A 72,089-nucleotide genomic window follows, 5' to 3' on the forward strand; every position below is an offset into this window, starting at 1 on the left:
ATACCACTGACAGAACTCCGACGTGTTAGAAATAAATATCCATAAATCCAACTTATAAATAGAACCCAGATCACTGACCGAACCAAAGTCACCATCAAAGAGTCACCAGCAGAACCTGTACCTGTATGAATCAAACCCCTCCCCTCACAGGTGAATTCTAATAAGGTCATCCTAAGGCGGATAATCGGTCTCGACAATCAGACGAAATACTCAACGGGTTTGCCCTTTCGGGTGTGCCGTGCAGCTCTCATAAGATCATTTAAACCAAAGATTCGGGAAAGAACGGTCACCGAAGTCAACAACTCAAAAGAGATAACCCAACCATAGTGGAAACTCCACAAGGAAGAGCTCTCTCAAAAGAACCTCGTCCGGCTGTGGTATATCACGTCGCAACAACATGTTGATCTAACATGTGAGGAAACATAAGACCACGCTAATCCTAGGTGTATACTCGGGCTTGGGTTTTAGCCCCACTCAGAACACCCACCCCCCAAATCAGAGGAGCCACACCTGTCCAGAATCCAGCACAGTGATAACATGATGCATGTAAACATATATGCAAATACACATATAATCATAATATAATAATCACAAATGCAATAAATAAAGCAGTAAAAAGCAACCCAAACTACCCTAAAAACTATGCTAGCGAGCGCTAGGATTGACTCGCTTAGGGAAGATGGACCAGCAAGAGGTCAACTTCAGTCCCCAGCAGAGTCGCCAGCTGTCGCAACGCGAAAAACAACCGGCAGGGAAAATACAGAGTCGCCACCGACGCTATTCATCCTATGACGGAAAGGGAGCGTAGGACTAACCTAAGAAAGGGAAAGGAATGGTCTTACGACCAGAGATTACAAGGTACGGGAGTCGGTTACGCAAGGGGAAGGTGTTAGCACCCCTCACGTCCGCCGTACTCGACGGGATCCACGCTCAAAAGATAGCTCAAAGGAAAAGAAAGGGTTGCTGCTAATAAACTGCTCAAAGAAACTGCACAAATTGGAACAATAAACAGGTGGGGAAGAGAAAGAAAACGGATGAAGTGGACTCGGCAGGATGTCGCATCCTGGGCCTACGTAGTTTGTCAGAAACAAACATCAGAGTCAATGTAGTTCGGGAAAGGGAGACATGCTCGCTAAGACATCGCGTCCTATGCCTACGTATCTTCTCTATCTAGAGGAGAATCAGAGCACTCGTATCTCGGCTAACGCACGCTGAAACAAGACACCAAAGAGGGATGCTGAGACGTCAAAAGAAACACCCAAAAGGAAACATATTGTCAATACATGGACTTACACCCGACTCCCAACAATAACAAACGCTAACCAACGAACACCAAAGAGAAAGGTTATCAGAACGAACCCCAACAAAGTAACCAAATATCCAGAATAAATTCCCAATATGTATAACCAGTCACCACAAATGAACCCCAAAGATGAACCCCAATATGAACCCTAAGTAATAACAATCCTCACAAATGAACCCCGAAGATGAACCCCAATATAAACCCCAAAGATGAATAACAATCACCACAAATGAACCCCGAAGATGAACCCCAATATGATAACAATCGTCGCAAATGAACCCCAAGTAATAACAGGTAACCAAAGTGAACCCCAACTAGTGAACCCCGACTAATAACAGAAGAAATCCCCCCAAGGTATGAACATACCACTCACACACACGCTGAACAAACGGGTACTCACACCAACGCCAGCAAATGCCGGAAACAAAAGACTCGAAACGGTAAACACAAGTCAAGAATAAAAGTGAACACACGCGAAAATAAAGAAAAGGGTGAACAAACAGAGACTCAAAGAAAAAAGGTGCCCGGAGAGATTGCTCACAACCTCCTGCCTACGTATCTCATCTGGTATGAGAATCAGGGCGACATAGTTCCCCTGATCAGGGGTAAAACACTCTCCTCACCAGAGACCGGGGAAACAACAAACTAATATGGAGACTGAAACTCGAGCCTAATAGTTGTCATGCAATCAACATCCCTAAGTTGAGGTCTCTAACAAGAACTTAACTCACACTAGAAGCGAGTCAACTCAAGTCTAAACTCTACATACGGTCAACCTCCTCAAAAGTTAATCGTACGACTCCTACAGAAACGGAGATGAGAAGAGGAAAGAAAATAACCACACCAACACAAGTGAACAAGCATCACACACTATATCCATACAAGAGTCTCAAACAATGGGTGAGCTTTAGTCAAGAGGGGTCATATCAACCTCGACAAACAAGCCAAACTGTAAGGGTAATCGAATGGGCTCTTAACCACTGACATTGAACGTCAAGATGAACAGATCAAACTGGTAATGAGGATGAGACCTCATAGCTCTTAACCCTAGCCAGGGTGAGCTCATGACACAGAAAGCGTGGGGATCCAGAAAGTGGGATCCTTTTCCACTTGACAGACTCTGGACAAAAGATTTGGGGCACATGTTCAGAAGCATCAGCATGTAGTGCGAGCATAAAGAACGACACACTGAATAACGGGGGATTGGCTACTAATCCCTTTTATCCGTCACTTGCCTCTTCTCTTGGAGGTCTTATCAAATAACACATGCCTCTCCTTGGAGGTCTTTAGGCACAATTTTAAACAAACACAAATAGAGCCTCTGAAGGAGGACTTGCCAGCAAAATGCCTGCCAAAAAGGTGACAGGACTCCAGACTACATGAAGTAAGAAGCTAACTACCTGAGTGGTGTGTCAACCACAATCCAATGCTCAAGCAAGAGCTAAAGCAAGCAAGCAACTAAGGTACCTGTACAAAGACTAAACAGTTAGTACTCCAGTCATAAAACCAGAAGACAAGCAGTGAAACCCTCTAACAGTTACACAATTCAATGCATTAGTGCCCTAGCACTCAAACGAGCTCATGAGCTCACCACATCAATTAAAACCCTACAAAACAAAAATAGGTCAGAACTCAATGCATTTTGTATCTCACAAGGGGAGAACAAACCCAATCATCAATGATGAGTACCCCAAACCTGAAACACAAAACAAAGTTAGTTTATGTACAAGACTCAAAACCTAACCAAATGACCAATCCAGGACCCATCCTTTTGCACATCACACATTCAAACACTCCCTCTAATGTCCTATGTCCTCAAAAGGACCAGCATCAAATCAATGATCAAGTACCTCAAATGGTCTATGTAATGGAATGACCAAAAATATGCACAAAATGAACTTCCAACTTAGAAAATTCATATCAAATCAGAAATGCATGCAATGACTTTGGGATTTTTTGTACAAGTTCCTTATGCCATGAATGTTCAATATGCAAAAGATCAAGTCCAGAATGATACAAATGCTATGTGAACAAAAATGCACCAATTCAATGCCAAAAATGTGACACAAATTGTCACATTTTTCTCTATGTGTCAAAAATGATGATAACATGTGAGAAAAAATCCAAACCAGTTACCAATAATTCATGTCATGTATGAATGTAATGTATGCAAAAAATTGGATCAAAAAGCTCAAAATTGAGGATTTCACAATGCATTGAATGCACTAGGTCAATTTGGCACAACATTGATTCAAAAATTCCCACATAAAAATCCAGACATCAAAATTTCATGAATTTAACACCATAAAAAAGTAGACATCAATAAAAAACTATGAAAAAAAATTGGGACTCAATTGGACAATTTTTGTATTTTTTATGAATTAAACAAAATGAACAAAATAATTGAAATATCAAAAAGAAAATGGAGGGAAATGAAATATTCAAATTAAATCAGAAAAATCACAAGCCATCAGATCTGGCGCGCTGTGAGATCAACGGTCCACATTCAAAAAACGAAACGCACCGTTTCATTAATCCCAGTCATCCACCCAGTTATCAGTCCACGCATGCATGGCTTTGGTCAAAGGAATCGCATCCAATCAATCTCCCACGCATGAGGCCATATGGCATCCTCATCAGTAAAACCCTAAGCACACACAGACGCCGGAGCTCCGCTCCGGTCGTCTTCCCTGACGAGCCTCCGGTGGCTCCCACGGCGGCGCCACCATGAAATTTCCCAGAAATTCACCAAACCGGTACCATTCCACTCAGTTTTCAACGCTGATTCCAAATATCACCTTAGTTTATCCTAATTCCTCCTATGTTTTGCAAATCGAAGAGAAAAAGTTTCTAGATCCAAACTTCCAGTCACAACTACATCCTCAATTCTAACTTAATCTTAATTCTAAATATATATTCGTGACCTATGCATCAAGATCTACAATTCTATAACCTAAAATCAACAAAAGGAGAGAGTGAAATTGAAGTCACCTGGAAATGAAGGTCTGTGAAATCGTGTTCTCACAAGCTCAGCTGCTCCAGATCAACTCCTATGGACTTCCTTTGAAGCTTTGTTCAAAAAGAACTGGATGAAACCTCTTGAATGCGCCTCAATTTCCAAATTCGATTGCCATGAGAATGCACTTGAACTGCTTGATTTCTTGATGAATTGCACCAAATGATGGATGATTCTTGATCAGTGAAGCATGAGGATCAAGAATATGCAATGATCTTTGAGAATTGTGTGAAGAAAATGCAAATTTGAAGAGAGAGAAATTTGAGAGAGTTCTTGAATTCTAGATCTGAAATGGTTGTTATGGCGGTTATGATTAGGGTTTCTCTATTTATACTCCTTGCTAATGACACTGCTAATCATTTTATCAATTTACTAATCATGATTAGTGAGTTATGAAGCAACTTGAAAAAAATGCAAATGGAGCTCTCATGGCCATAATGCACGTGTTCAGCCCCATGCTAAGATTGGAATTCACTCAAGAGCAACCAAGGGTCATGATTTGAAAGTTATTTTGCTTGCATCTTAAGCCAAAAATGAATGGTGAAGATTTGCTTCAAAATGCACATGTGTGAAACAAGAAGTGTACACGCCTATTTCATGCATGGCAAGGGCTCATTTTCATCCAAATATGGTCCATGAAGAAAGCTGAAGTGAAGCCTTGCCTTGGTTCTTTGTGATTTTTGATTTGTAGCATGATATCATCCTTAGAACAAATGTGAAATATTATGATTTTTGACCATGATTCCTCTTGCACAATTGAGTCACATGATGTCATTTTGGGATGCCTTGAACATGAGAAGCATTTTGCAAAAAGAATGAACCAATTTGAAGCATTATATCAAAAGTTATGCCATTTTGAATTTCCATGCACACTTTATGATCAAATGACCACAACTCCTCAACCATTCATCATATGGACATAACTTAGGACTCTTTGGAAAGGGGAGACAAAGATCTATAACTTTCATGTTCACCAAAAATCCATTTGAAATCCCTTTGATATTGAAAAGTAAAGTTGAAAGTGGACCAAAAACTTGCCAAATTTGGAAACTTTGAATTATAGGTCATTTTCCATTTTTAGTAACTTTTGCCATGACCTCTGAATCTTCAAGATGGATGTTTAGAATGATTAATAAACCCCATTTGAACATGATTTAGGTGTCTCAACTCATTTTCCCACCTCACAGCCCTCAGTTGACTGCACAGTTGACTTTTGGTCCTCGGATGACCTTGAGATATCTTGATCCACCTGAGCCTCTACCACTTGGTGAAATTGCTTAAAAATGAAACCCTAGCTCATGTAAGCTCCTTATAATAGCCATGTGATCCTCATCCCAAGAAAATACCTCATCTCTTTGAGAAACCCTAGCTGGAAGAACTGCATTGATTAGGGTTGACCAGAGGTCACAACCCTAATCCAGAGGAACTTGAGGATGAACTATGAAACCCTTGATGAGAATAGAACCATGATGATGGTGATATATCCTTGCAGATAAGATGATGCTCAAGACCTTTGAAGAATCAAGAAACCCTAAATGGAACCCATACCCTCAGATGACTGATGATCAATTCATAGAGACCCTCAGGCTTGAATCACCTAACTTCCCCATCTTTGAAAAGACTTTGGAGGATGACCTTCTCATTTCATATGAGATGCAAAATGAAATGCCTAAAGCCCTAAAACATGAAATGAAATGTCCCAAACTAGTCTCAAGAAGAGGAGGGCAAATTTTGAGGTGTTACAGTGTCTCCAAGACATACAACTTTTTATCATGTTTGAGGACAATCCTCAGGTTTCGGTGCCAATTCAGAAAATTTGTCCCAGACAATTTTTCCTTATCTAGGATTGATCGCAGGATGTTGTTAGAGGTGTTTGCTGTCATGGTAATCTACATAAGGATTAATGAAAATATAAGTATCATTGACATATTTAATTAGGCCTTTAATCAAATATGCTCCCACTATTTTACTCAAAACAAATGACCCTCATCATTTGATTCGGAAAATCCCGTTGGAATATTTTCTAGTGGGTCGAGATCCATATTTCACTTCGTTCTAAGTCCGCGTAGGCGGATTACACAAAACTAGGTTATTTAGGTAGGAACTCCTTCCAAACAATGAACCTCGTTCTCCATTTTAGTTGTATCTCATACAACTCTCGAAAATTTCAGTTGGGTGAATAACTCCTTATTCCAATCCATCATATGGATCATTCCCAACTCTTGCTTCTAGACTTATATAATATTATTATAATTAAGTTTGACCCATCGTTTTAGCAGTTGGATATTACAATTATCCCATCGCACATTACCAATATAGAAAATGCACCTCGCGTAGGCGAAACCTACATTGTCCGATACTAGTCTTGATGAGTGCTAAAACTTGGAAAGCAAACACATATAATATTATTATAATTTGTTTAGTTAAGTTTGACCCATTGCTTTAAAAGTTGGATATTACAATTATCCCATCGCACCTTACTAATATAGAACATGCACCTCACGTAGATGAAACCTACATTATCCGATACTAGTTTTGATGAGTGTTAAAACTTGGAAAGCATAAACTTAATATTTAATTTGAGGGAATTGCATTTTTTTTTATCTCACCGGCTTATTTATCATATAAATCGCCTCTCAGATGCATCAACATACATTCACATGCATCAACATACATACATAATGAAACAGTTATGGCCCCTAGCGCAGTTGTTCTCCCAAGCCAATGAGAGAACCTAAGCTAACCTAATAACGATCTAAGCTTCTCCAAGCACGATTTTCAAGGTTGTCCTCTTTTGGCACTGACTCCTTTGCTTTCTTCAGAACATTACATTACATAAAGAAACTCGTTTTACATACGAGGGAGTGAGATGAGAAAAGAAGTTACATTTGAGAGATTAAGAGAGAGGCACGACACGCAGGTCGTATTTTAAAACCCAAAGCAAAATAAAGGAAAACTAAGGCCATAACCGATCACCACAAGACAATAATAAACACTTTATTATTATTATTAATTCCTTTAATTAATTAAAATCAAATTAAATCTCGACGACCGATCACACTACGCAAAGCCGAAATTTTAATGAACAATTCATTTAAAATTGACGTCGTTTTTCGCATCAACACTTGATACTTTTAAAACACTGAGTTAGCCGAACGAGTGAATTCCGCCTTGCGTTAACCGGTTAACCATATGCGTTAACCGATTAACACTGTTTGAAATCTGTTCAAAAATTGTTTTCTGCCTTGCGTTAACCGGTTAACCAAATGCGTTAACCGGTTAACACTGTTTGAAAATCTCTTGGAAAACTGTTTTCCGTCTTGCGTTAACCGGTTAACACGGTTTGAAAACCTTAAAAATTTTATTTCGTATTGCGTTAACCGGTTAACCATATGCGTTAACCGGTTAACACTGTTCCAAAAAGTGTTTAGAAAGCACAACTCTTGTGCAGTCATAACCCCAATCGCATAACTCTCTGACAACACAACCCTTGTGCCGTCACTAACCCTGATGCACCAATTTTAGACCGTCAAACACATCTCGATTGTTAATTCAGTATGATTGATCAACACGTCATTGCTTCACCATACTAATGTCGGATCAAGAAGCAAACGACCATTGATCGCTCAAAGGAAAACAATCATTGAGTGTTTGAATGAACGAAACGAGAACACTATATCATATATAATGTATTTGCATCAGGATTATATATATTATATATATATAACTTGATCGATCTCAATTTAATCTTTGATTCATTCTGTATTTAATCATATTATTATAGAAAAAAAACAGTTATCAGATTCATGGTTTCGTAAGTGGCTTTGATACCACTGAAGGAGAATTGCCATCCAAGACGCAGCAGAATTCAAAAATTTCTCCATTTAGTGATCCTTACGAATGGGCATGATCAGTGATAGAATCGTTACCTCTTGTGGCGATTCAAACCTTTGGTGCAGATCCCTTGTAACGATCAAAACCTTGGATACAGATCCACGGGGCGATCACGAACGTTGAACGATGACAACGTCTCTACTCAGTCCACACGAACGGATTCCTTCAATCTCAGTGCTAGCTGGTATGAATGAAGGCTTTGAGTGAGAGAGAGAGGGAAACGGAATTCCAACTCTTCACTTGAGTTGAGTCTGAGTGGAGTGACAATGCTTCTACCCAAGGGGTTCTATTTATAGAACCACTTGTGTGGGCTTCAAGCTAAAAAGCCCACTTAAGTGTATTTTGGCCCATATCTCATAATATGTCAAAATCACTTAAGTATTTGGTACCTTACCATATTTCGTCTCCGACTTAAGTGCATCGTACCTTACGGTGTTCCTTAGTTACTCTATTTCTCATCAATCCGTCCTTTGTGTGTGACCCTATAGGTTTTCGTGACGTTAGCAATTATATTAAATCACGCATTTAACATAATAAACAGTGAGCAGTATCTAGCAACATATCACTGCTACCCAAGACACGAAAATGTCATGTGATCTGACAAAACCTCTTGTGATAATAATTATGTGTATAATTACCCCTTTGACCTTATTTCTATATTGAACACAAGGTATAGACCGTGTCATCCTTGTCCAGTTCAATATTGGGCCCATAGACATTTATCTTGTTACGCAGGATGGGCAAATTCCATCTAGGACACTCATGTCCCTCAGCATGCTTTGTGGAGTACCTATCAACTGTCTTTATGGTTATCCAGTTACGGACAATGTTGGATCAGCAATAAAGCACTCGACTCTACATCTAGGATCCATAGTGGTTTCAGGTCGAAGAGTGGTATACACCATTATCACCATGAGAATAACTTATGACACTTTGCATAACTTTCTATATAGTTTTCTCATAGCGGGTCAATCCAGTATAAATATTACTCTTAATATTCATACCTATGTTTAAGATTTGATAACTCTTTATCCATGATCCATGAGATGTGATCACCAGTCTACAAACATAATAGTCTCAATGCTTTAATGTTATCCCTCTTCACAATAAAGCTTGACTACGGATACTTTAAGAATAGTGTCCTTATGTTTAATGTGCTCTAATGATTAAGTCACACTTAATACATTAAACGGACTATCTATTCCAGGGACTTTATTAATCAAATATAATAAAGAAAAAGCCTTTTATTAATTCGATACAAGTACCAAAAGTATTGGCCTCTAGGGCTTACACCAGAGAATGAAGAAGGCATTTGATAAGAAGGTCAGACCTCGTGTGTTCAAACAAGGTGACCTTGTGCTCAAGAAGATTCTATCTTTCAAGCCAGATTCTAGAGGCAAATGGACTCCTAATTATGAAGGCCCATATGTTGTTAAGAGAGCCTTTTCAGGTGGTGCTTTGATTCTTACAACTATGGATGGTGAAGAGTTCACTCGTCATGTGAATGCAGATGCAGTCAAGAAATACTTCGCCTAAAAAGAAAAGAATAACTCGCTAAGTTGAAAACCCGAAAGGGCGGCTTAAGCAAAAATGAGCGTCTCGGTGGATTGAAAACCTGAAAAGGCGATCCAGGGAAAAATTGGAGACATAAAAACAGAAAGAATTATCCCGATAAATTGATTACCCCATCTTGGGGAAATTTATGCAAAAATTAGGGATTATGGCAAGTAACTGCATCCCGTCGATCTTCAGTTTTGAAGACCTTCTCGAGCACATTGACGGATTCTGATCCCCAGTAGCAGTCAAAAGCACAGTGGATATCAAGAGGCGGTAGAAGGATTAGTGATCATTGTATTCAATGTATCCCTTTTTCTATGTAAATTACCCTTTTCACCTTTTGTAAAGATCTATGGAGTCTTGTCATTTACAGACTACCATTATATTAAATAAAGTTGAGCTTTTATCCAATTGTTTCTACTCTTGTTTAATTCATCCAAATAGATTTAAATTTTATTATGATCATTTTTGAAATTAAAATTTTAATCAAAATCATATTTTTCTTAAGCATATAAAAGCATTAATTTTAAGCCATCGATTTCATTAAAAATAAATATCCACAGTGGTTTGAAAGCGGTGAGCCCTAAACGCAGAGCATTATTAGTTCTCCCCAAGCAGTTGGTGTGGCTCCTCTTTCATCCCCGACAGCATGTTAGCACCCGGTGTTTGTTGATTTCCCCAACCGAGTTATTCTCCAGTTGAGTTTATGATTGTCCTCCCTCGGGTTGTAGGCATTTCGTTGCAGCAGTTTGCACAGTTTCGATAGAATTTTGTTTCCCCACAGGTCGCCATCAGATTCATTTCCAGTCAGAGTTTCCTCCTGGTTTTTGAGCAGCTATTTGTGTTTATTCCCCTGCAGGGTTGTCTCCCATTCGATATGGTGCTAACCTAAAATTCCCCGCAGAGTTGATATTAGTTTCCTCAACAGATCTCGTCCTTTCTTCCCCAGATAGGGTTGAACCTTCGAGGTGTTTGATCTTTTCTCCAGCAGTTGTTTCCCTCTTTTGTGGATTGGCTAGGAATTGTATCGATGATTCAAACCTGCAACATTTTTGTATCCTTTGTGATCATTTTGTCAGCATAATCATCATATATACATATACATATACATTCATATAACTTTCATTATTGCATTATTACACTTTGTGGTCCATTTACTTTGATCCTCTGCTATGGTGATACTTTATACCCCATGCAGATTCGGTATGGCTGTCCTCCTTCAATTGTAAAGTGTCGGCCCCTAAGCAGAAATATTTTAACCTTTCTCTTTTCCCCACTGAGTTATTTCCTCATGGATGATTATCATTTCAGCTTCCTCCCCGGTTGATTATTTGGATGAAACCACTCTCATTGAGTTATATCCTCGTTAGGTTGAGTATTGATTGACCGTTTCTTTCTAGATCTTACCTAGATAGATACTTTTGGTCCCCCGAGAGTTTATTACCCAGTAACTGGTAGTATTCTCCTCAGTTTGCAGTTTGTTACTTCTTGCCCAATACCCGGCAAAGGTAAACCCTTTTTTCCCAGCGGATTCGTTTTCATGTTTCCTCGGAAGAATATCCTTGATATGTTCATCCCAACCGATGACGGAGATTTTTCTTCCCCTGCTTTGAGTCTATCCTTGATATGTTCATCCTAATCGGTGATGGATATTCTCTTCTTGGTGTTCTACCCAGTAAAAAGGTAGTTGTAATCCCTAGTTTGTTTCCCATAGAATTAATCCTTGGTATGTTAATCCTAACCGATGACGGGTTTCCTTCTCTTGGCGGTCTTCTACCCAGTAATTGGTAGTTGTAAATCCTGCTTTTCTCCTCTTTTATAGAGTTTATCCTTGATATGTTCATCCTAACCGGTGACAGATATCCTCTTTTTGGTTTTCTATCCAGTAACTGATAGATATATTTCCTATTCTTCCCCTCGGAGTCTATCCTTGATATGTTCATCCTAACCAGTGACGAATATTCTCTTTTTGGTATTCTATCCAACATTCGATGGATGTAATTCCTACTTTTTGTTCAGGTGGTTTATCCTTGATATATTCATCTTAACTGATGACGGGTATTCTCCTTAACATCATTAGGAGAGTTAATCCTTGATATGTTCATCTTAATTGATGACGGATTTTTCTTTCCTCTGAGTCTATCCTTGATATGTTCACTTTAATCAGTGATGGATATTCTCTCTCTTTGGTCTTCTGCCCAGTAACTGGTAGTTGTAAAGCCTATTTTTGCTTTCCCCGACAATTATTCTTACCCAGTAACTGGTAATGAATACACTTCCTAGCGGTTCTCAGTGAGTCATCCTTGATATGTTTACCCTAACCGGTAACAGAAGTCCTCCCTGACAAATTTTGTTATCCTCGTACCCAGTAACCGGTAGTGGATAATATATTTCTGCTCCTCCTGTGTTGAAGATCTTTACTTCCCCAGTCGAGTTTGAGTGTGTATTTCCTTAGTAAAATTGTTGTTCCTGCTCAGTTAGAGTATTTCAGTTTTGTTCTGATCTACCCGTTTCCCCTGCAGATGTTCCTTTTGTCCCCTGGCTGAGTTTTTCCATTGATTTATTCTCATGGAATCCCTCGTGTTCCCCATTTTTTAAGTCGTAGCCTGGCCTACGCATAACCTTTTTTTATCCCCTTAGAGCCTTTGTTTCCCTAGTGAGTTTTCCTTACGGAATACATTATACTTCTGCGGACTTTCGGTCTCTCCGGATTTGTTTCCTTTGTGGCAACATTTTCCCCACAAAGACTTATTTTTAACGTTCATATCATATTCATCATGAGGTCTCTTAGGGACCAAAATTTGTTTCTATATGTTGTTATTTAAGCCCATTCTACTTAGTCGATGCGAAGATTTCAACCTTCATCTCATCAGTTAGAATATCCTTAAATAGGGGCAGTTGTAAGACCCCAATTTTGACCCTAAGATCCATCATGCTATGTCATCATATGCATTGGCATTGGGATCACACCTTGGCATCCTCCTTACCCCTCATTCACTGGGTTTACATTGGGAGAGATCACCAAGCACCATTTGATTGTATCATACTTTGCATTTTTATCATCTTTACTAACCAAAATACCAAAAATATGTCTTTGCATTTATCTAACTCATTTGTAGGTAGGGCACATGCTCCCTTTTGATCTATCAAGTTCATATCTAAGGTTTAAGACCCTCATTGCTAAGAGCTCAACCAAGATTAGTCTACAATGTCTTTGAGCTTCACATGTTATTTTGATCAAAAATTCATCAAGAGTTTGGAATTGGTTTGCCTTGGAAACCCTTGTTCATCTGGGTGTCTTGTGTAACTTCTTCATCAAGCTTCTTCAATATTTGATCAAATATTTCAAGGGATACTTCAAATATCATCATCTTATGCATATATGATCCTCCATGAGTCCCAAAAGTCAAGAGAATTGCAAGCTAGCAAGTTGGTTGATGGGGGTTGACCAGAGGAATTCATCTGATCAAGTCTGGGGTTCCCTAGACCCTATCTCCTACAATATTTGTCATATGAAAATGATTCCAAGAGAAAAGTTACTATAAATGACATTCTAAACAACTTTCATGGTGGGGTCTAGATCTAAGTTTTCTTGGAAAGTCATTTTTTATGGTGAAATATTATAGGTCATTTTGTCTAAACCCTAATTTGGAAGTCAACTTCCCAAGGTCATAACTTGCTCAATTTTTATGATATAAAATATTTCACGATTTCACAATCAAAATCAAGGTGTCTAATTCAACTTTGATGTTTGGAGTAAGAACTAATTCAACTTTTATGAGCATGTGATATGAGGATACATTATAGGTCATTTTGGACCAATACCATTGAACAAGTGATTTTCCTCAACTTCAAAAATGCATAACTCCTTCATATTAAATCCAAATGGGGTAAAATTTGTAACCATTTTGAATTAATTTGAAAGAGATACAACTTTGATGAAGAAACTTTTCTCATTTGAAGCTTAGACAAAAAGTTAGCCAAGGTGGAATAAGTGAACATATGGCTTGACACTTAGAATTTTTTTTCATATGTTAAAATTCCCAAACTTCCACCTCAAAATTAATCATGATACAAGCTTCAAATGGAAAAGTGTTCAACATGAGAGTTGTTCCTCTTGATCTAACCTTTCTAAAAGTCCAACTTCATCCATTTTGGACAAGATTTGAATGGGTTGCGTATGGCTTGAACATTGCATCATCATTTGGCAAAGATCAAACTTCAAAATTCCATATACATTTGCCTTGCATTCCAAGTTGATTTCAGACTTGCTCACACTCAATTATGGACCTAAAGGAATGATCTCATGGGCCTGTACACGCCCATGCACCCATGCATCACTCATTGCCAATTTTGGAAACTCACTTGCAAGGTGCAAATAACACTTGATGCAACTATAAATAGAGGCCTCTAGGTTCAGAATTGAGGACTCCTTCGGGCCAGCTTTGATCTCAAACCCCAAACCCTTCCATTTGAGAGGATAATCCTGAGAATTTCTTTATGAAATTGAGTTTGAATCTCACTGTTTTGAGATTTAAAACTCCAGGGATCCAAGACCTTTTGTGCATCCTAATCTACTTCTGCAAGCTTCCTGAACAAGATCAAGCACGAGCCAAAGCAAGAACAAATGAATCCAGACCTGCATTGAAGGTATTTTCTAGAAATATTCATCTCTTCGATTCTCCCTCAATTCTCCATAATTTTCTTGGATCCTTGGTTGTCTGAAGTCCAACCACTGTAGGCAACAAGATTGAGTTACTTTGAGGTCAAATCAAAGCAACTCAGATTATGCACCTTAAATTCCAACTCCTTGTATCTCTCAATATACTTGGAGTTAGGATGAATTGAGGCCAGATTCATGCTCAGTGCCATTTTTACTTTAAAATCACGTCCTTCTTTTTTATTTTAGTGATGGTTATGATTGGACAAGTCCGATGAGGCTCGCCTGAGAAGGTGACCGAAGATTTGCTTCAGTGGTGAGTTGGCAAGGTCCAGAGCCACATGATCTTTTTAAAATATTTTAATCATGGGCGTTGGTTTTGAGTACCTGGTTTGTGGCGTGCTGACTCAAATCCACCATGTAATACGCGTTTGTGGCCACTCGATCATCCACCTCAATTAATGAGGGAAATCAACTGGTCCACGTTTTTTCTGATTATTTGATTTTCATTTTATTTGTGTTATTTTCATTAATTCATATTAAATTTAATATTGATCCAAAAAATATGAGAGTTTAACCAAAAAAATTTAAATAAATTCCTCTTTCATTTTCTGAATTAAAATTATTTTTTGGATCATTATTAATATTTTTCATGATTTAATTGATTTTTTGAATATTTTCAATTGTTTAAAAATAGTTTTAAGTTTCCAAAAATTATGAAATTTTTTCTCCAAGGTCCTTTTACCTTGTTTGACCTATGATAAATCTCATGTCCATTTCTTTGGTGTTTTGATGAGGTTTTAGGAATTTCACAAACCATAATTTAATTTAATGCATATTTTAATTATTTTTAATTGATTAAATGCCAAATAAATTGTGTTGAGCCATTTTAATTGACTTGTGGAGTTTGACTTATGTTGTTAGGCATTGGTCAAGGTTGATTTGACTTTGTTAAGTTAAGATAATTGGATTTAGGGGATTAATGAAATGTACATTTCATCTCCCAAAATGAATGAATGATCTTAATTTGGTAAAAGTCCTCCTTTGACCAATTTGTGTTGATTCCATTTTCCCTCCCTCTTCATCTCATTCCCTTTCTTTATTCATTCATGTCATAGACCTATGATATCTCTATATCCTAAGGCTAGTTGATTGCAAAATCAACATGAGTATGGATAAGATTAGGTCCATCACTTTTGCATATTCTTTTTGTGTATGGTATATTTCATGAGCATAGTCCCTAATACTATGTCTCTAACATGCATTAACACCAAAATTCTATTGTCCAACCTCAAATAGTTGTGACTTCTACATAAGTCTAATTACAATTGCTTAACATAGCGCTAAATTTGTGACACAAAAGGCATAGCATTCTAGTAAGTGAGATTGTAAGTTTCCCCTCTTTCATGGTATTGTGTGGAAACTTGGCCTTTTTTTCTTCCTTTGGAAGATTTCTTGGTTCAAGGATCCATGCTTGTGAATAGTGGGTTGAGTATTCTCCAAAGAATGACTTAAACAATACAAAAGCAAAAGCAATACTAACTTCTAATCAACTAACAACTAACATTTAATCTCAAGCCAATTACTTTTATGTACTTTAATTTCAAGCTTTATTCATTTGCCATTATTCATACCATTCAATTTGTTTACTTTAATGTCATTTTCACTTTGCCCCCTTGGGCCATAATTTGTTATATATTATGTTTGTATATACTTGTTTGTTTTTGTGGTCTCTTGACCTTAATGTACATCATAAGAACAAAAACCCTAAAAAATATTTTGTGTGGACTGTTGGATTTGATATAAGACAATGGACTTAGAATTATGCAATACTCCCTATGCAAAAGGACTTGGCCAATGCTAACTTTTCTGAAACCAAGTGCTTGTGAAGTGAACATTCATCTGATACAATGTTGAAGATCCCCCTTGAAGTTCATCTGCCGCATGATCATATTGAAGCTGTTATTTTGAACCTGTGTCGAATGCCATCTTTGAAGTCATCTGATGCATGGGAAATTTTGAAGAAGATCATGGGGTTGCTAAGCTTGGATGTGGCTATCTTTATTTGATGTCTTGCTTTCGTCTTGCTATTTGTGTATTGACATTGCCTGATTCTAAAGTCCAAGGGAAAGTTGGGTTTCTATATGACATTCTTGTCTATTGGATTGCAACCCATTTGTCAGATCTTTTCAACTCTCAACTTTTAAAGTTGTGCTTAGGATTAGTCTCTTCATCTATCCCCCATTTCTTTAATTTCAAATCTCTCCCTCATTTCAAAACTCTTCTTTGCTTGTGTTTGTTTTCTAAACTTAGACCATCTTGCAAATTAGAAACTTTGGACTTATGCCATTGCATTTTTAAAACTCTTTTCTTAATCAAATTTGTAAATAAACTTAACTATACTTGACTTAAAATTTCAAAAGCCAAAAAAGAACTAACACTCATCCAAACCATTTTTAGGCCTCTTATGCCTTTGTTAAACTGAGATTTTTTAAAAAAGCAATCCACTCACTTTGAAATTGATACCACGAACTACGAGGTTTTGATCCCTCATTTTTATGTTGGTACGTAGGCACAAGTCCGAAGGTCTTTTCAAACACAAAAATATAGTTAATAAATTCTTTTCTCATCCCCCGACTCTATTTATTACAAACATCATTTTATACAAAAACACATATGCACACAAGGAAGGGCTTCCTAGGAGTACCTAGGACACTTTGGGTGCTATCACCTTCCCTCCGTGTAACCAACCCCCTTACCTGTAATCTCTGCCATTTTATTAGTTTTGATTTGAAAACTTCTTATTTTTGGGTTTTGTTCGTACTTTTCCCTTTTCCTTTGAAAACAATAAAAGCACGGTGGTGACTCTGGTTTTATTGACGTCTTGCTTATCCATGGCTTGATGATCATGAATTTACAGCTACACCTTTCATCATACCCCTTATTATTGAAATGATTTCCCACCCTTACCTTAGATTTCAGAATTTTCAGCAAAAGCAAGGTGAATTGGTGTTCTTTCCTCAAGCCCTAACACTCCTCTTCACGCTTCCTCTCCCAAAACTCTTTTCTATTTCACGTATCGATAGAATGAGAGCTATTTCTCTCTAATTTTCTGTTTTTATAAAATAATTAATTATATATCTCTAATTACATCTTTGGCCCAACTAACTAAATTTCTTACTCATTGCTCCCCTTTATTTCTATCAATTCACACTTTCTGCCCCATTCTTGCTAAGTCTCTATTTCTATTATCTTACTTTAATTAATTCTACCAAACCAACTAAATAATTCTCATAGTTCACACAAAATAATTATTTAATTAATTTCACACCTTTAAATAAAATAAATAAATAGAATAATTAATAAATCTGAATCAGGGTGTTACAACTCTCCCCCACTTAAAGAATTTTTGCCCTCGAAAATTACTTGAGGAAAATAGAGTTGGATACGACTCTCTGATCTGCTCCTCACGCTCCCAAATCATGCTTCCATCATCTGGTTCTACCCAAACTACCTTTATCAAGGCAATCTCCTTACCACACAACTATTTCACTTCCATGCCATCTATCCGCACGGGCGATGACTCAACATTCAGGTTCTTTCTCACCTGGATATCGTCCACTTGGATCACATGAGATGGATCCGGAATGCATCTCTTCAACTAGGTAACATGAAACACATCGTAAAGATTAGCAAGTGGGAAGGCAATCTGATAGACCACCTCTCATATCCTTTGTAAGATCTAGTATAGCCCAACAAAACATGGAGTGAGCTTCCTAGATTTTAAAGCTCGACTGACTCTAGTTATTGGCGTAACCCTTAGGAACACATGATCACCTCCTTCAAACTCAATGGCTTTCCTTCTCTTATCATTGTAGCTCTTCTATCGACTATGAGGAGCTCTCATCTTCTCTCGAATTAATTTAATCTTTTTAGTCGTCTGTTGAACAATATTTGGTCCGAGTATAACACTCTCGCCCGATTCGTACCAATACAAAGGAGTTATACATCTCCTTCCATACAAAGCCTCGAACGATGTCATTCCAATACTAGAATGGAAACTGTTATTATAAGTGAACTCAATCAAAGGCAAGTAGCTATCCCAAGCGCCTCCTTGTTCTAGCACACAAACTCTCAACAAATCCTCTAAGGATTGAAAAGTTCTCTCTATTTGAACGTCCTTGTGCGGATGATTCAAAACTCAACCTCAACTTGGTACCCAACGCCTTCTTTAAACTCTCCCAAAACTCCAAAGTGAATCTCGGATCTCAATCTGACATAATACTCGAAGGAATACCATGCAAACTGAAAAATATTATCAATATACAACTCAACCAACTTTTGCAAGGGACAACCGATCTTAATCGGAATAAAATGAGTCGATTTAGTCAGCCTAACCAAAATCACCCCAATAGAGTCACACCCTTTCGTCGTCTTAGGAAGACTTGTCACAAAATCCATAGAAATACTATCTTATTTCAACTCTAGAATGCTCAATGGTTGCAACATACCCAATGGCTTCTGGTGTTCAATCTTTGATTTTTGACAGATCAAGAAAGCATAGACAAACTCGGTTACCTCTCTCTTCATACCAAGCCACCAAAATAGTTTCTTCAAGTCTTGATACATCTTAGTAGCACCGGGATGAATACTTAACCCACTCATATAACCTTCTTCAAGAATACTCATTTTAATTTCTGGTACATCCGGAATGCAAACTTTGTTTCCGAATCTGATCACACAGTTCTCGTCGACTCTGAAGTCACCACACTCACCTTGGTCAATCAACATTATTCGGTCAATCAATCCTAAGTTGGTGTTAGGGCCTTCTCTGATTTCTTCCAGAATGCGACTAGTCAACTACATCATACCTAACTTAACATTGTTAGAAGTTCCTTCACACACCAATTTCATATCTCTGAATTCCTCGATCAACTCTAATTCTCGTACCATAAGCATCTACATGTGTAAAGACTTCCTGCTCAACATATCAACTAACATATTCTTTCTACTCGGATGGTAATTCACACCAAAATCATAATCTTTCAGGAGCTCGAGCCATCTTCTCTTCCTTATATTCAGTTCTTTCTGATAGAGCAAATATTTCAAACCCTTGTGATCAATGAACACTTCAAATCTAGAATCAAAAAGGTAATGTCTCCAAATTTTAAGTACAAATACAACAATTTTTAACTCTAAGTCGTGTGTAGGATGATTCCTCTTATTAACTCTAAGTTGTCTAGAAGCGTAAGTAACCATCTAGCCGTTATGCATTAGTACACCTCTTAGACCCATCTTTGAAGCATCACAATATACTATAAAAGGTTTAGTCGGATTCGGCATAATCAAAACTGGAGCAGTCGTCAATTTCTTCTTGGACTCTACAAAACTCTGTTCACAAGCAACACCCCACACATAAGCTTAACCCTTTTGAGTCAAATGAGTCAAAGGAATTGCCAACTTTGAAAAACCTTCTCTGAACCTGCAATAATAACCAGCTAACCCAAGGAAACTTTTAATTTCAGTAACAAACTTCAGAATCTCCCATTGCAACACAACATCAACTTTTGACGGATCAACAACAATGCCACCAATTGAAATCATGTGTGTGAAAAAACTTAATTTCTCCAACAAGAATTCATACTTGGATAACTTAGCATATAAATTTTTATCTTTTAATGTTTGCAGCACCACCTACAGATGTTCCTTATGCTCTTCGTCAGATTTTGAATATATAAGGATATCATCGATAAACACCACAACAAACTTATCTAAGTACGGATGGAAAATTATGTTCATGCACTCCATGAAAACTTCAGGCGTATTAGACACTCCAAACAACATTCCATAATATTCATAGTGACCATATCTCATTCTGAACACAGTCTTCGAAATATCTTTTGGTTTCACTCGAATCTGATGGTATCCCGACCATAAATAAATTTTACTGAAAACACGAGGGTCGACTAATTGATCCATCAAATCATCGATTCTTGGAAAAGGATATTTATTCTTAATTGTCACCTTGTTTAGTTGTCGATAGTTAACATACATCCTCATTCTAACATCCTTCTTTTTTATTAACAATACCGGTGCACCCCAAGGAGAAACACTTGGTCGAACAATTTCTTCTCAAGTAACTCTTCTAATTGTTTCTTTGGCTCACTCAAATCTGAAGGCAGACATTTTATACGGAGCCCTTGAAACAGGACTAATACCAGGTACTAAGTTAATAGCAAAATAAATTTCTCGCTCTAGTGGAAAAATATTGATATCGTCAGGGAATACTTCTTGAAAATCACATACACCAATAACTCATTAATCACCACCTTGATTTATGCACTCATAGATGCCAACATCAGGAACACCTGTGCCCCATCATTCACAACCTCATTCACTTGCTTAGTCATTATAAACACACCCTCATCTTCATTGATTTCAAGGAATGACACAAATTTGTTGTAATAGTTGATATGCATATGGTTGAACTCCAACCAGTTCATCCCAAGGATAACATTAAGTTTATTCTGAGGTAGACAGACTAAATCCATCCCAAAGTTCTTACCATAGATGGTTAATGGACATTTCAAACAAACTAGAGAAGTTGTCACTAGACCAAGAGCCGAAGTGTCAACAATCATACTCCCGACTATGGATGATATCTTTAAACCCAACCTCTTAGCACAATCAAAATAAATGAAAGAATGTATTTCACTAGTGTCAATAATAGAAATTAGGGGAATACTATTAATATAACATGTACCTCGAATCAACCTGTCTGTATTAGTAGTTTTAGTACCAAACAATGGAAAGACCTTTACTCCTGACTGATTCTCCTTAGGCTTCTGACAATTGGTACTGATGTGACCTTGGTCTCCACAGTTGTAGCTAGCAACAACATCATTCCTATAATCTGCAACCCGATGTTCTGGCTTCCCACACTTGAAGCAGTTCACAATCGTACTCTTGCACTCAGAAATGTGATGCCCAAACTCGCCACATTTATAACATCTCACAGAATTAGGAGCTCCTCCCCCACTTGAATTTTTCTCATCAAAAGTACACAACTTCCCTTTAACAGATGGAGAACCATACGGTTTTCTGTGATTCAGAATACCATTCCTCTTGTCACTGAAACTCTTGCAATCTGAGGATCTAGCACGACTGTCTTCATCATAGTTATGACACTTATTAACCATCACAGAGAACTTGCGAATTTCTTGATACGTAATAAATTTCTTAATCTCTGGGTGCAATCCATTCTCAAACTTGATACACTTAGACATCTCAGCCTCTCCATCATTATATAAGGGAAGAACCTAGACAATTCTTCAAATTTGGTGGCATAATCTACAACAATCATATTTCCTTTCTAAAGTTCAAGGAATTCCACCTCTTTTCTGCCATGCACATCAGCCGGGAAATATTTTTTCAAGAATTCTCTCTTAAAAACAGCCAAAGTAATCATTATACCATTAGCCTCAAACCTTTGTCAAGCATTATCCCATCAATACTCTGCTTCCTTAGACAACATATAAGCACCATAACGAATCTTTTGGGCATCCGCACATGCCATCACTCGGAAAATTTTCACGATCTCCTACAACTAAATCTGCGCGACCTCTGGATCGTGCCTTCCTTTGAAGGTTGGTGGTTTATTCCACAGAAACCTGTCCAATCCACGAGATTCAACATCTTCAACCTATGGATTCTGCTGAGCTTGTACCACTTGAGTTGTAACACCTTACTTCCCGATTCAAATAAATAAATAAAATATAAATAATTATATCAATTAGGATGTATCATCCACATAATTTGAAGTTTAAAAATTTACTTCAACTCATATAAATCACATTATTACCATGGAATTAAAAATAGTTTTTGTTCGGCATCCAAAGCCTGACCCAAACATCCAAACAATAGTAGTTTAAAACAACAACCCTTAATATTTAAACATAAAAAACACATAGTTAAAACATCCCTGTAGACAAAACAACCCCAATGTTATGTATCAGAGCGACTCCACTAGAAGACCCGACTAATAGCAACATATCATGCACCGTCAACTACTCAGGTACCTGATTTTCTATACTTCAAAGGAGTACATACATAACAAACAAAAATTGGGTGATAAATACATTAATATAATTAATCGGCGCATAAGATGCTAAGGATAGTATTCATGCGTAATGCACCATAATCATTCACAAACTACATTCTCACCACAATTAAACACCACACGATATAATGAAAATGCAATGAGACTTCATAACTCGATCCAATGCATGTGGTGCCAATTGTTTATCAATGGTTCATCATAAGAACCCGATTCCCCATTCAGAATCCCTAACTCCCCCTTCGAAGTTTTGAATAAGTTTAACGTTCCCCTTTGAAGTTAAACTTATCTCCACTAACTCAACAATTTTTTAATGCATGGCATGGCAAAAAATACAACTGGTATACTTTTCATTATTCATCTCGTGATCCAATCTCGATCACATAACTACAGCAATGCACATCACAATCTACCCTTATGAATTATCACAATCACAAGTGAACAAACAATTCAAATGATTCACCATGTCACAATAATTTACGGATAGGAACCTTATTATGATTCATTCTAACATACACAAATATTATAATACATCGTTGTCCACCATTGATTTCTCAATACGCTAATCTAATACGTAGTCCACGCTTCTAGACTACCACCAACATCATTAATACGCATACCAATCATTTCTGACACAACTATTAAATTATAGATACGGACTTCATTCATATCCATCATTTTTGTACACTTCCTTCCACCTATGATAACCCTCTTCTAAATTGATCAAAATTATTTTTCTCCTGAATAAAAATTGTTGTACTCCCTCTCAGATAACCAACACATCAATTCCCATCTTAAAATGTGACACGAGTCAAAAGTTATGACTAAAATTGTACAAAATATTTTTAAAAATGATGTTGTTTTGAAGGACTAAAACAAGACAAACCCAACACATCCCAAACCCCAATTTCCATCTTATAAACATCCCTCACAATATTTTCAAGGATTTCATCATCAACCATGTACATATATCAACAATTCATTCACCAAACACTAACACGTCATCACTTTACAATTTCCCATAATATGTTCATCATGTTCATATCCCCAAAACCCTTATTCCATGATCATGACAAAAAAAATTGGCAAGCATCATTACATAAAATTCATACAACAATCAAGAATTTATATATAGCAACTACAATTTAATCATCTCATCATACAAACATTGCAAACCACCAAGAATTTCAATCAAAAACATGGTAAATAGTAAACCTAAGACGGAAGGACCCCTCACTACCCTCTCATGGATATACACCCTTATAAGAATGATTTTTCTCCCCCCTTATCTTGGATTGTTAAGCACTAATTCTTGACAATGGTGATTTTTTGATCCTCCTAGCCTTTTCTCTTCCTAGCTCTCTTTTTCCCCAAGTTTTCACATATTATGTAACTTTCCCTCTTCTCACTTACAATTCCCTTATAACAACCAATTTTTTATTTTTATTTAAAATCTAATTTTATTATTTTATTAAACCTAAAATAAATATTTATTTTAATAAATCTAAATCAAATATTTATTTTAATATAACAACGTAACAATAATAATTAATATAAATATTTAAATATTAACTATTACTATTATTTATATAAATCATCCTAATTAAATAATAGTAACAACCACTACTTCTCCCACCACCCCCATATCTCTACCTTTTTACTCACAACTCCCCCAACACCTTAAATTCTAATTTCTAAGATTCGTGTACTACACTCAAGGGTCACCCTTAACACAACATAACATCACAACATACACAAATTGTATAATTATATTAAGAAAACAAATAATAAAATTTCGGGGAGTTACAACTCTCCCCCACTTAGAAAAAAATTGTCCTCGAAAATTTACCTGATGAGAACAATTTGGGGTATGTTTCCTGCATCCGGCTCTCCAGCTCCTAAGTCATATTTCCTCCAGCTACTCCTCCCCAAACAACTTTCATTAGAGAAATCTCTTTGCCTCTCAGCTTCTTCAATTTTCGATCCTCAATTCTCACGTGCAATGCTTCTACCGTAAGGTTGTCCCTCACTTGCACATCATTAATCATAATCACATGAGATAGATCGAGAATATACTTCTGAAGTTGTGATATATGGAACATGTCATCTAAATTTGAAAGATCGGGTAGTAAGGCCACTCTATAAGCAACAATCGCAATTCTTTGAGAAATCTGATATGGACCAATAAATTTAGGAGTCAGCTTCTTTGATTTCGGCGCACGTCTAATGCCCGTTACATGATTAAATCTAAGGAACACATGATCACCTTCCTTAAATTTCAAATCTTTTCTTCTCGTATCATGAAAACTCTTCTCCCTACTTTGTGTTATTTACATTTCATCTCAGATCATCTTCACCTTTTTAGTAGTCTGTTGGACAATCTTCGGACCAAGTGAAACACTCTCTCATGATACATATTAACACAGAGGTGTCCTACACCTCCAACCATATAATACTTCAAATGACGTCATTCTGATACTAGAAAGAAAACTATTACTATAAGTAAACTCGATCAGAGACAGATGACCATCCCAAGTACCTCCTTGCTCGAGTATACAAGCCCTCAACAAGTCTTCCAGTGACTGAATAGTTCTCTCAGTCTGTCCATTAGTCTGCGGATGGTAAGTAGAACTCGACTTCAGTTTAGTACCCAAATCATCTTGCAAACTTTCCTAAAATATGGATGTAAACCAAGGGTCTCTGTCAAAAACTATACTAAAAGGAACTCCATGCAACTTCACTATGACACGAATATAAATCTCAGCTAACTTCTATAAAGAGAAACTGATGTTAATTAGAATGAAGTGTGTTGATTTTGTCAATCTATCGATAATCACCCATATAGTATCATGCCCTTTAGGAGTATTCGGTAATCCCGTCACGAAGTCCATGGAAATACTATCCTATTTCCACTCTGGAATATCCAAAGCCTGCATCAAACCTGAAGGTTTCTAGTGTTCTAGATTTGACTTCTGGCAAGTCAAACACACGTACACAAATTGTGCTACATCTCGCTTCATTCCTGTCCACCAAAATATTTTCTTGAGATCCTGATACATCTTTGTATCCCCTGGGTAAATACTCAAATTACTCCTATTACTTTCCTCAAGAATAAATTTCTTCAGTTCAGGATTGACAGATACACATACTCTACCTCAAAATCTTAGTACTCCATATTCATCTACCTTAAAATCACCATTTGCACTTGCGTTCTCTGAAGGCAATAGATCCACCAACTTAACATCCAATTTCTCCCTGATCTCATTAAGTAATTCATTTTTTAATTTTAACATACCCATCATCACACTTTCCGTTGTCATTTCACAAACCATACTCATATCTCTAAACTGTTCAATTAACTTCAATTCCCTAACCATCAATGCCGACATATGAATAGACTTCGGACTTAAAACATCATCCACGATGTTAGCTTTACCTGGATGATAATTTAAACCAAAGTCATAATCCTTCAGAAATTCCAACCACCTCCTCTACCTCATGTTCAACTTCTTTTGATCAAATAAGTAATTAAAACTCTTATGGTCATTATATACCTCAAACTTAACAGCATATTCAACAACAATTGGGTTCCCTTGTTTTAATTCCAGAAACTCAAATCTTACCACGTACATATTTTTCAAAATACCTCTCCAGAAACTCTCCTTTGAAAACAACCCATGTAATTTCATTACCCGCAACTTCCAATCTCTGGAGAGTGTTACACCACCAATCATCAGGTTCCTCAACCAGCATATGCATATCGAACTGTCCTTTTTGTGCCTCAGTACATGCCATTACCATAAAAATCTTCTCAATGTCCCTAAGCCATGCATGTGCTCCCTATGGATCATACCTGCCTTTGAAGGTAGGCGGGTTGTTCCTCTAAAACTTTCCCAAGCTGCGGAACATATCATTTCCTCCCTGTTGGTTGTTCTGCATAACTTGATCCACTACTTGCAAGGCGGTAACAATATAACCATCACTCCTTCCAACCATATTCTAAACATATCAACAACATGGTTAGAAGAAACTTATATAGTGTTCACATACTATTCACATACTAAAAACTTACAAGACACTATACACCTAGCAGGACAGACCAACTAGGATCTGATACCACTTTGTAACACCCTACTTCATGATTCAAATAAATAAATAAAATATAAGTAATTAAATCAAGTAGGATGTCACATACACATAATTTGAAGTTTAAAAGTTTACTTCAACTCATATAAATCACATTGTTACAGCGGAATTAAAAACAATTTTTATTCGGCATCCAAAGCCTCACCCAAACATCTAAACAATGGTAGTTTAAAACAAAAATCCTTATTATTTAAAGATACGTAACATGAAAAACATATAGGTAAAATAGTCCCATAGACAAAACAATCTCGGTGTTACGTATCCGAGCGACTCCACTAGAAGACCCGACTGATAGCAACATATCGTGCACCGTCAACTGCTCAGGTACCTGATTTTCCGTACTCAAAAGGAGTACATACACAACAAACAAATATGTGATGAGAAATACATTAATAAATTAATCGGCGCATAACATTCTAAGGATAATATTCATGCGTAATACACGACAATTATTCACAACCCACATTCTCACCGCAATTAAACATCGCACGATATAATGAAAATGCAATGAGACTCCATAACTCGACCCAATGTATGTGGCACCAATTGTTTATCAATGTTTCATCATATGGACCCGATTCCCCATTCAGAATCCTAAACATCCCCTTCGAAGTTCAGGATAAGTTTAACATTCCCCTTCGAACTTAACTTATCTCTACCAACTCAACAATTTATGAATACATGGCATGGAAAAAAATGCAACTGACATACTTGTCATTATTCATGTCGTATTTCACAATTGATCACACAACTATAACCATGTACAACATAATTCACCCTTTTGGATTATCACAATCATAAGTGAACACACAATTCAAATGATTCACCATGTCACAACAATTTACCGATACGAACTTCATTATGATTCATTCTAACACACACAAATATTAAAATACATTGTGGTCCACCATTGACCACTCAATACACTTATCTAATATGTAGACCATCATTCTGGAATACCACTAATGTCATTAGCACACATACCAATCATTTGTGACACAACGATTAAATTACCGATACAAACTTTATTCATATCCATCATATTTTTAAACTTCATTCCACCTACTGTAACCCTCTGATTAACCCATTAAAATTATTTTCCCCCTAAACCAAAATTATAGTACTCCCTCTCAGCTAACCAACACACCAAACCCCATCTTAAAACGTGACACGGGTCAATTGGTATGACTAAAACCATACAAGGAGTTTTAAAAAATGATGCTTTTTAGAAGGACTAAAACATTACGAACCCAACACATCCTAAACCCCAATTTCCATCCTATAAACATCTCTCACAATATTTTCAAGGATTTTCATCATCAACCATGTACATATATCAACAACCCATTCACCAAACACCAACACATTATCACTTTATAGTTTCCCATAATTTGTTCATCATATTCATATCCCTAGAATCCTTATTCCCTGATCATGACAGAAAAACTCGGCAAGCATCATCATATCACATTCATACAATTTATATATAACAATCACAATCTAATCATCTCATCATACAAACATTGTAAACCACAAAGAATTTTAATCAAAAAGATGGTAATGAATAAACCTAAGAGGGAAGGATGCCTCACTACCCTCTCATGGATGTACACCCTTATAATAATGGATTTTTTACCCTCTTACCTTAGATTGTTAATCTTCAATTCTTGATAATGGTGATTTTCTTGATCCTCCTAGATTTTTCTCTTCTCTTCCTAGCTCTCTTTTTCCCAAGTTTTCACGTATTTTGTAACTTTCCCTCTTCTCACATCCAATTCCCTTATAACAACTGTCGCAGCCTGAAAAATACAGTGTGCGAAAAAACAATCGGCGAAAGAAAATGACAGAAGAGTCGCCACCGTGCGTTATTTATCCCAAAGGAGGGAAAGAAAACGCTCGAAGTAAACCTGAAAAGAGGAAAGGAAAAGACAAGGTCTCGCAACCAAATCTTGGGTTCGGGAGTCGGTTATACGAAGGGAAGGTATTAGCACCCCTACGCATCCGTAGTACTCTACGGGATCGACTTTTGTAGTTCTTGTCTAAAGGGTGTGAGTTTATCTTGTGTTGTTTACTAAAAAAGGGGTTAAATGAAAATGACTCGCGCGGATGTCGCATCCACTGCATACATATCTCATCTGAATATGAGAATCAGAGTCTTCGTAGCTCGGCTACCTAGGGGTTTGGGGGATGTGTGCTCGCTAAGACATCGCGTCTTATGCCTACGTATCTCATCTGGAATGAGAATCAGAGCAAGTCGTAGTTCGGCTAACTACGGGGTTAAGGATTATGTTTTGGGGGCGGACGACGTTACTACGCAATCTACCCGATGCTCGACCTTTGGAGACTTACTCACTTGTAGTAGAAGGAGTAAACATGTGTTTAGGAGAAGAAAAATCGATGAAGGGTTAGGTTTTGGGATGCCCATGCAAAAAGGCAGTCCTTGACGAAGGAACCGTGCTACCTGCGGGAATACGAACACATACAAAACAAACATGTATAAAGTAAATGTGCCAACAAGGCAATCAGAATAAATCTCCCAAATGGTATCCCACAAGCAAAGTGGAATATCCAGCGAGCTATCCCTGCAAAAGTCATGTGAGCCTTCACAAAAACTCAACAAAAGGGTTAGTGAAACAAGATAAGGATTAGGAGAAAACATGCTATGACAAACGTAAGTCAGATTAGAGCAAAACAGTATGGTTTTTCATGGATAACAGTATGGTTTCAGAAACCTCAAACCCTGTGGCATACACTTCAGAAATTAAACGATTAAGAATTCAAGGTATTATTTATACATTCATACATAATTATGAACCCGTGGGCAAAAACCTAATGAAATTCATCCATTACACCTCAAACATTCAGAGTATTCAACTTCAAAGCACAAAGGTAATGGGAATAAGGGCAAACCTGATTGGAGAGATCGGTTGAAGTCAAATGGCACGGCTGGATTTGCGAACCAATGTTAGGGTTTGCTTGAGCTGAAAGTGTGTGAGTCAGACTGAACCTTTCAGAGTTGCTTGGAGGTTGCTCTAAACTCTGTTAGCTCTTCTCTCACTATCTTTTTCCCCAGGGTTCTTCTCTCACTATCTTTTTCCCAGACAGGGTAATAGGAATAGAATGGCCTTTTGTTTCACTGAAACTCTGAATTTATAACCTGATTTTTGTGGACCCGTGGGCTCAAATGAGAGAGGTCCAAGTCCAAGATTTTTTCTTTTATTTATTTATTTATTTATTTTTATTTATTTATTTTTTTTATTTTTTTTCTTTTTCAAAACATGTGGGCTTCGCCTAGCGAGCATGACAGCTCATGTACAAACCTTTGCTCCTACAAGATTAACGTTTTGACTGACGAATAGACCCCTGTTGGAAGTAACTCAAGTCTTTCCCTTGTGTTGACTGATCATCTAAATAGAGCCCACAAAGTATCCTGGATGATGTTCAAGCTTCTTAGATCCGATTCCGATTGCCATGATGAAATGCAAATGCTAAATGACCTAAAAATGAATGCATGCATGAGGTGTAAAGCGTATGCTTCCGGAAAAATGAAGGGTAAATTTTGGGGTATTACAACTGCCCCTATTCAATCAACTGAAGACCTGGAAAAAAGATAGCAGCGGCTTTCGTGCTTTCGAGGTATCAAGGGATTGAATACAATGAAAGCCCGAAAATTTGCACTGAAGTGAAGTGAAGTAACAATGCCTGTCAGAATCGGCAAAGAGGTGGTCTTGAAAGAAGAATCCGTCCGGTACGGTGAGAGTCAGTCTGAATAACGAAAAAGAATGTTAACCTGGATACCAAAATAAATGGTAACACAGAAATAACCATGGCCTGAATGCCGCTCATCAGTCTGAATACCGAAAAAGACTTCGATCTGAACATCGGTAGATATGAGATTATTAATATCGGTCTGAACACCGAGAGGTTGGCCTGAATGCCACAAGTTGCGTCGACCTGAACGTCGGAAACTTCTTCGATCTGAACATCGGAAAACTGGCCTGAACGCCACAAGTTGCATCGACCTGAACGTCGGAAACTTCTTCGATCTGAACATCGGAAAACTGGCCTGAACGCCACTTCGGTCTGAATACCGGAAACTTCATGCCTGTCAGCATCGACAGAAATAGGGAACGATAATAGAGGCGGCGCATGGGCCAATGACACTTGCTGGGGATAACAAAGGTAAGTCATGAACAATCTTCAGTCTGAGTACTGGAAACAACTTCTAGCTTATCACTTGGGATACCGAGAATGTTTTATGTTTACATGCGTATGTTTGAATTTTTCAATGGCGTAATGCTCCATGAAAATGGAAATGCTACGCGATTTGGGAGGATGCAATGCAATATGATTCTACATGCAGGGATGCGAAATGCTGGGTAGAATGCCAAGCTAAGGCAAGGGGATCTGCTGGGGAAATGATCACCATCTTCTGGACCCTGGCCAGGCTGCTGGAGATGCATAACGCAAAGAATTCTATGGGGAAATGACCTGTCACACGGTGTTCTAGCAATGACGAAATACCGAGATTCTGACTGGGGAGAGAACGACACAGAGAACCTGCTGTTAGGGAAAGCGATAGTGGTTCTAGCAACCACGATCTGCGAGAGATGACTCAGCAGGGGAAGCAAACACCGATACGGTACCGAGATTCTGCTTCAAGGAAAGAGACCATGGATCTGGCATTGGGATTATCGATCTGGCCTCGAACTCTGAGGAGCAACCGCTTCTGCTGGGAAGATACAGTCTGGCACTGTCAACTCCGCTGGGGGTATATAGTCTGACACTGTCAACTCTACTGGGGAGTGTATAATCTGAAACCACCGCTTGAGGGGAGGTACAGTGGTGAGAACCTGCTGGGGATTGAAGAATCCAACGCTCTGATCAGCTCTGCAAGGATAAGATACCGAATTCGTCTGTTGGCGACTTCACTGGGGAAAACATTCACGATCATCTGCAGGGGATTTTAAGGAAATGCCCCGAGGGTACCTGTTCTGAATAGACGATCCAAAGAACTTAAAATTTACAGCAATTTTAAATGTTTATTAAGCATGTACCTGTAAAGCTCTTATGTGTCATGATGCAATGTTTATCAACAAATTCGGACGTCATTTTTGCAAACAAAACAGAAAAATGAAAATGAAAACAGAGATATACTGAATAACATGATTTTATTGATTGAACGGCCTCTGAATAGGCATTTACATCAGGAAGCAATCCCTGGAAAGAGGTAATCGCACAACAGATAAAAACAGACATTAATCTAATGGCAATGTGAAATGGATTTCTATTGGGTTCCAATTCTGCTATGACTTGCTCGTCTTCAAGATCCTCCAGATGATCAGCTTTCTGAAAGAGTGATTGGACTGTTTCCTATCCTTCAAAAATTTCCAGTCATTGACACGAGATGAGATTCAGAACTACTCAGAACGCAGTCATTCACTTAATCCCTAACTTTTGCCTGGATCGCCCTTTTCGGGTTTTCAATCCACCGGGATACCCATTTTTGCCTAAGTTGCCTTTTTAGGTTTTCAACTTACCGGGTGTACAATCTTTTCAATTTTAATCCCTAATTTTTTCCCGAACCTTTTTCATTTTCTTGGTTTGTCGGAATGCCCATTTTTGCCTGGACTACTCTTTTTATTGTCCAGCGGGTCTATTTCATGCGAAGTATTTTTTAACTGCATCTGAGTTCACCGGGGAAGTGAAGTTTTCACCATCCATCGTTGCAAGCATTAAAGCCCCACCATCAAAAACCTTGGTGACAATATACGGTCCATCATAGTTAGAAATCCACTTGCCCCTGTGATCTGTCTGAGGAGGAAGGATCCTTTTCAACACCAAATCTCCGACCTGGAAGCATCGAGGACGCACTTTCTGATCAAAGGCTCTCTTCATCCAACTTTGATACAACTGCCCATGATAAATGGTTGTCATTCGCTTCTCTTTGATAAGACTCAACTCATTGAACGTTGTCCGAATCCATTCAGCTTCGTCTAACTTGATATCCAACAGGACTCTTAGAGAAGGAATCTCCACTTCAACAGGTAGGACTGCTTCCATACCATACACAAGGGAGTAAGGGGTTGCCCTGGTCGATGTACGTACTGAAGTACGGTACCCATGCAAGGCGAAGGGTAGCATCTCATGCCAATCTTTGTACGTAACGACCATCTTCTGCACAATCTTCTTTATGTTCTTATTTGCCGCTTCAACAACACCGTTCATCTTAGGGCGGTAAGGGGAAGAATTGTGATGCTGAATGTTGAAGTTCTGGCACAACTCCTTCATCATTTTGTTGTTGAGATTAGAACCATTATCAGTAATGATTCTTTCGGGAATTCCATAGCGACAAATGATTTCTTTCTTGATGAAACGGGCAACCACATGTCTGGTGCTCTTCGCAAATGACGCTGCTTCGACCCACTTGGTGAAATAGTCGATGGCAACAAGGATGAAACGATGGCCATTGGAAGCGGTCGGCTCAATCTTTCCAATCATATCGATGCCCCACATAGCGAAAGGCCACGGCAAAGACATCACATTCAAAGGATTCGGCGGCACATGCACCTTATCAGCATAAATCTGGCATTTATGACACTTCCGAGCATATTTGAAACAATCAGATTCCATGGTCATCCAGTAATAACCTGCTCTCAACAATTTCTTAGCCATTGCATGTCCGCCGGCATGAGTACCGAAGGAGCCTTCATGAACTTCCTGCATTAACATGTTTGCTTTGTGTCTGTCCACGCATCTGAGCAAAACCATGTCGAAGTTCCTCTTATACAGAACATCGTCTTTGTTCAAGAAGAAACTGCCTGCCAATCTTCTCAAAGTCTTTCTATCATTGTTGGATGCCCCTGCAAGGTACTCTTGATTCTTCAGAAAGCACTTGATGTCGTGATACCAGGGCGTGTCATCAACTACCAGTTCAGCAGCAAACACATACGCGGCCCTATCAAGGCGCATCACGTCGATCTTGGGAGTATGGTTCCAACGGATCACCGTGATCATGGAGGATAGAGTAGCAAGAGCATCTGCCATCTAGTTCTCATCACGAGGTATATGGTACAACTTCACTGTTGCGAAAAAAGTCAACAGTCTTCTCGTGTAATCTCTGTAGGGGACCAGAGTAGGCCGAAGAGTGTTCCAATCACCATTCACTTGATTGATTACCAGAGCTGAATCTACGAAGATGTCTAAAGTCTTGATTCTCAAATCAATGGCTTGCTCAATACCCAAGATACAGGCTTCATACTCAGCTTCATTATTGGTGCACTCGAAAGTCAGACGAGCGGTGAAAGGCATGTGGGCACCTTTCGGAGTTGTAATGACAGCACCAATTCCACTTCCTCTGGCGTTGACGGCCCCATCAAACATTAAAGTCCACTTTTCGTCTGGATCAGGTCCCTCTTCAACAACTGGCTCTTCACAGTCTTTCATCTTGAGGAACATGATGTCTTCATCTGGAAAATCAAACTTCATCGGCTCATAATCTTCAACCGGCTGTTGAGCAAGATAGTCTGACAGAATACTCCCCTTGATGGCTTTCTGGGAAGTATACTGGATGTCGTACTCTGTCAGTACCATTTACCAACGAGCAACTCTTCCGGTGAGAGCTGGCTTCTCAAATATATACTTGACTGGATCCATTTTGGAGATCAATAAGGTTGTGTGAGACAACATGTATTGTCTCAATCGCTTAGCAGCCCATGCAAGTGCACAACATGTTTTTTTCAAGCATTGAGTATCTCGACTCACAATCTGTGAATTTCTTACTCAGGTAGTAGATGGCATGCTCTTTCCTACCTGTCTCGTCGTGTTGAGCGAGAACACAACCCATGGAATTGTCTAGTACTGTCAAATACATAATCAGCGGTCTCCCTGGGACCAGAGGCACAAGGATAGGAGGATTATGCAAATACTCTTTTATCTTCTCGAACGCCCTTTGACAATCATCATTCTTGGAACAGTGTTAACCGGTTAACGCATATGGTTAACCGGTTAACGGAATGCGAAATAAAATTTTTTGAAATTTTCAAACAGTGTTAACCGGTTAACGCATTTGGTTAACCGGTTAACGCAAGGCAGAAAAGAGTTTTCTAAAAGTTTTCAAACAGTGTTAACCGGTTAACGCATATGGTTAACCGGTTAACTCAAGGAAAAATTCACCCGTTCGGCTATAAAAAGTGCTTTGAAGTATCAAGTGTTGATACGGAAACCGACGTCAATTTTAAATGAATTGTTCATTAAAATTTTCGAGCAGCGAACCACCGTCTGCTGACCGGGCAGCGGAACACCCGTTCCCGCTGTCCGGGCAGCGGACCCCCGGCTAACTCTGCGTAGTGTGATCGGTCGACGAAATTTAATTTGATTTTATTAATTAAAGGAATTAATAATAATAATAAAGTGTTTATTATTGTCTTGTGGTGATCGGTTATGGCCTTAGTTTTCCTTTATTCTGCTTTGGGTTTTTAAAATACGACCTGCGTGTCGTGCCTCTCTCTTAATCTCTCAAATGTAACTTCTTTTCTCATCTCACTCCCTCGTATGTAAAACGAGTTTCTTTTTGTAATGTAATGATATGAAGAAAGCAAAGAAGTCAGTGCCAAAGGAAGACAACCTTGAAGATCTTGCTTGGAGAAGCTTAGATCGTTATAGGTTAGCTTAGGTTCTCTCATTGGCTTGGGAGAACAATTGCGCTAGGGGCCATAACTGTTTCATTTTGTTTATATGTATGTTGATGCATGTGTATGTATGTTGATGCATGTGAGAGACGGTTTATATGATAAACAAGCCGGTGAGATCAGTAAAATTGCAATTCCCTCAAAACTAAATATTAAGTTTTAAGCTTTCCAAGTTTTAACACTCATCAAGACTAGTAATGGATAATGTAGGTTTCGCCTACGCGAGGTGCATGATCTATATATTGGTAAGGTGCGATGGGATAATTGTAATATCCAACTGTTAAAACAATGGGTCAAACTTAACTAAACAAATTATGAGAATATTATATATGTTGGCTTTCCAAGTTTTAGCACTCATCAAGATTGGTATAGGATATGTAGGTTTCGCCTACGCGAGGTGCATGTTTTATATTAGTTAAAGGTGCGATGGGATAATTGTAATATCCAACTGCTAAAACGATGAGTCAAACTTGATTATAATTTTCTTATATATGTTTAGAAGCAAGAGTTGGGAATAATCCATATGATGGATTAGAATAAGGAGTATTCACCCAATTGAAATTTTCGAGAGTTGTATGAGATACAATTGGAAGGAGTTCCTACCTAAATAACCTAGTTTTGTGTAATCCGCCTACGCGGACTTAGAACGAAGTGAAATATGGATCTCGACCCACTAGAAAATCTTCCAACGGGATTTTCCGAATCAGATGATGAGGGTCATTTGTTTTGAGTAAAATAGTGGGAGCATGTTTAATTAAAGGCCTAATTGAATATGTCAATGATACTTATATTTTCATTAATCCTTATGTAGATTACCATGACAGCAAACACCTCTAACAACATCCTGCGATCAATCCTTGATAAGGAAAAATTGTCTGGGACAAATTTTCTGGATTGGCACCGAAACCTGAGGATTGTCCTCAAACATGATAAAAAGCTGTATGTCTTGGAGACACCTGTTCCTGAAGAGGAACCTCCTAGTTCTGCACCTAAGGCAGAAAGAGATGCTTATAAGAAGCATGTCGATGATGCCAATGAAACTGCTTGTCTCATGCTGGCTACCATGAACTCAGAATTGCAAAAACAACATGAGAACATGTCAGCGTTCGATATGATCGAACACCTGAAGTTGCTCTATCAAGAGCAAGCAAGGCATGAGAGGTTTGAAGTTTCAAAAGCCCTTTTTCAAAGCAAGTTAGTTGAGGGAGCCCCTGTAGGTCCCCATGTACTCAAGATGATTGGGTATGTGGAAAACCTTGAGAGATTGGGTTTTCCCCTCGAAAAAGAACTCGCAACTGATTTGATCTTGCAATCGTTGCCAGATAGTTTCAGTCAATTTGTCCTGAATTTCAATATGAATAATATGGACAAATCTCTTCCTGAACTGCTAGCCATGTTAAGAACTGCTGAGCAGAATCTGAAGACAAAAGGGAAGTCCATTCTGATGATCGGAAATGGAAAGAGACAGAACAAAAGGCCCATCAAGCAGGGCGATAAAGGGAAAGGCAAGGAAGTTGCAAATCCCAAACCCACCGTTGCTGCTTTGAAGCCTAGTGGAGGCATAGCAAAAGAAGGCACCTGCTTCCATTGCGGTAAGACCGGACACTGGAAGAGAAACTGCCCAAAGTACCTGGAAGATAAGAAGAATGGAGTAGAGACTTCAACTTCAGGTATTTTTTGTTATTAATTCATCTACTTCTACATAATGGGTATTAGATACTGGATGCGATTCTCACATTTGTACGAATGTGCAGGGGCTGAGAAGGAGTAGAGATTTGGCAAAAGGTGAAGTTGACCTACGAGTTGGAAATGGAGCAAAGGTTGCTGCTTTAGCCGTAGGAACTTATGTATTGACTTTACCTAGTGATTTAATAATTCAGTTAGAGAACTGTTATTATGCACCTGCAATTAGCAGGAATATTATTTCCATTGCTTGTTTGGACAAGTTTGGTTTTTCATTTATAATAAAGAACAATTGTTGCTCAATTTATTTTAATGATATATTCTATGCTACTGCACAAATGAACAATGGACTATATGTCCTTGATCTTGAAATGCCTATTAATAACATTAATACAAAAGGGTGAAACCTAACGAGTTAAAACCAACTAGTTAAGAATATTAAAACTCTTCGATCAGATCGAAGTAATGAGTATTTAAATCCTAGAGTTTGATGACCATCTGAAAGAGTGTGGGATCCTATCCCAACTTAATCCTCCAGGAACATCCCAATGGAAGGGAGTATCTGAGAGAAGAAATCGAACCCTGTTGGACATGGTCCGATCCATGATGAGTCACACCAATCTTCCAAACTTCTTTTTGAGGACATACACCATTGACATCAGCTTACACACTTAACCGTGTTCCATCCAAAAGGTTGAAAAGACACCATATGAGATATGGAGTGGTAAGAGACCACATATGTCTTACATGAAGATTTGGGGTTGCGAAGTTTATGTGAAACGACAAGTTTCAACTAACCTTGAGCCCAAATCTGACAAATGCTTATTTGTGGGATATCCTAAAGAAACAAGAGGATATTACTTCTACAATCTCTCTGAGGGCAAAGTGTTTGTCACTCGAACTGGAGTTTTCCTAGAAAAGGATTTTATTTCCAAAGGAACCAGTGGGAGGAAAGTAAAACTTGAAGAAATTCAAGAATCACAAAGCATCGACACACCTATGGAGGAATTAGAGCAGGAAACACAAGTAGTTGTGTAAAAGCAACCTGCTCAAGTAGAACAAGACCAGCATAGGTCAGGCAGGATACGTCACCTACCTGAGATATATGGATATCTAATCAAAGTGATGTATTACTCATGGATCAAGATGAGTCTGTGACCTACTCATGGAATCTTCGCCTTGATGAAAAGACTGTATGGATTCATCAAGAACGAAGATGAGCCTTGTGTCTACAAGAAGGTTAGTGGGAGCATGATCGTATTCCTGGTATTATATGTAGATGACATATTACTCATTGGAATCGATATCCCTACCCTGCAACAAGTAAAGTCTTGGTTTGGGAAATGCTTTTCTATGAAGGACCTAGATGAAGCAACCTATCAGAATCTATAGAGATAGATCATGAAATGCTTGGCCTAAGTCAGAGTACATAGACAAAGTGCTGAGACGCCTTAATATGAATGATTCCAATCTGATTATGTGTTTTGCTTAAATGGGGGCACTGTGAGCTTGAAAAGTTCAACGCAAGATGCAGTTGCTGATTCTACAACTGAGGCTGAGTATATTGCTGCCTTAAGTGCAGCAAAGGAAGCTGTTTAGATCAATAAACTTGGCATAGTCCCTAGCATTGTGGATCCCATTGGTCTCTATTATGATAACAATGGTGTTATCGCACAAGCTAAGGAGCCTAGATCTCACCAACGATCCAAACACATACTTAGGCGTTGTGTGAAAATATGTAAAGTACCTACACTTGACAATGTTGTTAACCCACTGAGAGAGCCTCTTGTGCAGCAGAAGCATGATGGCCATACTAGATCAATGGGCATACGGGGTATGTCTGATTGGCTCTAGTGCTAGTGGGAGATTGTTGGTGTAAGCCCTAGAGGCCAATATTTTTTGGTACTTGTATCGAATTATTTATTAATAATAAAAGGCATTTTCTTTATTATGGTTGATTAATAAAGTCCCTAGAATAGATAGTCCGTTTAATGTATTAAGTGTGACTTAATCATGAGAACACATTAAACATAAGGACACTATTCTTAAAGTATCCGTAGTCGAGCTTTAATGTGAAGTGGGATAACATTAAAGCATTAAGACTATTATGTTTGTAGACTTATGATCACATCTCATGGATCATGGATAAAGAGTTATCAAGTCTTAAACATAGGTATGAATATTAGGAGTAATATTTATACCGGATTGACCCGCTATGAGAACACTATATAGAAAGTTATGCAAAGTGTCATAAGTTATTCTCATGGTGATAATAGTGTATACCACTCTTCGACCTGAAACCACTATGGATCCTAGATGTAGAGTTGAGTGCTTTATTACTGATCCAACGTCATCCGTAACTGGATGACCATAAAGACAGTTGATGGGTACTCCACGAAGCATGCTGAGGGACATGAGTGTCCTAGATGGAATTTGCCAATCCTGCGTAACAGGATAAATGTCTATGGGCCCAATATTGAACTGGACAAGGGTGACACGGTCTATACCTTGTGTTCAATATAGACATAAGGGCAAAGGGGTAATTATACACATAATTATTATCACAGGAGGTTTTGTCAGATCACATGACATTTTCGTGACTTGGGTAGCAGTGATGTGTTGCTAGATACCGCTCACTGTTTATTATGTTAAATGCGTGATTTAATATAATTGCCAACGCCGCGAAAACCTATAGGGTCACACACAAAGGACGGATTGATGAGAGATAGAATAATTAAGGAACATCGTAAGGTACGGTGTACTTAAGCAGAATACGAAATATGGTAAGGTACCAAACACTTAAGTGATTTTGGCATATTATGAGATATAGGCCAAAATGCACTTAAGTGGGCTTTTTGGCTTGAAGCCCACACAAGTGGTTCTATAAATAGAGCTCTTGTGCAGAAGCTTTGTAAGGAAATTCACACTCCAGACAACACAACTGAAGAGTTGGAATTTCGTATCTTTCTCTCTCTCACTCAAAGCCTTCACTCACAAACAGCTAGCACTGCAATTGAAGGAATCCGTTCGTGTGGACTGAGTAGAGACGTTGTCATCGTTCAACGTTCGTGATCGCCCCGTGGATCTGTATCAAAGGTTTTGATCATTATCAGAGATCTGCACCAAAGGTTTGAATCGCCACAAGAGGTAACGATTCTATCACTGATCATGCTCATTCGTAAGGATCATTAAAGGAGAATTTTTTATATTCCGCTGCGCCTTGCTTGGCTATTCTCCTTCACAACCTCCCTAAGAAACCACAAACTTGTTTCTCTGTTCTTGGCTCAGGCATTTCCTGTATCGCTTTCACTTTGGCCAGATCCACCTTAATCCCTTTTCCGCTAACAACAAAACCCAATAGTTTTCCAGATCTCACCCCAAAAGTACACTTGTTCGGATTAAGCCTCAACTTGAATTTCCTCAAACGCTCAAACAGTTTCTGCAAATTCACCAAATATTCTTCTTCTGTCTGAGATTTTGCAATCATATCATTAACATAAACCTCGATTTCATGATGAATCATATCATGGAACAGAGTCACCATCGCGCGCTGATATGTTGCTCCGGCATTTTTCAGACCAAACGGCATCACCTTGTAGCAGAAGGTGCCCCATGGGGTTATGAATGTTGTCTTCTCCATGTCTTCTGGCACCATCTTAATTTGATTATAGCCAGAAAAGCCATCCATGAAGGAGAATACCGAGAACTGAGCCGTTTTATCCACCAAAACGTCGATGTGAAGTAATGGGAAATCATCTTTAGGACTATCCCTGTTCAGATCCCGGTAGTCAACACACATCCGTACCTTTCCATCCTTCTTAGGTACCGGAACGATATTTGCAACCCATGGCGGATAATTTGTGACTGCTAGAAACCCTGCATCCAACTGTTTTTTCACTTCTTCCTTTATCTTGACAGCCATCTCTGGTCTTGTTCTTCTGAGCTTTTGCTTGACCGGAGGACAACCTTCTTTGAGCGGCAAGCGATGTACCACGATGTCTGTGTTAAGCCCTGGCATGTCCTGATAAGACCAAGCGAAGACGTCAACATACTGTTGCAGCAATTCAATCAACCCCTTCTTCACATTATCTTCCAAAGCAGCCCTTATCTTGATTTCTCTCTTGGCGTCCTCGGTGCCGAGATTAATCACTTCAACAGACTCTTGATGCGGTTGAATGACCCTTTCCTCTTGTTTTAATAACCTGGTAAGTTCTTCAGAGAGTTCACAGTCTTCATCACCCTCTTCTTCAGCTTGAAAGATTGGATTTTCAAAGTCGAAGCGAGCCATAGCAGAACCGTTATCAATAGGATCCGGTGATGTGCATTCCTCCAGACAAGTGGCTTGGACAATCTCCTCAGAAGACCAATTGTTGAGAACTTCACCCGGGATCCTCGGACGCACCCAGTTATCGATGTCGCAATCACTATCCCCATCTTCATTGTTGACCGCAGAGACTAATTTGACTTCTCCTTCAACCATGTTAACGTTGGCTCCACCATGCTGGGGCATGGGATTGTTGACGACATTAGGAGCTGGTGCAAAGTTAACGACCTTTGAATCAATGAGGTCCTGAACTACATGCTTAAAAGCTTTGCAGTTCTCAATATTGTGGCCAGGTGCCCCAGAGTGGAAGCTACACCTAGCGTTGGCGTCATAACCCACCGGAAGCCTACCAATGGGAGAGCCAGAGTGCGCAACTACACAAGTTGTAGTTGTTGAAGACTAGAAAGGAACTGAGCGTACGACATTAGAAGAGTGTCGAAACGCCGGTCCATCGTCCTTGGCCTCGGTTGATAGGCGGGTCTGTTACCCGGTTGTTGTGGTTGGTACTGAGCTGGTTGATGTTGTGGTTGTTGTTGTTGTAGTGGTGCTGCAACTGGAATGGTCACAGCCGCAACATACGGTTGCTGATGATAGTTCTGAAAGTTATTCCTCCGGTTATCCCTGTTCTGATAAGAAGATATGGCACTTGCATCCCCTTCTCTCCTCTTCTGTCTCTGAATGAACGACTTCTTCACCCCTGATGAGGATCCACCTCCACTCTGGGTCTTGTATGTCTGATAACACGAAATTATATCGCTTTTTAAGACTTAATTCAATTAAATTATTTTATCATTTACACTAATTTATCCCATTTTATCAGATATTATGCAGTATTTCTCTTCTATTTATATCAGGTACCCATTTTGAAGCAAAAGCGAAAAAGGGAAGAAAAGGAGGTGTAAAAAGCAACAAAAAGGAGAGAAAAGGAACCAAAGGCCAAAGCCCAGCCCAAAGCGCACAAGTCACCAATGTTGTGCCTGTGACGGACGTCACAGGACGCGTGACGAGCGTCACGCGAAGGAGCCTTGTGACGGACGTCACACATAGCGTGACGAGCGTCACGCAACCCCACTACCTTTGTGGCGCAAGTATCGCCCTCAGAAGGACTTGAAGAATAACGTTAAGGAATTGGTCTCCTATATGCACGCCGTGGATATAGCCACGCTGAAGAAGGAGAGAAACGGAATGCTGCTACCAAGGCCATTATAAATAGCCGTCTCACAAACCAAAAGTTACACAGTTTTTGCACGCTCAGTTTTGCGGAAGCTCTGCCAAATTTATTTTTTTCACGCCTTTGCTTATTTTTCTTCCTTTCCAGCATCGTCCATTTTATTTATTTTATTTTGCAAGCTTTGTTTTCTTTTTCCCTTGCAATTTATTTTCCCCCGTTCTTAGCTTTTAGATATTTTTCGCGTAGTAGTTTCTACACCGGAAACTACTGGGCAACTTTATACCGGATTTAACCTTACGTTATATTCGAGTTTTTTTATTTCCTTGATTTAATTTACTGTTTAATTGAAGAATCGAAGAACAAATCCTACCGGCTTGTGGTGGAGTGTTCAAGACCATTGTATTACGCATTCAGGTTCTTTAATTGTTATTTAATTTTTATGCTTTATTCTATTGTTTATTTGCATTGCCTGCCTGAAATGAGTCTGTGTATGCATGATATTAATTATTATTTAGTAAGCATGTCTGGCTAATTTGCCTAGGTATCGGTATGTAAAGTAAGCAGAAAGAGGGATCAAAACTAAGTCGGTCTATTCAAACTTAAAATTAGAATCAATCTTTTTACGGTCTTAACTTACAGGTTTAATAACAAGATTTTTTACAAAGGTAAAAGACATAAAGAAGTTGAAACCAACAGAGCGAGAGTTTGAGGTTTTAACTGGACAGTGTAAGTTAGTCATTAAATCTATCTCAGGGCGAGAGCAAGTTTTAGAATTAATTAAATTCTGACCTTTTTCCAAAAAGTATTTTTAAAGATTGAATGTGAGGACGAGAGTTAAGCATTTAGATTTAATTGTATAACCTAAGTCAACAGAGCGAAAGTTTGAGATAAGGGTGTTTAAAACGGTCAGTATTTTCTTAAAAAGAGTTTCTGCAACTTTATTGTTTTCAAAATATGATTTTTGACTTAATTATAAGTGACAGCAACATTAACATAAGATCATGGTTTCTTCAACAGAGCGAGAGTTTGAGATAAAACCTTTAACCAATAAAGTTAGTCGAAACGATTTATTTAAAACCGAGAGACCGACAAGGAATTGATTCCCTAGTTTTGACGAACCACATACCGATATCCGTTTTATTAATATTTAATCTAGATATTAGTTTAGCTCTTAGCTCCCTTTTCCCCAAACAATCAAACATTTTCACCTTAGATTTACGTAGTAACCTTAGATACCGGTACATCGATTCATAAGTCCCTGTGGGATCGATATCTTTTAAAACTACGCGATAGAACTGTGCACTTGCAGTTTGTATCCCATTCTCGACTCGCACAGTCGAGCGATCAAGTTTTTGGCGCCGTTGCCGGGGACTTTATTTAATCGATATCGTAACTCTTCTGTTACGCTGTAGAGACTAAGGCAATTTTTTTTCTCTATCACTATGTATCACCCAAACTTTCTCTACGATTATCACTCCCAGTATTTTGAGGAATCGCAAGATTCCTATAAATCCAACCTGGAAATATTAATGGAGGATTTCATTGAGACGCAAACTCACTTAAGGATGGAATCTATGATGGAACGCTTTGTGGCTACACAAACTCTTCAGAATGAAGAATTTAGGAAACAAAGTCTCTATACCAATGAAACCCTTACGCAACTGAACAATGTGGTCGAGTCCCTCGTCACTCACAACGAGACATTGGAGACTCAAATCTTCCTACTTGCGCAGACACCTCTAGGACCTTTCCCTGAGAAACATGCGGATATGGTAACAACCACCAGTGAAAGATTTATCGAAAATCCTAAGGATAGTGACAATGAGGAGGGTTCAGGTGAGAAAAAAGTAGAGATTGAGAAAGTTCCACAAACACCACCCGAAAGGGAGGTTGTCAAAAAGGTAGAGAAGGAAGAGCTATGTGTTGTCCCTTCTCCCTATAAATCACCAATTCCTTTCCCGCGAAGGTCTGTGGAAGTTAAGGTAGACCCCAAATCCGAAAGAAATGAGGAGCTATCAGAAAATATCCACACCAATGCACCTTTATCTGTCACCCTGACCAAGAAGAGAAAATTTGAAGCCCATGAAATTAGGGAACTAATTAGTATAAAAAGGGGCAAACCAGACTTTGAGGTGGTGTTTTCAAAAATTGAACCTAAACCTGAAAAGCTAGCTCCCAGAATAGAGCCAGAACCACCACCACAAGTTCAGGAGGATAAACTACCTCGCAGAAGAAAAAGAAGAAAAAGTGACGGATATGAGAGATGGATTGATAAGTGGCCATGGAAATCAAGGATAATTAAAAGTTTGACCGAGGATTCATCCTCGAAAGAACCACCATGAGTACTTACACTCCTGAGTCGTCGAGCTTGCGACATTTAAACAAAGCGCTTAGTGGGAGACAACCCACAAATTAATCTGTTATTTTATTATTCTATTATTATTATCATTTCTCTATTTTTCTCTTAATTATTCTTTTAATTTCTATTTAGTATTCATTATTGATTTATTCAAAAAGAAAAAAAAATATATCTATATATAATAATAATAATTCTTTTCTTCTTTCGGCATTTGGCCAAATCCTGACTTAAACTCATGTTTCTTTTCTCTAGTTAACACTAACCAGATGGGACATTTTGATCGTATGGGTATCAAGTTCAGAGGAATGGCTCAGAAACGAAAGTTTGAAGAACTAGCCGCTAGAGAGATGCTACCTAGTTTATATGCTGATGATTGGGCTATGACTGCCCTTGGACTGAGACAGAGTGTCCTGTTTTTGCTGAATCAGATAGGATGGGAGACCTCCCCTATCCTGAGACATTTCACCACCTACCGGAGACTCACAATAGAATTCCTTAGTTCATTAATCTATCTACCTAGCCATAGAAAAGGAATTACCAGAGGTTTTATCCAGTTCAGAATGTTCAACATGGAGTACCAATTTAATATTAGAGACTTCACCAACCTTTTGGGTTTTCCTACCTCCTTTGATACATTCACTATAAGCCAGGAAGAACTTTTTGAATATAGAGAGCTTGAACACTTTTGGGGTAAGCTGACTGGAAATGATGAGCCCGAAGAACATGAGTTTCTCTCTGGAAACATACATAACCCGGCTTTTCGCTATTTCCATAAGATCCTGACCCACACTTTATTTGGGAAGAAGCCAAATAGTACTTCAGTTTCACGTGATGAACTCTTCATCATATTTTGTGCTTCCCAGAACCGTCCAGTAAACGGTGCTACTTTTATGATAGCTAATTTGGACCACCTTATCCAGGATGAGAGAGCACCCATTAGAATAGGCGGCCTGATAACTATGATAGGTAATGCTATTGGACTACGTCAGCCTATGCTTGACCTGAACCCTTTTTGTGGCATTACCACTATGAGTATACCTTTCCTCTTCAACACTATGTTTATAGCAAACATAGGGTCTGATGAGTTTGAGCTTGTTATTGATAACCAGGTTCTCTGCCTATTCACCCTGCCCGATCCTAGGACTAGTGTTCATAACCAAAGGAACTGGCTCTATAACCTGAATGAAACCCCAACTCCTGCTGGATCCACTGAATCCATCCAGGATTATGAGATTTGTGATGACTATGAGCACTATATTGACCATACCTCTCTTGCTGAATCTGACCCTCAGACTCCATCCGGCTACCATGATATTGATCCTCCTCCTCAGCCTGTCCTGACCGAAGAATCAGCCATGCCTGATCTCCGACATCATATGCCAGGAACAGATATTAAAACCGTCATTGAAGCCTTGATGTCAGAACAAAACGCCCTCAGGGAAGATTTCCACAGCTTGAGACTTGCAGTCCTAGAACACATGAGCAGCACGGCAAGTCAGTTACGTATGTTACGGCATCATGTTAACTCTTTTACTCCTCCGGCCAGAGATCCGAAGATAGATGGAATTTAGTTATTTCTTCATTCTAAGTTATTTAGTTTTAGGCTAGATTTTTTCATTAATGTTATTTGAATTCATGTTTATTTCTATTTCATTTTATTATTTTCCCTTCCTGTAATACATTATGATCCTTTTTATTGAAGCTGTTTAGTTAATTTATTTTGCAATGCCTATTATGCTCTACGGTTATTACTTATTATTATTATTATACAAAGCAAGTAAGCATGCATACTAAATTAAGCTACAGACTAAAACGTTCATAAGCAGAATAAAATATTTAATTACGCTACCAAGTGATTCTGTGAAGCGCTACTAAGCCTTTCCAAAAGGAAGTGTGACGAGCGTCACACCACCCGTGACGGGCGGCACACTTAGTGCCTGTTACGAGCGTCACAGCCTTGTGACGAGCGTAACGCCTCTCAGATATGTGAACGTTAGGGAGCCGTTGGAGACGAACGTTACACCCCCCACCTTTTTACATTCCCCATTCATTTTTCATTTACCACAATTAATTACTTTTCAACCACTCTTTCTTTTCACCTCCCACATTTTACCTATAAATACCCTCCAAACTTCCTTCTTTCACCACAAACAACTCTCTCATATCAAATATACACTTCTTTTCCTTTCCAAATCACTCATTCAAAAATCCATCACAATGGCGGGAAGTCAAAACTTCGGAAATATCATCTTCCGATCCGGAGATGACAACTATCAGCAAGAGCAATTCGAGCGCTTCCAACAGCGAGGCGTCGCTCCCACCAGGTACCCCGATTTAACTTGTTTACAACAATTGGGCTTACTCCACGGTATCGAGTGGATGCTCCGTAGAGCCGATTTAACCTTCCTTTGCACCCATAACCAACCCACCTATCCTTCCCTAACCTTAGAATTCCTAAGCTCTTACGACTACACCACTCCCGCCGGTGAAGGTGAATTCCTAACCGGTACAGCAACCTTCCGTATGTTTAACACCGAGTACTCTCTAACCCAACGCCAATTGAGTGCCATGCTACAATTTCCCACAGAAGGTCTGCTCCATGCCAGAATTCCCCCAACCTCAAACTGGAACACAGTTCTAGTTTTCGACCTTTTTAAGAAAATTTCCGGTATAAATACCAACAACTGGGAAGAACTCCTTCTCTCCCACATCCATAACCCCACCATCCGTTATTTTCTCCGTATCCTGCAAAACACACTCTTTGGAAGACCAAACAACAGTAAGGTCAACTCAAAAGAACTCTTTTTCCTCCAGTGCGTTTTCGAATCGGATACTACGGTAAACGCCGCCTCTTTTCTCCTTCATCATATCCGCACCTTATGTGCTAGAGGCCGGCAACCATTCATAATTGGCGGATTAATAACCTCCATAGCACTTGGCCTGAACCTAGGGGATAAACTCCAAACTTTAGAATCCCTTCCACCCCTGTCTATGGATATCGGCTATTGTCGCTCCAGCCGCCTGATTAAAAACAGAGTAGGCGGAGGCTATTATCTGATGGTGAACAACCAAGCAGTCCCAAGTGTTGTGCTACCCAATACCACCCTAACCGATGTCACAAACCCGAACCGCCACCTCTACGATCTTAGCGCTCCTGAAACCACCGAGCCTTCACAAACAAACCAACAAACAGATGAGTTTGAAGAAATGGAACAAGGCGATCATCCGCCAGAACAACCGTCAGTCCCGCTCAACCCTTCCAGTAATGCAGCCGGCCCATCCTCCCAACGTCGTCGACGACGAAGGCCTGCGACCAACGATGACATTATGGATGCTATCGATGGAATGCAGGCACAGAATACAGAGATGATGCAGATGATGCGTCAAATGCAACAGCAACAGGATGCTCGGAATGCCATAACCGACCAGCGGTTTACTGAGTTGTTTAGCAGATTCGACAGCTTAGACATACGTCAAAGATCACCAGGACCAAGAACCAGAGGTGGAAGGCAGCCTTAGTTGTATTTTTTTCTTTTTCCTTTCCATTTTGTATTTCTTTCCCTTCAAACATCGAGGACTATGTTTAGTTCAAGTATGGGGGGGAAATTATTCTTTCCATTCCCATCTTTGTTTCAAGTTTGTACTCTCCCTTTTCATTGTTATTTCCTTATAAAAACAAAATTTTTTTTTAAGTTAAGTCCTGAATGTGAAAAAGTTTCTATTATCTATTTCCCTCAACTTTCTTGAGCCATAACAAAAATTTTAACACACCCAATAAGTATAAAGGTCGCCTACTTTATAAAATTTGAGTGAAATCAAAACAAAATCATTACCATAACAACGCTCTGAGAACCTCAATATGTTAGATCAGGATAAGTACCTATCATACCGATTCCTCGAACTTTTAGTTCTATGGCAACCCCAAGTAGTTTATACAGAAGTCAACACCATCTTAATAGCAAACTACGTGGAGAGCCGATGAATATAAGTGAATGATCCCCAAAGTAACCTAAGATAATTAAATTAGGTGACCCTTACCGGATCATTTAATCTAAAGGTTGCAAATCATGCAAAAGCACAATACGAAAGATCCATTATGAATTGGTTCAGTAGGAATCTGGTACTGAACTTGGTAGGGCGGACTACGGTTCGATCCCCCGCAATTTGCAATGGACTGAATAATGAAGTTATCCGACTTATGTACCAGAACTTCTAGCTAAAAGCGGATCATAGACACTAACCGGTTACTCCACTATGTGCGCGAAAGGATAAAGGGCTTAATGTGATTTCGCTAGAATGAAAACGGGCAAAATAAGACTAAAGGAACCAGGATAGCTATCATAGGGTACTTGAACTGATTGGCATAAGGTAGGGTTATCTAAGTTGTAACGGTAGTTGTTGATGTCAAGATTTAACTCAAATCCTCCTAAACAAAAACCCATTGGCAACCTAGTACGAATTGATGTGTGCTTTAAAATTTCATCCGGCTAAAACTTTTAACAAGTTCTATACTGAATTTTGCTTGAGGACAAGCAAAGATTTAAGTATGGGGGAGTTTGATAACACGAAATTATATCGCTTTTTAAGACTTAATTCAATTAAATTATTTTATCATTTACACTAATTTATCCCATTTTATCAGATATTATGCAGTATTTCTCTTCTATTTATATCAGGTACCCATTTTGAAGCAAAAGCGAAAAAGGGAAGAAAAGGAGGTGTAAAAAGCAACAAAAAGGAGAGAAAAGGAACCAAAGGCCAAAGCCCAGCCCAAAGCGCACAAGTCACCAATGCTGTGCCTGTGACGGACGTCACAGGACGCGTGACGAGCGTCACGCGAAGGAGCCTTGTGACGGACGTCACACATAGCGTGACGAGCGTCACGCAACCCCACTACCTTTGTGGCGCAAGTATCGCCCTCAGAAGGACTTGAAGAATAACGTTAAGGAATTGGTCTCCTATATGCACGCCGTGGATATAGCCACGCTGAAGAAGGAGAGAAACGGAATGCTGCTACCAAGGCCATTATAAATAGCCGTCTCACAAACCAAAAGTTACACAGTTTTTGCACGCTCAGTTTTGCGGAAGCTCTGCCAAATTTATTTTTTTCACGCCTTTGCTTATTTTTCTTCCTTTCCAGCATCGTCCATTTTATTTATTTTATTTTGCAAGCTTTGTTTTCTTTTTCCCTTGCAATTTATTTTCCCCCGTTCTTAGCTTTTAGATATTTTTCGCGTAGTAGTTTCTACACCGGAAACTACTGGGCAACTTTATATCGGATTTAACCTTACGTTATATTCGAGTTTTTTTATTTCCTTGATTTAATTTACTGTTTAATTGAAGAATCGAAGAACAAATCCTACCGGCTTGTGGTGGAGTGTTCAAGACCATTGTATTACGCATTCAGGTTCTTTAATTGTTATTTAATTTTTATGCTTTATTCTATTGTTTATTTGCATTGCCTGCCTGAAATGAGTCTGTGTATGCATGATATTAATTATTATTTAGTAAGCATGTCTGGCTAATTTGCCTAGGTATCGGTATGTAAAGTAAGCAGAAAGAGGGATCAAAACTAAGTCGGTCTATTCAAACTTAAAATTAGAATCAATCTTTTTACGGTCTTAACTTACAGGTTTAATAACAAGATTTTTTACAAAGGTAAAAGACATAAAGAAGTTGAAACCAACAGAGCGAGAGTTTGAGGTTTTAACTGGACAGTGTAAGTTAGTCATTAAATCTATCTCAGGGCGAGAGCAAGTTTTAGAATTAATTAAATTCTGACCTTTTTCCAAAAAGTATTTTTAAAGATTGAATGTGAGGACGAGAGTTAAGCATTTAGATTTAATTGTATAACCTAAGTCAACAGAGCGAAAGTTTGAGATAAGGGTGTTTAAAACGGTCAGTATTTTCTTAAAAAGAGTTTCTGCAACTTTATTGTTTTCAAAATATGATTTTTGACTTAATTATAAGTGACAGCAACATTAACATAAGATCATGGTTTCTTCAACAGAGCGAGAGTTTGAGATAAAACCTTTAACCAATAAAGTTAGTCGAAACGATTTATTTTAAAACCGAGAGACCGACAAGGAATTGATTCCCTAGTTTTGACGAACCACATACCGATATCCGTTTTATTAATATTTAATCTAGATATTAGTTTAGCTCTTAGCTCCCTTTTCCCCAAACAATCAAACATTTTCACCTTAGATTTACGTAGTAACCTTAGATACCGGTACATCGATTCATAAGTCCCTGTGGGATCGATATCTTTTAAAACTACGCGATAGAACTGTGCACTTGCAGTTTGTATCCCATTCTCGACTCGCACAGTCGAGCGATCAATGTCCTCAGGTAATTCTCCATCCTCTCTCCGGTAGAGACTACATCAGCAAAATTGGAGGCATTGCAACCCACCAGGCGCTCCAAATAAGGTCCTGGCAGAGTGTTCATGAACATGTTAGCCATTTCCTTCTCCAACATAGAAGGTTGAACACGGGAAGCTTTTTCTCTCCAGCGTTGAGCGTATTCTATGAAGCACTCATTTCTTTTAAGAGACAGATTTTGAAGTTGAGTTCTATCCGGAGCCATGTCTGCATTATACTGATACTGCTTCACGAAATCCTCAGCCAAATCCCTCCAGCAACAGATGTGGGCTCTGTCCAGCCTCATATACCATTCCAGGGATGCCCCAGCTAGGTTGTCCTGGAAAAAGTACATAAGCAACTTTTCTTCATCGGAGTATGCAACCATTTTACGGAAATAGGCTTGCACATGGGTCTTCGGGTAAGAGTTGCCATTGTATTTGTCAAATATCGGGACCTTGAATTTCGGTGGCACTCTCACACCTGGGACCAGCCCCAAGTCAGCAACATCTACTCCCAGAGGATTCTGTCCTTCCACTGCCTTCAACCTCTCTTCCAATCTTCTAAACATGGGGTCCACACCATGACCCATACCAAAGTGTTCCTGCAGCAGGGGGAATTGATTGTTCTGATCATCATGAACGGGCTGTTGACCAGAGGTGACATGTAGGATTGGGATAGGCCACGGTCCATTGGGTTCATTAGCCTCTCCAGCTGGAGGATCAGTCACCGTCTCTGGTTGAGCAGGGGGATTCCTCTGTATCATCTGCCTGAGCTCTTGTAGTCCCTGAGCCACCCCTTGAACCACATCCATGAATTGGTTCATGCGGATTTTCATCTCAGCGAACTCTGCCTGTAGGCTTTCCATTACTCTCTATTGGTTTCTGCGGGTACCGTACCGGTGAATGCCTGGGTCAGCTATCCTGCTGATGGAACACCAAACAAACTGAGAACACTATGGCGGTACCTGTTATGCAAGACATGCTAATGAATATGTAAATGCAATGACATGTTTATCAATTCCAAAGGTATTCTACCCCCTTGATTCCAGTCTCTCAATAGATAAACGATGTAAAAAAAAAGACTAAGCCGTTGATGAGAACCAAGAAAATTCTGACTAGAATCAAGTAGAAGATATAAACCCCACAGAAATGGATAAACATGTATGAATGATTATGAATGCAAAATGATGTGATTGCAGTGCAGTGGCATGGGAATCAGAATCGCTGTATCTGCTTGAACATCTGTCAGGTTGCACTGTCTAGAGAGAAATTAAGAGCACACCAAACAAAGGTCATGGGATGGATCATGTTATCCTTAATATCAACCATCCATTTTGGTGGATTATGGTTTACACCTTATCAACACCCAAGTTTCATTGATATTAAGGATACCTGATCGGATCAACCATGAATCAAGGGTTTGTTGCAAGTCACGAGCATGGAGTTTAGGTTAAGAACCACCCAAAAGGAGTGTACTAAGGTTTAAACCTGCCAAACATGTTCTACAAAAAGTTCCCATAGTCATAATCCCATCTTTCGGATATTATCGGAGGAACGACTACTCGTATTCCAAAAATATTCTCAAGAGAGACTCTTATGAGTGTAGTATCGCGTAACAATCGTATCAAATCTTACACTTGAACGACTTTTGCACTACGTCCTACGAATAGGCCAAGATGGGTTTAGTAAACTAAGGTCCTCGGCTTCTAAGGTCTATATTGGAAAAAGTAATGTCTAACCACAACTTACTTGTGTGACATTATTGATCTCAACATGACCTCCACCAAGTGAATGGGCTTGCAAGTCAACTTGCTAAGGAATAACTCCACACAAGTCGACAAGACTATGCCATTCTCCTATCCTAAGTGCACTCGAGTTCGGGTATAGAACTCATCTCACAAAGATCACCAAGCAGCCATAGCCAGCCAATAGATACAGCAATGATATGTACATAATGCAATAAGGTAAAGCAGGTAAATAAATAACTGTACAAAAGCATGAACACCCAATAAACAAACAAACTACAAAAGCTAGGAGGGACTCGCTTAGGGAAACCGGTTCCCCAGCAGAGTCGCCAGCTGTCGCAGCTTGAAAAATACAGTGTGCGAAAAAACAACTGGCGAAAGAAAATGACAGAAGAGTCGCCACCGTGCGTTATTTATCCCACCGGGGGGAAAGGAAACGCTTGAAGTAAACCTGAAAAGAGGAAAGGAAAAGACAAGGTCTCGCAACCAAATCTTAGGTTCGGGAGTCGGTTATGCGAAGGGAAGGTATTAGCACCCCTACGCATCTGTAGTACTCTACGGGATCCACTTTTGTAGTTCTTGTCTAAAGGGTGTGAGTTTATCTTGTGTTATTTACTAAAAAAGGGGTTAAATGAAAATGACTCGCGCGGATATCGCATCCACTGGATACGTATCTCATCTGAATATGAGAATCAGAGTCTTCGTAGCTCGGTTACCTAGGGGTTTGGGGGGATGTGTGCTCGCTAAGACATCGCGTCTTATGCCTACGTATCTCATCTGGAATGAGAATCAGAGCAAGCCGTAGTTCGGCTAACTACGGGGTTAAGGATTATGTTTTGGGGGCGGACGACGTTACTACGCAATCTACCGGATGCTCGACCTTTGGAGACTTACTCACCTATAGTAGAAGGAGTAAACGTGTGTTTAAAAGAAGAAAAATCAATGAAGGGTTAGGGTTTGGGATGCTCATGCAAAAAGGCAGTCCTTGACGAAGGAACCGCGCTACCTGCGGGGATACGAACACATACAAAACAAACATGTATAAAGTAAATGTGCCAACAAGGCAATCAGAATAAATATCCCAAATGGTATCCCACAAGCAAAGTGGAATATCCAGCGAGCTATCCCTGCAAAAGTCATGTGAGCCTTCACAAAAACTCAACAAAAGGGTTAGTGAAACAAGATAAGGATTAGGAGAAAACATGCTATGACAAACGTAAGTCAGATTAGAGCAAAACAATATGGTTTTTCATGGATAACAGTATGGTTTCAGAAACCTCAAACCCTGTGGCATACACTTCAGAAATTAAACGATTAAGCATTCAAGGCATTATTTATACATTCATACATAATTATGAACCTGTGGGCAAAAACCTAATGAAATTCATCCATTACACCTCAAACATTCAGAGTATTCAACTTCAAAGCACAAAGGTAATGGGAATAAGGGCAAACCTGATTGGAGAGATCGGTTGAAGTCAAATGGCACGGCTGGATTTGCGAACCAATGTTAGGGTTTGCTTGAGCTGAAAGTGTATGAGTCAGAATGAACCTTTCAGAGTTGCCTGGAGGTTGCTCTGAACTCTGTTAGCTTTTCTCTCACTATCTTTTTCCCCAGGGTTCTTCTCTCACTATCTTTTTTCCAGACAGGGTAATAGGAATAGAATGGCCTTTTGTTTCACTGAAACTCTGAATTTATAACCTGATTTTTGTGGACCTGTGGGCTCAAATGAGAGAGGTCCAAGTCCAAGATGTTTTTTTTTTATTTATTTATTTATTTATTTTATTATTTTTTTCAAAACACGTGGGCTTCGCCTAGCGAGCATGACAGCTCATGAACAAACCTTTGCTCCTTCAAGATTAACGTTTTGACTGACGAATAGACCCCTGTTGGAAGTAACTCAAGTCTTTCCGATTCCGATTGCCATGATGAAATGCAAATGCTAAATGACCTTAAAATGAATGCATGCATGAGGTGTAAAGCGTATGCTTCCAGGAAAAATGAAGGGTAAATTTTGGGGTATTACAACAACCAATTTTCTATTTTCATTTAAAATTTAATATTATTGTTTTTTATTAAATCTAAACTAAATATTTATTTTAATAAATCCATATCAAATATTTATTTTAATATATCACTATAACAATAATAATTAAAATAAATATTTAAATATTAACTATTACTATTACTTATATAAATCATCCTAATTAAATAATAATAACAACCACTACTTCTCCCACCAACCCCATATCTCTACATTTTTGCTCATACACCCCTAACACCTTAAATTCTAACTTCTAAGGTTGAGGTACTACACTCAAGGGTCTTCCTAAACAAAACATAACATCACAACACACATAAATTGCATAATTATATTAAGAAAACAAATAATAAAATTTTGAGGCATTACAACTCTCCCCACTTAGAATATTTTCGTCCTCCAAAATTTACTTGACGAGCACAATTTATGGTATGCTTCCTGCATCTGGCTCTCCAGCTCCTAAGTAATATTTCCTCCAGTTACTCCTCCCCAAACAACTTTAACTAGAGCAATCTCTTTGCCTCTCAATTTCTTCAATTTCTGATCCTCAATTCTCACGGGCAATGCTTCTACCGTAATGTTGTCCCTCACTTGCACATCATCCATCTTAATCACATGAGATGGATCGCGAATATACTTCTGAAGTTGTGATACATGGAACACGTCATGTAAATTCGAAAGATCGGGTGGTAAGGCCACTCTATAAGCAACAACTCCAATTCTTTGAGAAATCTGATATGGACCAATAAATTTAGAAGTCAACTTCTTCAATTTCAGCGCATATCCAATGCCCATCACATGATTAACTCTAAGGACATGATCACCTTCCTTAAATTCCAAATATTTTCTTCTCGCATCATGATAACTAGTCTACCTACTCTGTGTTATTTTCATTTTCTCTCGGATCATCTTCACTTTTTTAGTAGTCTGTTGGACAATCTTCAGTCCAAGTACATCACTCTCGCCTGATTCATACCAACACAGAGGTGTCCTACACCTCCGACCATATAATGCTTCAAACGACTTCATTTCGGTACTAGAATAAAAACTATTATAATAAGTAAACTCGATCAGAGACAGATGACCATCCCAAGTACCTCCTTGCTCGAGTATGCAAGCCCTCAACAAGTCCTCCAATGACTGAATAGTTCTCTAGGTCTGCCTATCAGTCTATGGATGGTAAGCAGAACTCAACTTCTATTTAGTACCCAAAGTATCTTGCAAAGTTTCCCAAAATCTGGATGTAAACCGAGGGTCTCTGTCAGAAACTATACTCAAAGGAACTCCATAAAACTTCATTATCACACAAATATAAATCTCAGCTAACTTCTATAAAGAGAAACTGATGTTAATTGGAATGAAGTGTGCTGATTTCGTCAATCTATCGAAATCACTCATATAGTATCATATCCTCTAGGTGTATTCAGTAATCCCGTCACGAAGCCCATGGAAATACTATCCCACTTCCACTATGGAATGTCCAAAGGCTGCATCAAACCCGAAGGTTTCTGGTGTTTCTACTTTGGACTTCTGTCAAATCAAACACACGTACACAAACTGTGCTACATCTCGCTTCATTCCTGGCCACCAAAATATTTTCTTGAGATCCTGATACATCTTTGTAGCCCCAGGGTGAATACTCAAACTACTCCTATAACTTTCCTCAAGAATCAATTTCTTCAGTTTAGGATTGTCATGCACACATACCCTACCTCGAAACCTCAGTACTCCATATTCATCTACCTTAAAATCACCATTTACACTTGCGTTCTCCGAAGGCAATAGATCTACCAGCTTAACACTCAACTTTTGATTCTTACTGATCTCATTAAGGAATTCATTGTTTAATTTTATATTAATTTTGAAGTAAAAAGATAAAATAGTGAGAGAAAAATTTAAAAATTAAAGATAAAGCTGATGAAATTGTGAAATGAGATTGAAAGTAAAAAAAAAGTGAAAGAGAAATTTAAGTGTATATTTGTTTAATTAAGCTTATTTATAATCAAATGATGTGTTAAAAGAACAAAGAATAAAAAGCTGTTCAATAATGGCCCATTTTAAAATTTATTATTATTTTAATGAAAAGTTCATTTTGTTATCGTTGCATACTGAAGCAATGGTTTGCCAAAGTGTCCAACTCCTACGGCTTTCAATATTAATGATACTTTGCCACGCTGAAAATCTGCTTCAAAGATTGCTGCTGGAGATACTCTAATATAACATGTGTTGCTCTAGTTTGCACTATAATTCTCTAATTTTTTTTACAAATTGTGCACTTGTGTATTTGTTTATATTTTCTTATTTATTTTGTAGGCTTGCATTTTTTTAAGTATGTCTACATACATTATCATTGTGTTGTTGGGTTGCTTGTATTTGATATATTTTAAATATGGAAAAAATGACCTTGTGTTTTTATTGATATGTATTTTGTTTATTATGCATTATGTCAATGACGACATGTATTTAACATTAGTTGATAGTAGAATTTTTTGTGCAATTTTTTACACATAATAATTCATTGTTCTATTTTGCTGCTATTTTTATTCCTTACATTTAGGTACTTCGAAAAGATTCCCTCTGATTATTTTTACAAAAGTATTTGATTGAAATTTTTCTATTTTGTTTTTTTAATTTAAACTTATTAACTAGAGTATTTGTTTGTGGTTATTGTCTGTTTTGAGTTATGTTTGGACGTCACATTTGTCATTTTATTTGTTAGTGAATGTCCAGCAGTATTAAAAAATATATTGAATAAAATAGGATGTAAATAAAATTAAATATAATATAATTATTAAATATTTTATATCTATGATAACTAAAATAGGATGTAATATACCATTTTCTTATACTCTATTTAAAGAAAATAGGGTGTAAATTTGTTGTCATTCATAATAAGTATTATCCATTTTATACCCAATTTTTATCAAATGAGGTGTAAAATCGTTTGATTTAAATGTATATATGTAACAATTTATACCCATTTTTTTAAAAAAAATGGTGTAATATACCATCTATTTACATCTGATTTAAAACGAATGTAAGTTCGTCAGACATTTTTCACCCTTTGAATTTACACCCTCTAATAATATGTGTAAAATGTATAAAAAATGGATATAAATTATTCTTTCTGCAATAGTGATATTTAGAAAATTAGAAGAAATATGGATTGTTCGAGTATTTTGACAGTACGTGAAAATGAGAAGAAGGAGAGTTAGGGCTTGGGAAAGGAAACTCCATAGAAGGTTGTTGGATTGCTTTTGCTGAATTTTCAAGGTAAGGGAGATGAGATTATTCATCCAAGGGTGACTTAATCATGAGAGGGTAGAGAGGTTTCCCTTAACCTCAAATATGAGTTTCTTCCTTTTTCTTTTGATTGGTTATTCGATGAATTACATGAATGTGATGTTATTTTATTCAACGAATCAATTGAAATTTGTGCTCTGTTAATATGATTATTATTGTTTATGTTGAACTGTTCATAAACATGATGATTGGTATGAGATTGGGGGCTTATAACATGATTGTAATTATGAGTTTTGATGATTAATCGATGGAATACCATGTTAAATTAATAGGAAATAACATGCTAATATGTGTTAATCATGTATGTATCAATTATGGGGTATTTGGGAATGTTTGGAATTGATTTAGGGGTGTTTTAAAGGTTCTGCAATGGCAGAATGCATTTTTGCTTCGGTTAATAGGGTGACGCGCGTCACCTCCATGTCTCCCTAGTGGTCAAGTGCTTTGAGATGTCAGTTGTCTGACAGGGAGACCATTATGGTCTCTAGGAAAGTGTAGGGACTCGTCGATCGACACAAGGGTGACAGTTGAGGGATAAGGGTGATGACGGGCGCCACCCTGGTGACAGGCTACCCGTCATTATGTCAGTGAGTGCATTTTGGCCTCCTGAGTTGGATTTCTCATGTGGTTTTGTCGCGCGGTCAATGTTTGGCTGTTGTTCGGTGGGTTTTTATGAATACTAATGGATTAATTTATATGTGTAATTAATCAATCATTGTTTAATAATATTATACATACATAAGTATTACATGTAATTGTGGATGTATGTTCCTTGTGCGAATATATGTGGTGAAAATTGAAGTATAATATTATGTGAATTATCGTGCATGCTTGTTGATGAGTAAAGAAGAGTAGTTTGGATGAGAATTATCGGCGATGCGTTGAATGCATATTTGGTTACAGTTAGAGTGAGGTTGTGGTCATTATTATGTTGATGTTGTATGATTGTTTATAGTTAAAATGGGGATGTATTCATTGTTGTAATTCAATTGTTATATGCCATGAATCATATGTTGTCGTGTTATGAAAGAGGAGAGTCACGAGTTCATAGTGGAGACTAGTAACTTGTCTCAAACTCAGAGTGGGGGCTTGGAACTCAAAGTGGTGGCTCGAGGTTCATAGAGGGGACCCGGTTTGCATGAAGAACCAAATATTGAGTCGGTACCGCATGCATGAGTTGAGTCGATGTTGCATGACATTACATAAAAGTTGTGAAAATGAGATATTTGAGTGTTGTTGAATGCTCTAGTATGGAATTGTACGAGTATGATTGTGATACGAGTGTTGTTAAATACATGATATTGTGGTGTATATTTGATATCTGCATAGTCTGTGATGTGTGAATCTATCCTGATTGTTATGTGCACAATTTATTATTTGAATGTATTCTTACCCTATTTTTGTGTTGTTGTGTATGTGCTCCACCGGAGTATAAACAATCAGGTACATGAGTAAGAGGTTGATGTAAAGGATGGAATTATGCCTCTTTAGTTTCCTATTAATCAAGTATATAGTTGGAGTCGCTCTGATATATAACACGAGGGGAACAAGTTATTCTTTTATTTGTTTTCTTATGTTGCATATCTTTTCTTTAATTGGAGATTGAACCACTTTTCAAACTTATTGTTGTTGAGGCTTTTTATGCCGAGTATTTTATAATTCCGCTGCTTACAAATGATTTAATTTTATATTACGTGGTTCATGTATGTTTTGTTGATGTTTGAGTAGCATCCTACTTGTAGGATTTATGTATTATACATGTCTTAATTATTTGTCGAGTCTGGAAGTAGGGTGTTACAAGTTTCATGTAGATCACTGATGTTTCATGTGGATTGATGAGTTGAGAGTGTCTCAACCATTGTCACTTTATAAATTGATGACAAAGATTTGTTGAACGTGTATGATACATATTTGTTATGTTGTTGTATGTTTTTGTTAAGATTGGTATAATCTTCATGTTGTTTATGTTATTTTTGTTGTTTATGTTGTTGTTATTGTTGAATGTGTATGAGACACATTTGTTACGTTGTTGTATGTTTTTGTTAAGATTGGTTTAATCGTTATGTTGTTGTTTTTGAACATAGATGGACCCTTAATCTAGCGAAGAAACTCATACTCATACAAATGAAACTCGTACAAATGAATCTCAAACTATAGAGGGAAAAAAGAAAACACGACAAAGAGGTGCTACAATGATGACTAAATTAATAAAAGTCCGCAACTCGAGTAATAGATTATTGATCGAGTTTAATGTTGTAACTTAGACATGTTATAGTAATAATTCTTTGCTTTTTAGAAGTTATGTTGCGTTCCTTGGATGTAGAAAAGTGACTATTTTGATAGATGATTGAACTTAAATACCGTCTAATGTGAAAGAAAGCATATGGAAAAATGTTAAGGTATTAATTTTAATTTAAATGATTCGATAGTATTTTTTATAATTACTAATACAAACTTATTGATGTAATTGTAGTAAACTTTTGAGTTTAATAATGATGATAAATTGAAGAAAAATTGGATAAGTTAAGTCATAGCTCACGCGTGATTACATGATGAATCCTAAGGTTGATCTTGAGCATCCAACTGTGAAATATAATTATACTGACAAGAAGGTTTGGGAAAAATTTGTGAAGTCTCGTAGTTCTGTTGATTTCTTGGTTTGTAGTAATCTTATTTTTTGATAATATTATGGTTATGCTTTATATATACAACCATGCAAATTAATATTTTTACTGTGTTTATAGCAGGTTAAAAGTGAATTACCACAAATTGTCTCGTGGAGGTTAGAGGAAACTTGAGAAAAATATACTAATAAAAAAATACAATAAATTGGAGATGAGGACTCCATGAGTTATGATCGCTGCCCAATTCCAACATCACGACATGAGAAGTGGAAGAGGGCTCAACAAAGACCAACTGGAGAGTTCACTTCGTATACTTAACGAGCAGTCGTTAATTTTAAGTAGGATATGTTGTGTGTATAATTTGTTATGTGGAATTTAAATCGCTTTGTTAACAATATATATCATTCATGTTATGTAGGATCTGTTGATTGATATGGCCAACTAAGGTACTTTTGTTCCACAACCACAACATAATATATTAGTAGAAGCAATCAGAACAAAAGAGTATGGTTGTCGTGTACGTGGTGTTGGAGAAAGCATTAACCCATGATTATGGTTTGGTACATCGAGAAAAATCATACACGTGCAAAAGGAAGAGATGGAATGTTGAGAAGAAGTTAGCAAGTGAATGTGAATCGAAAAATAAAGAGTTTGAACATTTAGACGAGATGTACAATAAGAATTTGGTAGATGAGTTAGCACATGAGTAGGAACTTCATGGGAAAGAGATGTTCAAGCTCTTTGCATTATGTGAAAATAGTGTTTTATATGGATAAATAGGATTTTAGTTTTTTATCTGAAGTGTAGTATATATTGTGTTGAACATGTTTTGTGTTGCAACTATTTTTATGATGTAGAGATTGAGTGGTATCATCCAACCGTGTACAAATGAAGATAATGATCAGTTGTTTGTAAGAGTTGTTATAGGTGGTACGAGCACAAGAGGAAGTTGTTCACACGCCCATACCGAGATATAGGGTTCTTCTGAAGATTCAATTAAACAATTGGTATGTCACGTTATGGATAAGAAAGAACTAATTCCTCTTCAATTAGATCATGATCGAGAGCTAGAGGTTTTCAATGTCGATCCTAAAGACATAAGAGAATTTATGTTTTGAAATGAGTGGTTGGACTTAGAGATACTACAGTTGTGGTACACGTAAGTATAAAATTAAATACTATATTGTGGTACATTCATCTTGTTTGTATATAACTAATTCCTCACTTATTTTTTGAATTTTATTTAACCATTTAGGTACACTAATCGTGTTTGTATAGAATTAAATACATCAAATATTTATGGATTCTTGGATCCATTTAGTTTCTATTTACAAATAATTATTCAAAAGTGATTGATTCATTCATATCATCACAACCAAGTGAGGGGAATTAAGACTGTAAGTTAACACCATTTATCGATTTGTGAGCAATTTTCAAATTGTGATTTCTCTATCATAGTTAGTTTCTAGGTTTTACCAAATAATGATTATGCTCGTGTTTATTTAGTGGTCATTGGCAATTATCATCATCATCTCTCTTCGCACGAATATGATAATTATGTTATGTTACTTAGGCAAACCACTTGAATCAAAGATGAAACATATTCTTTATACGTAAGTTTATATTTATGATACTTTTAGTAATATTTTAATTGACTTTGTAAATATCTTAGCGAGTAATAGGTTTAATTCATTTTCAATATATAGAGTTGTGAAGCCACACCATATGATGAATGGATTACTTGTAAAATTCATTTATTTATAGTTACATGCATGTGTGGTTATATATTCATAAAATGTCTAAGTTTTCAGACAAGGCAACATAAAAGAGGATACGAGTGTGGTTTTTTTTTTGTCATGAAACACATGTTAAATATTGTCTTTGTCGATGTTGTTGATTCTTGGGATCGGGTACATATATTTACAATAACATATTAATGTTTAAGTTTCCTATTATTTCAAATCATTTGATTTTCAATTTTCTTCACTTTTTATATAGATGTTTAACGACATTACATTCTTCACATAAGAAGACTTTAAGAACGCTCATACATGTTGGGCATTTTGCTTCAATGCGCTTTATAGACCAGGTTGATCACACATTTGTTTGTAATATATATTTGCTATATTTTTGGGTTTGATTTAAATAATATTTAGGTTGGTTACATTGTGGTATAGCCATACTTTATAATTATACATGTTTACTATATTTTTGGGTTTGATGTATATACAATACAATCATATTTTGGTTATAAATATACTCGTATTTGCTGGTTCTGTTGTGGTAAAAATATCGTATTAAAATACAGGCACTAAAAAAAGAGGAACAAATGTAATAATAAAAAAATAAAACAAATAAATAAATTATTTTACCATGGTTGATTAAGATGACCAAGGTGATAGGTAGAGCGTCAAATATTATAAACCATACTATGAATGAGAATCAAATCCATGACCTTTATATATTTCATGAAAGATGTTTAAGATAACCATTGTGATAGGTAGCATGTTACTTAGTTTATCAATACGGTCAAATGCCCGTGGTGGAAAGTAGTATACTTACTACCACCCTTTACCTTACCACGGTTTGTCAACTGTGATAGTATCATTTTTCCAACTGTGATGAAAGGGTCTTTACGTAGTAGTGATAATAATATTTCCCCTCGGTTGCTAGATGACCCGAGGGAAAAGGTCATAAGTAAATAAAAAAATAAAAAAATGCACTTAAATGCAGTTCCTAGGATTTAAAGGGGGTTGATCATAACCTTTCCTCTCGGTTGCTATTATAACCAAGGAAATAAGTTGTATACTTAAGAAAAAATAAAATGTGAAATTCTGTTCCTCAGGGACAAATGTCAAACATGATGCTTCGATAACCGGTTCAACAAGATACATCAGAGCCACTACAATAACACGTAATAGACGATGAGCATAAAAGTAATAAAGAACATAATTATTATTTACCCAGTTCGGTGAAACTACACCTTCGTCTGGGGGGTTGAATCCACAACCCAAGAACGGAAATTCAATATTAGTATCTTAGTATAATTAAACTTACAAGCAACAACGAACCCTATATTTTTCAATGTCTCTTCCTAAACATTACCCAATGAACTTCTATTTAGATTCCCCCCTAAACATGGGAACCTATTGATTTTCTTCTCTGCCACAAAACTAGTGACAAAGGCAAACAACCACTTAACCCTAGTGATCAACTTTAGTGATACCAATATTAACAAGATGAAAGATTGTTGAATATTACAACTCAACTAGACAAACTTTCTATGCCAAGTTACTAAAACATAGAGGCGTACATAACTATGTTGAATTTACAACTTAACTAGACAAACCTTTTATGCCAAATTATTGAAACATATAGGTGTACATAAAAATAAAAAGGACTCTTGTAAACCCTAGCACTATAAAATCTTCAATGTGAATGTTTTCTTTCCAATTTAGGTTTGAGCTCCTTATATAGAAAAATAAATATAAGCTTTTTCTTTGTGGATATGTAGTTATTTTCATCCGGAATCTTTGCATATATTTTTGGATATTTGATTTTCTCCTTGAATATCTCCAACAAAAAGATATGATTTGTTTTGTTACAAATCCAAATTTAAATCTCTTCGAAATCTGATTTGATCTTCACAGTTGTCTAACAAATCATATAATCATATTTCTAAACCAATAGAAATAAAATATAATTGAATCTTCTCAAAAGATTATGTTAAAATGCAGTAGTCTGACGCCAGTTGCACAAGGCTCAGGTGTCTTACCAACATGCTCGAGCATCGCGCTCAACATGTGTCTCTTTTTCAATTCCATATACTTTTGCAACCTAGACCAATCTTGAATACTTAGACACTTCTCCAAGTTGTTGTTTTTCTAAATGCAGTCAATCCAAATAACCAATCCACTAGGAACAACAAAATGTTGCACGCCTATGATTTAAATCTCGTTTATTGGTTGAATGAAGCGAAAGATTTGTAATAAAATACATTAGTTGTAGTAGTGATCTTAAGGGTGAAATTGTAAAGAGATATAAGAAAAAAATCATAAGGATTTTTTTTAGGATTTTTCACTTTAGGAATTAGGCATATAAATGTTTGTTGGAGGTTAGAGACATTACCATCATTGTTGAGGATATTCAGAATTAGATTAGTGATATCATTATGTAGTATCTCCTACTAATGTTGATAGAAGTATGTTGGGAGCCCATCAGAACTAGGAGAAGTAGTACCTTTCATTTGATTTATATCATATTTGACCTTGTTGGCAGTAATTTTCCTTTGGATATCTTCTAGCACGTCTGGATTAATTATGTTTTTCCACCACATCATGGATATCTGGGTGGTCTTGTCCCTTGTTTGAGGTGAATATGTTGGTGAATTATTTTATAAATACTTTGAAAATATCATTTTCCCTCATATATATTGTACCATCTTCTCCTTAAATTTAGTTGATATAAATTATATATTTTTCTTTGGTTGGATTTTTTTATGAAAATATTGTGTTTCTATTCCTTTCTATAAGCTAAGAATTTCTCTCTCTTTGACTCCACCAAGTTTCTTCCAAATTGAAAGTTTTACCCAACTATTTTTCAACTTTCAAGATCTCTTGAATGTTACTAAGCCTAGAAAGATTCACTTGGGCCTTTTTTACTCTTTCTAAGGATGTCTCCAAATTTCTTTTGGCCCCAATTTAACATATTCTTAAGAGTGAGATTGAGATTGTCCGCTTGATCTTCTCCATAATTTGTCCAAGTATTTTAAACTATGTTTGTGCTTTTGTTTCTTAGTAGTCTAAAGTTTTTCAAATTTAAACTTGTTGTTTCTTTTGTTGTCCTTTTGTCTACAAGGATTATTAGTATTATATCCTTGTATACAAATCTATCAATCAGATGAAATTAGTATCAAATTGATTATTAGTCTATGTAAAAATGTTTCCAACAAAGCATATATCATTAAGGTAATTACAATTAGTATCATTAAACATGGAAGTAATATTAGATAAAGATGAATAAGATGGTTACCCAAAAATAGCATAGTTGACATCTAGGATGTATCTATTGTTGAGAATATAATTCATGGTATTAAAGCATGTTGTTATGGAAACACCTAGGTGTCAAAGTTTCTAGGTGTCGAAGTGTCGAAGTGTTGAGGAGTTGGCCTCAACATGGATTTTTACTTAAGCCCAATTTTGTAGTGTTAGCAGAATTAGGTATTTTGGACTTTGCTTGAGGAGCAGGCAAAACCAACTCTATAAATAGGGAGTAACCCATATCATTGTAATATACACAACAAAAGTGCAGTTGCATAGTTGAATAAAAATCTCAGTTTGAGAGCAGATAGTTACTATGCATAAATTTATTCTTCTTCTTCCTTATTCGAAAACCCTAACTTCTTTTTCTTCCCCAATTCAATTTTGTTTCTTTTCATTACCATTGTGCAGTGAAATCTTGCAGCCAAGGTTGGTTGATTCACTCGAGTGAAGAGTGAAGAAAAAGAGGAGTAATCAATTAGAAAGATTGATTATTGTTCATCAAGATTCGGTTTGGAATTCTCCATAGGTTTTGGTGAATTTCTTGATGGGAAATTGGTGAAATTCCAAAATATGGTATCTAGAGCACTGACTGAACGATTCGTGGGAAACAAAACATGATGGTGATGAATCATTTGAACATGAATTTTCCAACGAGTATTCCAATTTTGAAGAATCAGAGTTATGAGAATTGGTGCAAGCAGATAAAGGTTGTCTTTTGCTATCAAGATCTTTGGGATCTTGTGAAGGAGGGAGTGACACTGACTGTAGCAAACGCGACGAATGAAGAAAAAGGTGCACATAAAGAATTGAAGAAGAAAGATTATAAAGCTCTCTTTATAATCCATCAATGTGTTGATGTAGACAACTTCGAAAAGGTTAGTGATATTGAATCAGCAAAAGAAGCATGGGAAATTATGGAAAAATCATTTAGAGGCGCAAAAAAGGTGAAATAAGCGAGGTTACAAACTCACAAAAGAACAAACGAATTTCTTAAGATGGAAGATATTGAAAGAATAACTAATTTTTTCACTAGGGTTATAAAATGGGTGAATAAAATCAAGGTATATGGAGAAGTGTTTACATCAAGATCAGTTGTTTCAAAGATCTTGAGGTCACTGGCTTTAAAGTTCGAGACCATGGTAGTAGCCATAGAAAAGTCAAAATATTTATTAACATTGACAAAGGAAAAGCTTCAAGGAACGCTTGAATCTCATGAATAAAGAATGATTGAAACAGTTGTAGGCAAGTCGAAGAGTGATATGGCTTTGTAAGCACAATCAACATGAGAAAATATAGGTAAAGGGAAGTGGTTCAACAACAAAGATAAAAGAGGCTACAATAATTCAATTGGTCAAAATCAACAAGAAGAAGGTTGGTCGAATAAGAGAAAGCCCTCATACTAAAGCAACCAAAGAGGTGGTGATGCAGATATAGGAAGAGGTGGTGGTCAAAATCTTGACAAAAGTCACATTCAGTGTTTCAACTATCATGAGTATGGTCACTACTCTAGTGTTTATCATGAAAAACAAAAGAATCAAGATAATGATGCAAAGTTTGTAAAGCATGAAGAAAAATAGTTGTTACTGAAGTTCACAACAAGAGATGCAGAAAGATTCCAGTACCAATGGTACTTGGACTCAGGATGCTCATCACACATGACTGGTAGGAAATATTGGTTTGTCAACATAAAACCCTCAATGAAGAACATGGTAAAATTTTCAAATGACAATACTCTAGAAGCTAAAGGTATTGGTGATGTTCTGATTATGAGGAAAGATGGAAAAAGGTCAGTAATTTCCAATGTATTGTATATACTAGGCATGCAAAGTCATTTGCTCAGCATAGGGAAGTTGGTCAAAAAGAACTACAAAGTTTTGATTGAAGACGAGATGATGAGAGTTCTCGAATCAGGTGGAGGATTAATCTTGAAGGCATCTATTTCTCAGAATAGAATCTTCAGAATTAAACTTAATGTGATACAACACAAGTTCCTTGCAACTACAACTAGCAGGGATGAATGGATATGGCACTATAGACTTGGCCATCTCAATTTCAAAGATATCGGAGATCTGAAGAAAATAAATATGGTTTCAGGGTTACCAGGAATTGACATTCCAAATTAAGTATGTAAGGAATGTGTGCAAGCGAAGAAACATACAACTTCTGCAAGGATGAAGAAAGCAAGTCGAAGGCAATCCTTGAAGTCATATACTTTGATGTGTGTGGTCGTATCCAAATGGATTGAATTGGAGGTAACAAATAATTTGTTATATTCATATATGATTTTAGTAAAAAACCATGGACTTACCTAATCAAGAAGAAAAGTGAAGTGATCGAGGTATTTTCCAAGTTTAAATCTATGGTCGAAAGACAAAGTGGTTGAAAGCTTAAGATTCTGAGGACTGATGGTGGTAGAGAATATGTGTCGAAAGACTTCAACATGTTATGTGAGAAAGAAGGGATTATACATGAGGTGGTTCCACCCTACACTCCACAACAGAATGGAACTGTAGAAATAAAGAATAGAACCATCATGAATGTGTTGAGAAGTATCTTGAAAGGCAAGCATCTACCCAAAAAATCATGGGGAGAAGTTATGTCGAATGTAACATATATTTCGAATAGATGTCCGAGAACGAAGCTAGATGGAATCATGTTAGAAGAATGTTGGTATGATGTAAAGCCTAGCTTGAGTCATCTGAAAATATTTTGATCTATAGAACATAGACATGTGCCAGATCAGTTGAGAAGAAGAGTTGATGACAAGTTGAGTCAGATGATCTTAATAGGATATCATTCGACTGTAGGTTACAAGTTGTTTGACCCAATGAACAAGCAAGTAGTGATCAGCAGGGACATGATCATAGATGATCTTAAGGAATGGGATTTGACTGAAAATGTTAAGAAGGATTCAGTAAGAATTTTATGAAGAACCATCAAGTCGAAAGAGAAGTTCGACAAGAAGAAGTCAGAGGTCAAGCAAGCACAAACAGACCTCAGAGAGCAAGAAACATGCCTACAAGGTTGCATGAATGTGTGATTATATAAGATGACGTGGTCGATGATGAAAGTGATATGGTACACTATGCTTTCTATGCATATGCCAAACTAGTCAATGCAGTTGAAGCATTGAAGGATTCAAAGTGGGTGAAAGAAATGAATGAGGAACTAGATTCCATCGAAGTCAACAACACTTGGTCACTTGTTGAATTTCCTCAAGGAAAGAAGGAAATTAATGTGAAGTGGGTATACATGGTTAAGTTAAATCCCAAAGGTGAAGTAAATCGAAACAAGGCAAGGCTTATGGCAAAAGGATATCTTCAGAAGGAATTAATCGACTTCGATGAAGTTTTTACACCTGTTGCTAGGATCTAAACAATCAGGTTGATTATTGGTCTAGCAAAAATGAACAACTGACACGTATGTCAGATGGATGTGAAATGTGCATTCTTGAATGGCCCCTTAGATGAAGACGTTTATATTGCACAGCCAATTGAATTTGTGAAACTTGGCAAAGAAAGTAAGATATACAGGTTGCATAAAGCCCTTTATGGACTTAAGAATGCTCCAAGAGCTTGGAATAAGAATATATATAGTTTTCTAAGGGAGAAGGAATTTGTGAAGTGCATAACTAAGCATGGAGTATATGTAAGAAGAAGCAATAGTGAGTTGCTTATACTATGTCTCTATGTAGATGATTTATTGATAACAAGAAGTTGCAAGAAGGAGATCAAAGATTTTAAATATGACCTAAGTGAGGAGTTTGAAATGTCAGATTTGGGAAATCTCTCATATTTCCTTGACACTGAGTTCTAAAAGAGCTGTAGTGGCTTGATGATGCACCAAAGAATATATGCAGGCAAAATACTGAAGAGATTTGAGATGCAATATTGTAACCCAACTTCGACTCTAGTTGAGCCTAGATTGCAACTGTCGAAAGACACATATGAAGATGATGTTGATCCAACGCAGTACAGAAGACTCATTAGATTACTTCAATATCTTTGTCATACAAGGTTTGATCTAGCATGCGGTGTAGGTATGGCGAGTAGAGTCATACAGAAGCCAAATGTATCACACCTAGCAGCGATGAAGAGGATACTAAGGTATCTGAAAGGAACTCTCGACTATGGCATTTTATTTGTTGCAGCTGATGAAGAAAAAGAATGCAAGCTAGTGGAATACACCCACTCAAGTTGGTGTAGTGATGCCGAGGATAGAAAATCCACAGTTAGGTGTGTGTTTATGCTAGGTGGTGCACCAGTTACTTGGAGTTCGAGAAAGAAACCAGTTGTAGCACTGTCATTGTGTGAAGTAGAGTACATAGTTGCTCCTCTTTGTGCATGTCAAAAAACTTAATTGGATGATGAATTTGGTCGAAGAGATTACAGGGAAATATTATGGAGTGATTACCATCAACATCGATGACATGGCTGCTATTCAATCTGGCAAAGAATCCGATAGCGCATGGACGAAGTAAGCACATCCAAATGAGGTTCCATTATCTTCGAGAGTAGCAGAAGCGAAGCTGAACTTGGAACACCGCATAACTGAGAGTCAGATTGCAGACATCATGACGAAAAGATGGCATGTCGAAGTGTTTAAGAAGTTAAAGTCTATGATGAATGTAGATAGTTTAAACACAATGAATTAGGCGATGTATTGAGAATGTAATTCATGGTGTCGAAGCATGTTGCTGCCGAAACACCTAGGTGTCGAAGTGTCGAAGTATTGAGGAGTTAGCCTCAACATAGATTTTTACTTAGGCTCAATTTTGTAGTGTTAGCAGAATTATGTATTTTGAGCTTTGCTTGGGGAGAAAGCAAACTCAACTCTATAAATAGAGAGTAACCCATATCATTGTAATATACACAATAGAAGTGCAGTTGTACAATTGAATAAAAATCTTAGTTTGAAAGTAGAGAGTTACTCTGTAGAAATTTTTTCTTCTCCTTCCTTATTCGAAAATCCTAATTAATTTTTCTTCCCCAATTCAATTTTGTTTCTTTTCATTACCATTGTACAACGAAATCTTGCAACCAAAGTTGATTGATTCACTCGAGTGAATAGTGAAGAACAAGAAAAATAATTAATCAAAAAGATTAATTTTTATTCATCAAAATTCGATTCGAAAATTTATATAGATTTTAATAAATTTCTTGAAGAGAAAATGGGGAATTTCCAAACTTATATAATAGCATACTTAGTACAAATCTTTGATAGTGTAATTTGCGAGGTAACGTTGAATAATATGGTTACCCAAAAGTAGTTGACTTTCCCTATAATAAAACAAATGAAAAAGATGCAAATAATGGAAGGTTGTGAAACATATCAAAAGTGGGAAAGTTGGAACTAGTCGTTGCTGTGTCGCTTCTTTAAAGTGGAAAAAGTATTTTGTTTACCAATTTGATTTTTAAAACTTAATCATAACTTTCTTTTTCTTCTATAAAAATAACATTATTTAATAAAATTGTTAGCTACATGTCATAACAAAAGTCAAGGAAAAGCAATCTGTTAAAGATCTGTCATGTGCATTTCATTCTTTTGTCGTCTGCGTATCCATTTTGAATGTTTAAATGTATAAAATAAAGATTACATAATATACATAAAAGTCTCCACACACAATATGAAAAAAATGCAAGAATGTCAATGTGGACTAAACCATTAGTTAGAAAAAAAAAGATTTTTCTTTCTCTGTGTTCTTATATATAATTCAAAATTAAAATAAGTGTTAGTTGATTTGTTCAAGTTGTTTGTTGTTTTTTTCTCTCTATATATTTCTTTTCATCCTTTTTAAATGTATTATTATTTGTCATTAAAATTTTTTATTTTGCAATTTTTCAGTTGAATATAACATCATTTATTTCCAATCAAATACTCCTACTCATAGTTAATTAAATCAAATGAGATCATTTAATTTTTTTAATGAGATTCAATATATTAGGTAATCTTTCCTTCTTTATCTTTTCTCTAATAATAAGACTAAACCTTCTTTTTATTATTTTAATTATTTATTTTAATATTTAATTATTAATTATATAATAAAAAGA

General features: G+C 37.4%; 2 protein-coding genes across 2 annotated transcripts; both read right to left on the reverse strand.

Moving 5' to 3' along the window:
- Window positions 1-20,765: 20,765 nt before the first annotated feature.
- Window positions 20,766-21,716, reverse strand: LOC127082124 (uncharacterized). The gene has a single exon (XM_051022349.1). The coding sequence runs from the start codon at window positions 21,714-21,716 to the stop codon at window positions 20,766-20,768; it is 951 nt and encodes a 316-aa protein (XP_050878306.1).
- Window positions 21,717-55,529: 33,813 nt separating this feature from the next.
- Window positions 55,530-55,865, reverse strand: LOC127082125 (uncharacterized). The gene has a single exon (XM_051022350.1). It carries the CDS (start codon window positions 55,863-55,865, stop codon window positions 55,530-55,532), a length of 336 nt encoding a protein of 111 aa, XP_050878307.1.
- Window positions 55,866-72,089: the final 16,224 nt, after the last annotated feature.

Source organism: Lathyrus oleraceus, chromosome 5 (genome assembly GCF_024323335.1).
Source record: "Lathyrus oleraceus cultivar Zhongwan6 chromosome 5, CAAS_Psat_ZW6_1.0, whole genome shotgun sequence".
Taxonomy (NCBI): Eukaryota; Viridiplantae; Streptophyta; class Magnoliopsida; order Fabales; family Fabaceae; genus Lathyrus; species Lathyrus oleraceus.

Excerpts from the sequence above, each read along its gene's own strand:
- LOC127082124 (XM_051022349.1), bottom strand. The coding sequence starts at position 21,716 with ATGTCTAAGTGTATCAAGTTTGAGAATGGATTGCACCCAGAGATTAAG.
- LOC127082125 (XM_051022350.1), bottom strand. The coding sequence starts at position 55,865 with ATGGGCATTGGATATGCGCTGAAATTGAAGAAGTTGACTTCTAAATTT.